Source organism: Enhydra lutris, unplaced genomic scaffold (assembly GCF_002288905.1).
Source record: "Enhydra lutris kenyoni isolate GAN:26980312 unplaced genomic scaffold, ASM228890v2 scaffoldscaffold8, whole genome shotgun sequence".
In the NCBI taxonomy this organism is placed as follows: domain Eukaryota; kingdom Metazoa; phylum Chordata; class Mammalia; order Carnivora; family Mustelidae; genus Enhydra; species Enhydra lutris.
In genome coordinates, this window is record NW_019154092.1 from 8150871 (window position 1) to 8222959 (window position 72089).

Consider the following 72089-nt stretch of genomic DNA (forward strand, 5'->3'; position numbering starts at 1 on the left):
ACAATGATCTATTTGTCCTGGGTATCTAATACATCTATATGCACATTTATTTCCAGAATTGTGAAGGTGTATTATATAAAATACTTATCTGCAACTGAGAGAGGTGGCATAAATGACTTCTAAAGTTTGAAGATTCTAAAAACAAGTTGCTGAGTTACTGACCTCTTTCTAGCACGACAGGGTTCTAAATTGTGCGACTTCTACAGACCAGCAGAGGGCTGCAACAGCTCAGAGAAAATGGTTAGGCGTAGTTTTCCTTGCACCGCTGGCACTGGGAGCTGAAAAAATTACCAATGGCTAAAGCAGAAATCTAATAGAATCTATGTATTCGCTTCACTGTCAACAGATTCTAAAAGGGGTCAGGAGTAATTTCCCAAATCCTGAAAACTAGAAATACTCATTATTAAGCTTTTTGCCACCAGCTCCTTTCTCTTCTGTCAAAATGATAAAGTGTCTGGAGGCCAAGTAAAATCTTACCACCATACAGTAACTAGGAGGAAAAAAGTCAATCAAAATGATTAGCAAATCATCACTTCCTTTTAGACCCACAACTCCACACAGCTCCTATCAGAGTAACCTTCCTAAAAACAGTTACATTGTTAGGTTATTCTTACACCTACTCTACCAATTCTGTTCTGCATATAGTACAGTGTTGAAACCTAACTTTCCCTTGCCTAGATTTTAAGGTAGATTTCTACCTCACATATACAATATTATTTTTCAACTCCCTTTCAGACCACTCCTACTAATATACAATATGCAATAAAGTTAGGATGAAAAGAGGTCACTGAAGTGAACTTTGAAAAAAGAAACAAAATTACATAGGTCTAGAGAAAGGGAAATGCCCCAGTTGGGAAGTTTGTACAAAGGGAAATAGGAATTCCCCCCAGGGAGTAAGGAAATAGATCTAGGAAAAGTACACCGGGGGCTTCCACTGAATTTGTAATGTTTATTCTTAAGCTGGTGATAGGTACCCAGGAAGTTCATTATGCTGCTTCCTGTACCTTTTATATTATTTGAAATACTTCAAAATAAAAAGGTTTTCATATTTTTTAAAAAGATTTTATTTATTTACTTGACAGACAGAGATCACAGGTAGGCAGAGAAGCAGGCAGAGAGAGGGGGGAGGAAGCAGGATCCCTGTCGAGAAAAGATCCCGATGCGGGGCTCGATCCCAAGACTCTGGGAGCATGACCTGAGCTGAAGGCAGAGTCTTTAACCCACTGAGCCACCCAGACGCCCAAGGTTTTGGTATTTTAACTTTGCCCCCTTCTCCTGCTCCTCAAAAGACAAGCAGCTGAATCTGGTGCCATTCTAAATACTCCTTATAGTTTAATCCCAAGTAATGCCCTAACTCACTTTAACAGCTTTCTTTTAAAATAACAGGGCATATACTTTACCTTCAAATGGAAGGATTTTTAATTGTTTAGATAATCTGGTATACTTTTAACACTGGTACATAAAAATGTCATCGATTTAGGATAAAGTTCATGGCATTTAAAAAAAAAAAAAAAAAAAGATTCCCAGAATCACTGCCTCTATAATTATAAACTTGTGATCCCGAAACTCATCTTGATCTATACCCAAACTCTTCATGCAGTTGAGAAACTGCTGAAATTAGGACCTTATGAGAGAGCAATACCAGTGAAAGTATTAAATTATTTCTAATCTACATACCACACTATTCTTACCCAGACCCAACTATAGCATTGGTTGTAACACTGCTTCACACTAGAGCCAAAATTTATAGCTTTCATATGACTCCACACCAGGGTTGAATTGTTTGGGCTTTATTTCAGTACTTATATGCTAACCCACTTTTTCTGTAACCTGCATACTGACCAATAACCTACTTACTCTAGTACACACAAGAATTCACGATAAGTGCATATTTCAGGGCATTTAAAACAAAACATGCTCTAAACAGGCTTAGGGAGGTATATGTACATATTACTGGTAGCTTTTTTCTGGCCACAGCAATTTAGAATTATAAACTGGTTCCTTACCAAAGTATACTGAAGAGAGTGTTAAGGAGAAATATGGTAATGGGGGAACCTGAACAAGTAAATTCAATATATTAAAATAACTGTAAGAAAGTAACAAGAAAAGGGTAGTATTGTGAAAACTCCAATCCCCATGGGATGTGATGAAATTCAGATATACAATACTGAACAAGATAGACATGATCTATGTCCTTGCAGGGTTTACCACGTTCCTTTCTGCAACAACCAGAAAGCAATTTGGATGTTTGAGAATAATACTGCCCTGGAGTGCCTAGGTGGCTCAGTCGATTAGGTGTCCGACTCTTGATTTCTGCTCAGGTTATGATCTCAGGGTTGTAGGATCAAGTCCCACATCCGACTCTATGCTTAGGGCGGTGTCTGCTTGTCCTTCTTTCTCTGCTCTTCCCCCTCTCGTGCTGCCCAACCCCCTCAAATAAATAAAATGTTAAAAAAAAAAAAAAAAAGAATACTGTCCTCCTATTTCACATGTCTATTTTTTGTTCATTGAGTATAAACACCTAAAAAAGACAGAGACCATAATACTGTCTTTGCATGTATTTTCCCAAACACCTGCCTCAACAATAAGGTCAATGCTTTCATAGAAACATTTATTTAAAATTTGTTAATGATGAAATATTTAAAACCTTCTTTATTATATTCATAATATTTGTTCAACTTGATGATTCAGAAGTAAAAAGATAAAAATTCTAGTTACTTTCAAATTCAATAAACTATCACACTATCACACTGGATCATTCAAGCCCTTTCACTCTTTGTAACAATCCATAATCCATAACACAAAATAACTACTTTTCCCTAAAAGCGTAAACATGTATCTATCATTTTATCCTTTTTTCCAACTTCTTTGAAGGTGTAGTTTTGTGAGGGAAAAATACAGCCATAGATTTCAATGAAATCTCATGTCTAAAATGGGAATAAGATAAAGGTGCCTGGCTGTCTCAGTAGGTAGAGCATGTGACTCTTGAACTCCGGGTCTTGAGTTCAAGCCCCCTGTTGAACATAGAGATTAAAAATAAGAAAAAAAAAAAAAAAATATATATATATATATATATATATGGGAATAAAGTAAACTTCACAAGATCACTGTTTAAAAAGTGAATGAAAAGTTATGTGGAGAGCCTATAACCAATCATAGAACACTTGTCATTTACACCTGTACCAGTCAATAGGCACTTCATAATGAACATAACTTAAATATGAGATTCCAGTTTTCCCCTATGCTCAAAGGATTCTCACTGTTTTCTGCTACTACTTCTCTAACATCTGAGTTCACAAAAATTATAGGCAGGAGAAATTCTTGGACTGGGATGTGGAGACATAATAAAAGGGCCTAAAGAGTTATCATCTCAATAAGATAACTTTAGAGAGGGCCAGTTTCTTCTGGGTTTGCCAAAAGGCTGTAAAATGCAAGTTCTGATTCAAACGATAAATTAGAAAAAATTATTATAATATATAGGAGATTAACAATCTCTAATGTACAAAGACTATTGGGGGGGTTGGAGAATTGTTAACCCTTTTATTACATAGTTTTTTATTTTAACAATAAGCATGTATTACTTTTGTAATTTAAAAACACAATAAAAGTGTTTTTGAAATTGTTTAAATTCTTGATTGCCACTCCCAGAAGTTTCCAATAAGGAACTAAGGAGAGGAAAAATCACCAAAGGATATGAAGCGTCAATTCATAGAAAATGCAAGTGACAATTTCCTGATATATTAGCTAATAATCCAAATTCCTGTACCTAAAATCAATACTCAAACCATAATTAATGACAAAAGCCTTGACATAGAAAATAAAAGTGGTATTACTTAAATCTAGTAAAACGATTTTAAGCTGTCAACCAACAACAGATAGGTATAGATTTTTTCCACTGGGTGTTTGCAAAAGCAAAGGAACACTAGTGTCTGAAGGGGAAGGAGGAGCCAGCAAGGAGGAAAAAGGACAAAAGAAAGGAAGAATGAGTAAGCCAATTTGCTGTCAAACATTCCTGTTTACTTTCAATGATATGAGGACAAAGAGAAACTTAGTCAAGAGGTACTTTTTTGTCCTGTTCAATGCAACCTAAAGAGAACATTCACCTTTATTCTTGGGATGAACATTGGAAGACAGGGATAATTTCTGAAGGTCGAATAACTACCACTGGATGATCCACCTCAACATAAATCTATGAAGAAAAATCTCTCTTAAAGTAACAAACTTACATTTATACAGCACTTGTAAATTTCAAGTTAGTTCATGAGTACTAGTATCTGAAGCTGGAGATATTCCACTGATGCCTTTCTGAAGTATTTTCATAACTAGATATATAAGGTATCTACTCTCATCATGGATTAAAATAACATATATCAAAGTATCTAACAGTACCTTAAGTATAGAAGCTCAATAAAATTAAACTTGATCACCAAGTAGCTTTCAAATACTTAAAATTAAACTCTGGGGGCACCTGGGTGGCTCAGTGGGTTAAAGCCTCTGCCTTCGGCTCAGGTCATGATCTCAGGGTCCTGGGATCGAGCCCCGCATTGGGCTCTCTGCTCAGTGGGGAGCCTGCTTACTCCTCTCTCTCTCTGCCTGCCTCTCTGCCTACTTGTGATCTCTCTCTCTGTCAAATAAATAAAATCTTTAAAAAAAATAAAATTAAATTAAATTAAACTCTGGTAAAAAGGACTTACTTTAACTTGGAGGTTGCAAGACTTTAGACTCCAGAACAACAGAATGTAACAAGGTTTTCTTCCACCTTATAATATTTTTGTGCAAATTAACGTAAGAAACATTCTGTAAAATTTTAATTTTCTCCTCTGTCTTTAACATCATTATCAATCACCACTAATTAGTACAGTGGTATAAAGAGTGTTTTTAGTATTTACGTCTACCCTGTTTAAGTTTCAGAAGAGGTGTAACAAAATAGAAAGAAAGCTGTGTACAACGTGCCTTTGATAGAAAAGGATAAAAATATGTGTTTTTTTTCTCTTCCTTTAGATTTGCAAACATTTCTCTTTCTCGAGTGAATTTCAAGAGTCCACCATTTTGCCAAGGAATTTTAACCTGGATCCTACCCATGGTTCAACACCATCAGGTTAGCTGATGTTTTGCTGATCTCAGAGTAGCTGTGAGGGATCTGATGTAAGAAGTACTTCATGAACTCGGGCACCTCGGTAGCTCAGTCAGTTAAGCATCTTGATTTCAGCTCAGATCATGATCTCAGGGTCCTGGGATCCAGCCCCACACTGGGCTCCCCACTCAGCAGGGAGTCTGCTTGAGGATTTCCTTTCCGCCCTCCATCTCCCCTCTTTCATGCTTGTGCATACTCTCTCAAATAAATAAATTTTTTAAAAAATTCTTCATGAACTACACAGCACCATAATTCTTATATACTATTTATTATCTTATATCCTGAGTCAATACAGCTATTTCTAGGAAGTGAGAACCACACATGCATGGTTTTCATTCTCTATTAGAAACAGGAGTCAGACAAAACTCCTATGTAGGAGGAATAATAATCCGAGAAGCTATAAGATTCTCTCACATCTCTTTCAAGTAACAAAGTAGTTTTAAAAATATGATATGTGGAAGTGCCTGGCTGGTTCCATAAGTAAAGCATGTGACTCAATCTTGGGGTTGTAAGTTCAAGCCCCATATTGGCTACAGACAGCATTTAATTCAAAAATTTTTTTAAAAAATCTTTCAAAAAGTAGAGAAATTATATTATTTATAACTAATATTAGAGATACTTCCTCCAGTTATGGCCTAAATACAAACCAAAAGCCAGAAAAGTAAACTACTACATATTTTGAAACAATTTTAGTGCAATAAGCAAATATTAAGGGATCGGCCAAAGAGGAGACAATACTTAAGATGCCAAAGAAGTTACTCCACCTTATTACTTGCAGCTTCATGTTTACCTCTTCTACTTATCTCAATCTGGAAGCATTTCTGTATTTAAACTTAATTTTCTAAGAATTTCAGAGTTTGAATTTCTTAGAATTTTGGAGGGTCTCATTAATTAGAAAATCTAGTCTTGGATGCTATTTATCTAAACTGGACAAATTTACTATAAAAGTAAATTACTTATAAAAGTCCTGAATGAGTTTGGTTAAGTGATCTTTATTTCTCCAGTCACCAACATCAAGATGGAGTTTGTTAAAATCACTTCTTGTAATGTTAACAACTGTAGTCCTTCTGTAGCTGATGAAATTAATTTGCTTCTGACAACTAACATAAAAAAAAAACAAAACCCAATAGTAATCTCAACATCTCAGAAAGGGCTTACTTATTGCCTACCTTCCAAGATTTTTATAAGGTGTTTACTTTTCTTTTTGGTTTTTTGACCAACACAGTAGAAGGCAGAGCTGGCCCCTAGACATTTTCACAAAGTCTGAAATTAAAGAAACACTGCCTTAAAACTTTTCAAAATCAGCTAAACACTTAATTAGAGGCAGAGCACAGACAAATGGTTAAGAACAATAGTGGGAATAATACAGTCTTGTCACTTTTTTTTAGGTCTGTGAATATCTACACATGGTATAACAGTTCAAAGCCTCATTTTCCTCAGCCATATGTTAGAATAATAATAGTATCTATTTAACAGGGTTATTCTGAAAATTATCTTAAATATTTTACTTTAAACTTTGAACACAGATACATTCATATTCCAAGTGCTCAATGAATGCTAATCATAATTTTTAGCTTCAAGATTACAAATACTCTACACAAAACTACAATAAACAATATTTACATATTTGTTTCCAGTATCAATTTAAAGCACCGAAAAGGTCTTTAAACATAACAGTGAAAGCCAACAAACAAAAACTGAACATTTCTATATATTTAGATGTACAAGATAACCTTAACACAAACCATTCAAAGCTGAGTTTATAAAGGAAATTATCTCCTGTTATTGCCATATGTGGAAACTAGCAACAGACAAATTAACATTGCAACTAAGATACTTTCACTATTACTTTTTAAAAGCCACTGTTAAAGAAACAGATTATGCATGCATGAGTGTAAATGAGAATGTTTCTAAATGCTATATGGAGAAACTTCATATTCTCCAGAGGAAGTCAGGCTCTAACAACTGCAATATTTAAAATGTTCATAAGAGGCTTTACTAAGATTAGAACTAAGTGGGGATCAGAAATGTATCTACAGGGAGTTATAATCTGTAAAACAGCAGGTGTTGGAAACAATAAAGCTAAGGCTAAGCAAAAACCTAGGGATCTAGACACCTTGTAACACAGTAAAACTGTATTTATTTTTTAAACATTGCCACTTTTTATATGTATAAAAGCTTACGGTATACCTGGTGCTTTCCATATGTAATCACACTTGTTCCATCCAAGAACTCTGTAAATTATTTAGGAAAATTATTTTTTGTAGATTAAAAGAGTTCTGAAAGTTAATGTGATTTGTCAAGAACCACAGGAAATAATAAATCAAGATTTTTTTTTAAACCAAGAATTTAAACTGAGTCTTCTCACTTATATTTCAGTATTTTTTTCACTACTCCATAAAGCTACTTCTCAAAGAAAGAGGTATTAGCATTTTCACAGAAAGGAAATCTCTAGGCCCAAACCACAGACTTCTTAAATAGGCTGTACTGACTTGGGTAAGTCATTTCACCTTACTAGGACTTAATTTTCTTGTGGGGGAAACGGATTAGAAAATTTGAGCACCCTTCCAGTTCTCAGGAAAAATCACCATGACTGTACCCTTTATATAGCACAGGCATTTTAGAAATACATGTTAATGTCAATTCTAGCAACAAGTTCCAAGTCACAAAGTAATGTGAACTCTTATTCTCAATTAATCAATTTTTTCATGCCTTTCTGATAGATACCTATTCAGTATCATCAAGGTTTTATAAAGAAAGCAGCCTAAACCTCTTATGGACTATGATGGAAATAATCTCATAGATCATTCTCTTTTCAGGCTGTAATAATGCTTTTAAAACATGAGAAGGAAGAAAATTTAACTACCGGTCAACTAATGCCAACAAATTGAATATTTTATTCTTCTTCTTACTCCTTAGAATTAAGACCTCTTTCCAACAAAGTTTTTCAAATATCCACTGACGACCATTTTCTACAATCTACCTCAGAAGACTATCACATTTTCCAACAACTTCCATAGGAAGAAAAAGGAATATATAAGCACCTTGACAGAAACATCTTCATTTTAAATTCATTCCACTGAGCAGGCACTTGTCTCCAAACAAAATTCAGTCTTTTTTTTTCTTTTCTTCCTGATATTATATATCCAAGAACTAAAACCAGAGACTGAACAACATATTTTTCACCTATTAAGTTCTTTCATCATCAGAATAACTTTAGTTCTCTCTATTCTTCCTCAAATATTCCTCATGGAATACTCAACCCTAGATTTTCACTTTCGCAGCTCTGCTTGTCATAAAACCATACTAACAAGTATAAGATGAAGAAAATTAAAGGAATCCTGTTTTTTTTTATTACTTCCTTCCATGAATACCACTTAACATTCAGATTTTAGTTCATTTTAACACCTTGCCTGCCTCTAAAATAGAACACATGCCGTGAATAGTTAAGCTTAACTTTAGTCAAACCGACTGCAGACCTTCCTTTAAAAGAAATTTAGTTAGTACTTGGTGTCAACTATAAAAAATCTTTAAGTAGTAAAACCTTTCTCTGCTTGCCTATAATCTCCTGAGGAAACATTTTGAGTCCTTAAATATTTTTTGCGTTTAGCCCAAATTAAAGACTTTTCCCAACAAGATTAGTTAATATAATGACTTGATCTTATACAGTCAACACTATCTCATTTTGTTTTTAAGCCTCTTGGCACAAATAGAGCATATGTTCTGCCAGTTCTGAGCTAATCTCCAGGAAAGCCTTTGTATAATGACTGAAGAAACTAAAACACATCAGTGCCCGAGATTTTTAACAGCCTACTTGAGCATATGTTTTTAATAAACAGTCAATTTATTTTAAAAAAGCTATTTTACCAGTTCGCCCTCCTTCATAATTTACGCAAGCCGTTTTAAAATGAAAAAAGGAGTGCATGACTAAGAACATAGGTTCATTTCAACTTCAGGATTACAGACAATTCCAAGGCTTTACACATCACTGAATCTGCTACCCCTTTCAACCGTGTTCGCAGTTTAGCCGCGGGTGTCCGGTGGAAATTACATCAACGACTACACTGCTTCAAATGTTGCCTACGGTTTCAACTGGTGCAACAGTGTTAACTTCCCATCCCAAACTGTTTCTTACTGTTATTATAAAAACAGCTGTCAGCTGGGCTTCGGTAACCTCTTTGTACAACCGTTTATTCAACGCTTTGGGATCCTCGAGGATGCGTCACACCATATTACCCCTCAAAATGAGATCTAAGAACCTGACGTGCTTCAAGGGTTTACGAACACCATTCGAATAAGCACTTGCAGAACCCTGAAGAGAACCGATTGCTCAATGCGGCAAAGACAGATTACACTGACATTTAAGACAGAGCTGCAGCGTGCCGCTCTCCTTTCCCCCGAGACTATTAAAGCGGCGATTTTCCTTCTCCCTTTCAACCTCCTCTCCCCCTGACCCCAGTACCTCCAATGCTCCCTCCGGCCGGCCACAGCCGTCTCCCGCGGGCGCGCCCGCACTCCAGCTCCCGGCGGGCGAGCGGGCGCGCGCTGCAAGCTGGGCGCGCCTCCACCCCCCCCCCCCTGCCCTGCCCCGCCCCGCCCCGCCGGGTCCAGCCGCGGCACGCCGGCGGCGCCCTCTCGGGCCTCGCACACTCGCACGCACACGCTCCTCCCGGCCCCGCCATGTTCCGGGAGGCGGCGGCAGCCCAGCCACGGGAGCGGCGGCGGGGGGGTGCCCCGCCGAGTACCCCGCACCGCCCCCGCCCTGCTGGCAGCTCCCCGCCGCGCCGCGGCTCCTCGGGACTCCTGGAGGGGCGGCGGCGGGCGGGGCGGACCCGCGCCGGGGCCACTAACGGCCTGTCACTGTCAGGCCAGCGGCACCGCGGGCCGCGCCTGGCCAGGCCGGTCGGCACGAGACAGGGTGGGCAGGGCGCGTCCCCTACCTTGCTCTGGGGAGGGGGGACGGGAGCAGCGCAGAACTGAGGGGTCTCCTCCCAAGCGCCGGGGACGGGGCTCGAAACCGCGCCCCTCCTTCCTCCTCGCCTGTCGCCACGCCCCCCTCACCCTCACGGACCCGAGGCACGATCGGCGCAGGAGGGTTTACCCCCTGAATGAGTGCCTCGGTGTTGCCGTCGCTGTCGTTGTCTTCGTCGCCGCTGCAACCGCCACGAACGCCGCGGAGGCCGGGCTTGAAAACATCTCCGGTCTCCGTCCGTCTCTCACCACAGCCTCCTCGCTCCCAGGACAGCGCTGCCCAGCGATTGGCTGCGACGCAGGCACGTGACTCCGCGGGCACGGGACGGGCGGCGTGACCGACCCGCCCCCAGCGCCCGCCCGCCCCTTCCGCCGGCCCCTCCCCGCTACCGCGCCGCTCTTTCAGTTCTGTGGAGAAGCTTCCCGAGCCGCGGGGCGGAGGAGTCGGAAGGTACCAAGTGAGAGGCGGCGGGGGTGCAGGCCGGAACTCCTCTTTCGTTGCTCGCTCTCTCCCTTCTCCACCCAGGTGTCGCCGTCTCCCTCAGCGGTCACCGGCCGGAAAACAGAGGGGAATTGGGATGCGCAAGAAAGCAGCGCTGGCTCAGCTCACGCTGCGGGGCCGGAGGGCTCTGCAGTCTCTTTTTGTGGCGACCATGGCCGTGGATGTGACTAGAAACTTCTGGAAATGGCGGCGACTGCGGCGAAGAGGCTGAACACAGGGTATTCTACATACTATTTTCGTAGGGCGGGTGGGCGAATTTGTGGGGTCGAGCCCGGGAAAATAGGTCTAAAGACAGAGGCAGGGTATCTGTCCCCTGAATTAGCAGCTGCGAACAGCTGGCCCGGCCTGTACCGAGACGCGGGGCACGTCGCGGCCTCCATGTCCGCGCGGTAGTGCGCTTGCGCCCTGGCGGTACAGCGCCTGCACGGGATCCCCGGGGACCCGGACCTGCGGGGAGCTCGGCGGCGCCCCGACGCGCCTGCCCTCATCTGTGCCAGGTGAGGCCCCAGTGTGAGTTCGAAAGTACATTAACGTGCACCTGGCGCGGGGACATCGTCGCGAGCCCCACAATACTCTCTCCCATTCACACCTTCGAGTGACCTTTTGAGAGAAATAAGTTTCTCTACACCCTAGATAGTATTTCAGAGGAACTGCTCAAGTACTGGAGAAGAGCACGTGAGGAAAATTTACGGTCTCGGCGTACCAGCAGCGGGTACTCTTATTTCTGGACGCTTTTTATTTACATCGGGGTTAGCCGGCGACAGTTTGTACGTTCCTTTACTTAACCACCAAAGGGATTACATAATCTGAGGGAAACCATCTTATTCTGACTTAACTTCTGAACGCTTTTTGTTTACATCGAGGTTAATGTGCCAGTTTGTTCATGCCTTTATCTAACCGCTAAAGGGGATACATAATTGGACGGAAACCACCTCCCTCATCATTAATGATGGTCTCCAAACTACAGCACCTACTTATGACTTAATGGAGTAACAGATTTGTCTACGGTGATGTGACACTTTAGACTTGACACGAAGTTAAATCCCAACAAATTATATGAAACATAAACTTGCATTAAAGATCACTAATTTTTCCCTTCCTAGTTTCCTGGTTTCTTCCACCGGTAAATCATTAGGTTCATTATGAAGAGTAAGAGAACCCATTACGCTAGAGGTGAAATAATGTTACATTTATTTTTACGATTTTATCTGCGCGTGAGCAAGAGCCAGAGTGCGCGCGAGTAGGGGGAGAGGTAATGGGAAAGGAAGAAGCAGGCTTCCCGCTGAGCAGGAAGTCCCAACCAGGACCTGAGCCAGGTCTGAGCCACCCAGGTGCCCCTACAGTTACATTTAATATGGATATTTATGGCATGAAATACAAAGAAACCCACTAAAATTTAACCAACTCCCTTCAAATCACTGAGTTCTCATTTAACTCATGGTCATTAGTATCAATGGCAATGGCAATTGTTATTTCTATAGCACTGCCTCACTTCAAAGTTGAAATGTAGGTAATCTTGAATTTGCTTAAGTAAATTAGCCATAATTAATGGCAACGACTATATGTACAATCTTATTACTTAAAATCACTGAATATGTAAGAGATTCCTAAGGCAGCTGTGCTACAGGGCACTGTATTGACTACACTCAATGGGACAACTAGTTGCAAAAAAAATTTAATGAAGTTCGTATTAAGATTATATGGGCAAATTATAAGTCAGCCACCATTTATTATTCAAAAGGTCCGCATGATACTTAGGAAGGCAAGAGGAGCTAATTTTCCTTTTCAATGTGAAACTAGAAATATAAATCAATAAATATTATAGCTATTACAGATAGATGTCTCAAAGAAGTCTGAAGAAAAGTTTATATCCACAAGCTAGCTGGTTAGTAAGCTGCCAAGACTTTTAATTGTATAGCCCTGTCTCTCGTTGGCTCAAGTCTTAACCAAGTGGGTAAAGTAGTTTTCATAATAGTACTAAAAGGTCAAGGTCCCCAAGCATTAAAGCTCAGTCTTAGCCAAAGTTAAGCAGACACTTAAGACATGTATACAGTTGACTCTTGAACATGGGTTTTGAACTGCGTGAGTCTACTCATACATGAACTTTTTTTGTTAAGTGCGGGAATGTAGATGTACATTTTCTTTTCTGTAACTTTATTGTAAGAATACAGTATATAAATAATACATGTAACAAAATATGCTAATCAACTGTTTGTTACCAGTTAACAGTAGGCTATTAAGTTTTGAGGGGAGTTAAGTTACAGGAGGATTTTCAATTCAGAGGTGCGTTGATGCCCCACCACCCCCCAACGCTGGGCATTCTTTGAGTCAACTATATTTGATACCTGAATTAGAAGCCATTCTGCAAAAGTTACTTTCTTACCAGCTTACCTTGTTCTTCACACCTTTATAATCAACTGGTACATTAAGTCCAGTTAAGTCAGGTCATTTAAAAAACCCTGCTATATTTCAGGAAGGTGAATGTAATAAATGAAAAATACAATCTCGGGCACCTGGGTGGCTCAGTGGGTTAAAGCCTCTGCCTTCAGCTCAGGTCATGATCCCAGGGTTCTGGGATCGAGCCCCACATTGGGCTCTCTGCTCAGCGGGGAGCCTGCTTCCTCCTCTCTCTCTCTGCCTCCCCCTCTGCCTACTTGTGATCTCTGTCAAATAAATAAATAAAATCTTTAAAAAAAAAAAAGAAAAAGAAAAATACAATCTCAGATCATAGCTTGTTATATGACTTAGTCTATACATATGTAATGCCTCTGCAGCAAATATGGTTATAACTATTACTATGTGTTGTAGGATTTTCTGGAGCAGTGGCCCCACCCAATTACAGCAAGTAATTGAGCAATCAGTAGTTTTTAGTAGTTGCTACAAAAAAAAAAAACAAAAACTGGAATTAGATTTCTTTGTCAGTAGAGAGAATAAATTATTTTTGTCATCAAACAGCAATTAAGATTTCCTCCTTGAATACCCCCTTTTTAAAAAACAGCACAGAGTTAGGAACTGAGAAGAGGAAATGAGGTACACACACAAATGATGTCTACCTCTCCCTACATGCTTGAGAAATAGGCAAGGATATAGCTGTCGTCTCCGAAAATGGGCAAAGAAATATTAATCAGTGTGTTCATATACATTTTAAAACCATTTTGGATTACCTGCCAGGTGTTTTTACCTGCCCGGTGTTTCTATAGCTAATCAGCTATCATTATTGACAGCATTTTTAAGAAAATTAGGCAAAAAAATTAAGACTCAGAATTCTAATGCACACTGCTGCAATACAATATAAGTGATAATCTAAGAACTAAAGAATATATTTTGATAATGGTGTAACAGTATGCCTACAGTTATAATAATCTAAAATTAACTTTGTTTCTAAAATATTACATAAAAATTGATAATCAGTGCACATCCTTAATACATGTCTTTGGTTTTTTCACCCAGTATTTGAAGCTTCCCACCTCTAATTTTTCTTCTTGTTTAAAAAAAAAAAAAATTACATCAAAGCTTACTTTTTTAATGAAAGTATAAAAACCTTTTTTTTAATAAAAGTCAACAGGTTAGGAGGGCCCTAGGATAGAAGAGAGGCATTTTCATTGTGTTACCTTTCTATGCCACTTAAGAAATTAACTGTTGTTATTTACCCTCCCAGGTAAAAAACAAAAACTAATTTTTAAAGCGACTCTTAAAAATAATCATGTTTTTAAGCATCACAGTTACTACGTGACTGGTCAGTCTGCCAGAAGAACAAGGCCAAACAGTGATTTTGAGAAATCCTGAAATAACTGGATTTAGATTTATCCCTGAATTAAAGCTATTAATTTTTTTCTAACTTGCAATACTAAAGCACCATAGCTAGTTTCTTGAGCGTATATAATACACAGGTTTTATCCATTGTTCTGAGTTGAAATATGCATTCAGCTGAAGAGTATTTTGTTCACTGACTGCTCTTTCTGACTCAGATTGTACTTCCAGTCTCTCCACCCAGTTTCTATATACTTGCTATAGACAAAAACAAAGTGCCTCTCTTTCATAAAAATGATAGAACACTACTTCTAGAGGTAACTGCTTTATCCTTAGACCTCTACCTGAGATATGACTTACTAGTTGGAAACAGTAACAATTATGTGCTGTAAATCTGAAAATGTTTAAAGGGAGGGGAGTACTAATGTAAACAAGGTGTATAGAAGGATCATGTTAAGACGTGGGTTTAGTTAAAGCAAAATATATGTGAAATTTGACATAGTTTTTACTTCACAATAATCTAATGTTACTGATAAAAGTGACCTGGCAGTTGAAAATGATGATACTGAGTGATTGTTAACTACATTATGAAATAGTGTCTTCACAGTTAGCCAGAGATAGCAAAAAACTAAAATGGTACTCTGAAGTTTCAACATGACACTTATAGCGTAAGTATACACAATGAAATGAACAATATAAAAAGTTTATGTAGATAGGAGATTCCTTTTTATTTCTCCACTGACAATATTTACAGCTGAATATAAATTAAAGTCCTGCTTGCACACCAAAGCCAGGTCCTTTGGGTGGTTCAGTCAAAGAGGTAAGACCTCCAGCTGGCTCACAAGAGAAGCGTCCACTCCTGAAAAGAGCAAGTAACATTAAACTATGAACGATTACCATTTATAAATCTTTATTTAAAATGTTACTTCACAACAGCCCAGTAACTATTTTTCATCCAAAAGTTGCATGGATTATTTAATCCGAGCATTTCAACTGCTGCAATATTTTCAGATGTTAAATATGAAAATGGACATACCAAAACTCACCATAAATACGAAAAATATAAAAGTAACACTACTACTTCCCATTTACTGAGCAGTGTACATGTATTATTAGCTCATTTAAATAATGCCATGAGACAAGTAATACTGGCCTTATTTTACAGATCAGAAATGAAGGCTTAGGGGTTTCACCACCTGTCCAAGGATCAGAGCTAAGAACTATAAGAAACTAACGCAGACTCAGAGAACATTTTTAAAAATCCTGTGCCTGGGTGGCTCAGTTAAGCATGTGACTCTTCTTTTCGGCTCAGGTCACGATCTCAGGGTTGTGGGATGGAGCCCTACATTGCGCTCAGCGCAAAGTCTGCTTGAGATTCTCTCCTCCCTCTCTCTAAGATCTTTTTAAAAAATAATGTTTTAATAAAAGCATTACATTTATTCTTTTTATATTTGAATTTTACTCAGATTGAGATCCATTATCATAGTGAACAGAAGAGAATACAAACATTAGATTTGGAAATAAAACAGAGGTATTAAAGGAAATGGGAATTTGGAGATTTAGAAGGGGGTTTCCTTAGGGGCAATGCAAACAAAGTATATACTGGTATTCGTATTTTTTTTTTAAAGATTTTTATTTATTCATTTGACAGAGATCACAAGTAGGCGGAGAGGCAGGCAGAGAGAGAGGAGGAAGCAGGTTCCCTGCTGAGCAGAGAACCCGATGCGGGGCTTGATCCCAGGACCCTGGGATCATGACCTGAGCCGAAGGCAGAGGCTTTAACCCACTGAGCCACCCAGGTGCCCCTGGTATTCATATTTTTAAAAGCAATATTAGTAGTATTAACTTTTAAAAAACAGGTTCCAGATCAGAATGGCTACCCACAGCCACAAAGAGAACAGGAACAGGTCCTTAGGTAGGAATCTATGAAGAGAGGCAAGCATAGAGGTAGAACAACCTATCTTTTGTTCACCCCCACACATACTTTTCCAGGTCACTCACCTCTTCCTCTGTCTGACCTCTGTTGCTAGAGCCCAGCTGAGCACCTACTACTATTTCACCCCTCCTATTTCCTGGCTTTGTTAATTTACCTGCTCCTGTCACAGATGTCAGCTGAAGAATTGTTCAATTTACATCTTTTTACTCCTTGCTTTGCCCTTCACATTCTGTCATCAATCTTGGAAGTTTTTTTAGAGCTCCAGGAAATCATTTTTTATTCAGGGAACAGGATAATTCTTTAAGATCTTTCAAGCTATTACATTACACAATGCAAGTAACTAAGTGTGTATTGTAATGAAGAGTGCCTACAAAGTCAGAAATTAATATATTTGCATTGAAAACCAGATCAAAAAACAACTACGAGCTATGTGTCTTAATCTAAAATTAATGTAGGTAGTAGCAAAATGGTATCTAACTTTAGTAAAAAACAAAACAAAACAAAACCACAGTATTTGGCTTTGTAATTGTTTTATGTTAACTAATAATACATGTAATACCTACTGCTCTTTGCTAATGAAATTATTTTGGAGGACCTTTCTTCCCCTTTACTAGGTTTCCTCTATGGTTTAAGCTCACCTACCTTCTTTACCAACACAAAGAACTTACTTAAAACAGGTTCTGGGAACAATAAGTGGGAGAATTAATCATGCACACTGCCTGAACTCTTCAAGGAATTGTGAATTTTTTGTATAAGAAAGTAATTTCAAGAGTGATCTGGTCCATTTTTGTAAAGTTTGTTCTGTGTAATTATAGTCCCATGACCTACTTTTGGGGGGGGGGATGGTTAATGGCCTCTTGTGTCTGCCTCCAAACTTTCTCCTTCCCTCACCCTACACAAAATGCACATTAAAATGCTACAAAGGCTGTGAAGTCCACAGACTGTGTTTCATCTATTAATCATACAGCCTTCCCCTCATTTTATCTGTAAATATGCATCAGACACCAGAGGCAGGGATCTAGCCCTTCCATTCACAATTTACATTAGGGTTTTCACTTCATAAAAAAACAAAAAATGATTCGCCTCAAGTATTATGTTTAAAATGCCATCTATGGGGCACCTGGGTGGCTCAGTGGGTTAAGCCGCTGCCTTCAGCTCAGGTCATGATCTCAGGGTCCTGGGATCGAGTCCCGCATCCGGCTCTCTGCTCAGCAAGGAGCCTGCTTCCCTCTCTCTCTCTCTGCCTGCCTCTCTGTCTACTTGTGATCTCTCTCTGTCAAATAAATAAAATATTTTTAATAAATAAATAAATGCCATCTATTAATTACCTTGTTTTTATTACAACTCAAAAGGTAAATCTGGTTTTTTTTAGCCATTCCAACACTATTTGTACATTCATTTTAACTCATTTGCATTCTAGAAAACATGGCCTTTCTGTACACTGTTTATGGCTTAGAAATACTTTTTTTTTTTTTAAGATTTTATTTATTTGTCAGAGAGAGAGAGAGAGCACAGGCAGACAGAGTGGCAGGCAGAGGCAGAGGGAGAAGCAGGCTCCCCACAGAACAAGAAGCCCGATGTGGGACTCGATCCCAGGACGCTGGGATCATGACCTGAGCCAAAGGCAGCTGCTTAACCAACTGAGCCACCCAGGCGTCCCTTAGAAATACTTTTTAAAGAAAAGCTAGTCATGAAAGTTTAGTTCTTATTCTTTTAATATTGCTGAGATATACACACCACTGCCCTCTACTTTTAGTATAAAAAAACAAAAGTGACTTTATAGTCTAGACTTATCCATCAGCAACGACCTCTATTTTCTTTACATCTCGTATTATCTGTACATCATAGAATTCTGCAAAAAGGTATCTTTATAAAACTAAATACGAAGAATTCAAATTGGATTTCAAACTAGTTTTAGTTAACCATACTAAAAAACAACTTCTATCTCTTAATTAGCAATTTCAAAGCAGGCTAAAAGAAGTTATTTTTGGTACTTAAAGAAAAATGAAAATAACAATCTCAGCACAAATATTTAATATCAAAATAAAGCAATGCCTTACCATCAGTTTAGTATTTCCTTTCTACCTGTCATTTACCAAAAACATAAAAAAGCAGTTCAGAACCTCGGAACCACACAGAAACATGAATCTCTTCCGATTTTGGTCAGGACAGACCTGGTAATGGTACTCAGAAACCAGGTACTGCTGAACCAGTTTAATATCTCTGGTTACTCAAAGACAATGAGTGTCTTTTACATATGTGGGCAGAGTGCTTTATTATAAAAACACTAATAAAAAATTGCCCAACTTTGGTTTATTTAAAGTCTAACTATAATTATATTTTGGTTACTATCATTGCAATCTCTTTCATTATACTATATAACCAAAAGCTTGAGGAAGGAGAGCAAAAGTTTTTGTCTTCCAAGGTGGGAAGACATTCTAGAACTACCATGTCCACATACAGTCTCTACAGACACCACTGGCAGATGCTCTGCAATTACTGAAAGGAAGTAGATTTACCTCTGCTTTTTATTTATTTTTTTAAAGATTTATTTATTTTAGAGGGAGAGCATGTGGGTGGGGAAGGGGGAGAGAGAATCCTTAAGCAGACTGCACTGAGCATAAAGCCTGACTTGGGGCTCCATCCCATGACCCTGAGATGATGACTTGAGCTGAAACCAAGTATAGGCCCCTCAACTGACTGAGCCACCCAGATGCCCCATCTCTTTTTTAAATAAGAGGTGATACATAGGAAATAAAAAATAGGTTCAGAAATCAGTAATTCTGAAGTTTTTTGGCTCAAATCTAGAACACTCAAAAATATCCCAGTGAAGAACTATGTATAATTACTGATAAGCAACATCTCTATTATTAGATATTAAAAATGCTTAACTGTAGCACTTAGTTAATTGTTTTATTAATGTTAAAATACAATAATGTTATAGTATCCTATGTTAAGAACAACAACAAACTAATTTCATCCCCAGTAATCTCATCCAGCCTTATGGCTTTAAATACCATCTATAACAATCAATGAATCCCCAATTCATATTTCCAGTCCTAATCTAGTTCCTAAATTCCATGTTCAAATATACCTTTCGGTATTCCACCATGGATGTCTAGGAGGCATCTCAACTTTAACCTGTCCCAAACAAAGTGCCTTTTCTTTCCCAAACCAAATCTCCTTTTTAGTTAAAGGAACCACTGAGGTGCTCAGACCAAAAAGCTAAAAATCACTCATAATTCCTCTACCCCACAACATCACTAAATTTTGAACTGTTCTCTACACAGTAACTAGCACAATAATTTTAACAAGATTACACATCATTTCCTCCTGAAAACACTCCTACAACAAACAGCTTTTATTATATTTAAGCATTCAACTCAACTTACATATCTGGGCCCCTAACTACCTCTTGAAAGAGTACACAGAACCGCTATTCATTACAAAGAGCAGGAAAACATATTTAAAACAGCAATAAAGGGCACACCATAGTTCTTTTAATACATTAAAACCTATAAATATATTGAGAGAAGGAAAACTATATGGCATAAGAAAAAAACACAGGGCTTACAACTACATAAACACTTGCTAGTATTAGGAAAAAATTCTGAGCAATATAAGCACTTAGATATGGAACAGGGGTTAGCAGCAAAAGTTCAGGTTCATAACTGAAAGAAAAGTAATTATTATAACACAACTGCAGAATGGGAACAACCGGGATGAACGTGCAGGAAGCTAAAAAAGATCTAGACATTCTAACTGACTATAAGTGCAATTACTGGTGAAATGTACCTAAGTGAAAGTTGATGTAATTTGGCTGCATTATTATAAGCATAATGTCTAGAACAAAGAGGAGAGTCCCACAGTGCTCTGCACTACTCAGTACATATCTCAAATAACCTGATTAATATTAGTACCATGTTAAAGTCATTAGCCAACCAGAAAAGCTATCAAAGAGGAAAACCAAAACTAGGTCAGAAAAAATGAAACAACAGTAAACATTAATTCTGAGAAAAAGATTTGGGAAAAAGAAAACACCTATTTTAAGTAACTGAAGAGCTATCATTTAGAAGAGGTATAGAGGTTATCTTGTGTCAGTTCAAAGGGCAGAACTGGACATGTAAGTGGAAATTAGAGGGAAACAAACTTTGAGTCCATCAAAGTATGAACCTTTAAACAATGGAACAGATTTTATTTGTAGTAAATTCCCTTTTCTATAAATATTCAAGTAGATACCAGATGATTATATGATAGGATTTTAGAGGGAAAAAAAATTAGTTGTTTTAGATGACAGGTTGGTTTCAATACTATCCAAAGCTCCTGACAACTCCTAAGAACTTAAGACATAATTTTTTTTTTTCTAGGGGGGAGAGAGGGTAATGGGTAGGGATTGAGCTAGGGAGAGAGAGAATCCTAACTCCGCACTGGGGTGGAGGCTTGATCACACAACCCTGAGATCATGACCTGAGCTGAAATCAATGCTTAATTTACTGAGTCATCCAGGATAAAATTTTTTATTTTAAAAAAATTAAGATTTTATTTATCTGACAGCACAAGCAGGTGGAGCTGCAGGCAGAGGGAGAGGGAAAAGCAGGTTCCCCACTGAGCAAGGAGTCTCACTGGGGGCAAGGAGGATTCAATCCCAGAACCCTGGGATCATGACCTGAGCTGAAGGCAGATGCTTAACTGACTGAGCCACCCAAGGAGCCCCTAGGGATAAAATTTTTTAAATTAAGTATACATTAGGTTAAGCCATTAAAATTTATTGTATAGAAATAAACGCATACCTTGGCCCAGGTTTTGGAACTTTGCCAGCTTTAAGCTCATCAATAATTTCTTCGATATCCTTAGGTGTCAGATCCTCCTAGGATAAAAAATTAAAACAGTCATATTAAAATTACTTCCTACTACTGAAATCTGTGTAAATCCCTAATATCAGTTAGTTCATTATTTGTCTGTCTTTCTCGGCTCCCAAGTTAGTCACCAAGGTAGCAGAAACTGATTAACTCCTACATATAGTATATACTGTTAAATGCAGTATGCAAGAAGAGCTGCAGCTAATGAGGCAAGACAGAGGAGTACTTTAAAGTGAAAGAGTTCTGCATTTGAATCCTGGCTCCACCACTGAATAGCTAATAATCTTCAGTAAGTTATTCAGCCTCCTTAAGTTTGTTTCTTTACTAGTAAACCTACTTCAAGAATGTTTTTGAGGATTCAATGAGAAAATACATAAAACAGAACAGTGCCATGGCACATGCTCAACAAATGCTATGTCCTTAAAGAAATAGTGAGGTGCAAATAGTAATTAGCACCGGCAGTCATAGTAACATAAAAGTAGATGCCTAACATCCATCTCTAACCTAAAGATGTAATACTCTCATGATACCGTCTTTCTTTCCCAGTTAAAATTCACTGTTTCCAAATTCACTTAATTTTTGAACAGAAGGTAAAAGAAATTATTTTTGGAACGTATTTCAATGACCCTGGCCCTCCCTCCACTCCCCATTTCAATGACAACAGCTCTACATTTTATATACTATGTACCTATGTAAAATTTTTACCTCAGGAAAGGATTCTGGTATTTAAAATAACAAATACAGGCGCCTGGGTGGCTCAGTGGGTTGAAGCCTCTGCCTTCGGCTCGGGTCATGATCCCAGGGTCCTGGGATCGAGTCCCACATCGGGCTCTCGCCGCGGGGAGCCTGCTTCCCCCTCCCTCTCTCTCTGCCTGCCTCTCTGCCTGCCTCTCTGCCTACTTGTGATCTCTGTCTGTCAAATAAATAAATAAAATCTTAAAATAAAATAAAATAAAATAAATACAATTGAAACACACAGATACACATGCCCATGTGCCTAGCTGCACCCTAGGTTTAATCAAGAGTCAGAACAGAATGGGTAAGATTAAACTAAAAGAAAAATGCCCAAACCATACTCCTACTCCCTCTCTAAAACTGTTAAGTACTTAAAAAAATGTTTTATAGGACTCTGATACTATGCCAGAGAAATCATGATTCAGCACTGCATCTCCAGTGCCTCACCACATAGAAGTTATTTAATATTTGTTCAATGATTAAACATTTGTAAAAATAAACCACTGCTTTCAAACTGCTTAGGGTTCAACAAATGTTCAGAACCTCATAGCTAAAAGGAATCTTTAAGTCATCTAATGAGTTTACCTCCCCCCAACTATTATAAAAATTTAAAAACTATACATGTATAGTTTTACTCATATTCCTACCACCTGTATTCAACAATTTTTGATTTTCCATATTTGCATTATATATAGCACATAAGCACCCCAACTTTTGCTTGTACCATTTTGAAAGTAAGTTGCAGACAATCGTAACACTTCACTCCTGATACTTCAGCGGACATCGAAGAATAAGAATGTTTTCTTAGATAACATAATGCCACCACACCCAATTAACTAAAAATAATTCCTTTATCAAATGTCAAGTCCATATTCACAATCTACCAACTACCCTCAAAATGTATTTTTCATAGCTGGTTTTTTTCCTATGCAGGTTTTTTTCCTATGCAGTCAAAGTTTATATGACTTTCATTTTATCCACCAGACAACTGAGATCCATAAAAGTTAACTGCCTTGGGAATGCCTGGCTGGCTGAGTCAGTATAGCAGCGGCTCTTGATCTCAGGGTCCTACGTTCAAGCCCCATGTTGGATATGGATTAAAAGACAAAAACAAAAACTGCCTTGCTAAAGACCGTAACACTACTAATCTTTATCTCCTGTATAAATCCATAGGCTATTATATTTAAACTTACAATGCCTTTTTTTTTTTAAGATTTTATTTATTTGAGAGAGAGAGAGATCAGGTAGGCAGAGAGGCAGGCAGAGAGAGAGGGGGTAGCAAGCTCCCTGTTGAGCAGAGAGCCTGACGTGGGGCTTGATCCTAGAACCCTGAGATCATGACCTGAGCTGAAGGCAGAGGCTTAACCCACTGAGCCACCCAGGCACCCCTAAACTTACAATGCTTCACACAAAGTCTTGACTGTCAAATTCCTGATTCAATCAAGACCCTCTATATTATAAGTAAACTGCAGAAATGTGGGAGAAGGCAAAACTTGCCATATTTTTAAAGGACTTTTTTTTTAAAGTATGGGTAATACAGAAGATAAGAAATTTCAATCTGTGATCATTAAAATGAAGAAAGTCACTATAGGGAATGAGACCACCCTAGAAATCTAAACAGCCAGAGAAATCAAATTTCATCTTCATTTAAAAAAAAAAAAAAAAAGATTTCCATTTCAGGTATTATGACAGATTAGCTATCCTGACTGAACACCCCACCACTATAAAAAACTAAAAATGTTGGATAAAATTTTAAAGAAACAAAAAGCTTTAAATTTTATGAACATGCTGACAAGAAAGAAATACTCAGAGGCCAAAAACTCAATGAAAACCCAAGAACAGAGCGCCTGGGTGGCTCAGTGGGTTAAGATCCAACCTTCTGCTCAGGTCATGATCTCAGGGTCCTGGGATAGAGGCCGGCATCCGGCTCTCTGCTCAGCAGGGAGACTGCTTCCCCCTCTCTCTGTTTGTCTGTCTCTCTGCCTACTTGTGATCTCTCTCTGTCAAATAAATAAAGCTTAAAAAAAGAAAAAAAAAAAAAGGAAAACAAGTGGAACACCAAGCAGACCTGGTTTTAGAGTTTCATAGCTTAAAGGGTTAAGGGACAAAGCTGCATGCTACAAGAGACATCCCAAACACCCAAAAAGGCTATTCCCTCAGGGATAAACTAGAAATTAAACTGTCCCTCGAAAAGAACTGCTAGTCTAGAACCTTATACATTGGAACAACAGGGGAGGGTATAAGGAAAGGAGATTTCTTTTGGAACATTAGTATTTACAGGAGCAAGAGAGAAGCAAAGCAAATACCTTCCTGAAGAATCCACACTCAGTGCAGGGCTTAATTTCCACTAGTAAGTTTCTAAAAAGTATCAACTAACAGTATTATGGATGACGACCATTATATATAATTAGGGTAGCAAGAAATCTTTTAAAAAGAGAACTAGAAAATTCCACACACTTGGGAGACTAATACTTCTAAAAAACACTGGCCAAAGGGAAAATCAAAAAGCTTATTTTAGGAGTGCCTGGGTGACTCAGGCGGCTAAGTGTCTGCCTTCGCCTCAGGTCACGATCCCAGGGTGCTGGGATTGGGCCCTGCATCCAGGCTCCCTGCTAAGCAGGGAGCCTGCTTCTCCCTTTCCCTTTGCACCTCCCCCTCACCCCATGCATGTTCACTCTATTTTGCTCTCTTCCTCTCAAATATTTTTAAAAATGCGATTTAAAATTTTTAGAAATGATAAAATATTACTTATCAAAACTTGTGCAGTCCAGCTAAAGTGGTACTTAGAGGAATGATACCATCTCTAAAATTTTTAGAACAAGCAATATAATATATTAGTATGGCTTGATACATATACTCAGTTTAAAAACACCTACAGGAAGAATACACACTAAATTTATGATAGTGGTTATCTCTGGAAATGAAAGGAATAGGATTTCGGGGGCGTAGAGGTGGTTTACCTTTATCGCTGGCTTATTTCTATAAATAATAACAATGATGATAAAAATAATACTTAGTAACAGTATGTATGGTGAAGTATCTTTTAAATCTTGGTGGGTATTTTCTCTATTTCTATGTTTTACAATTTAAAAGCTTTTAAAATATGTCATTATCTCCTAGAGTTAAATGCAAAAATGTTTAAAGATAATTTTTAAAAACCTTCTGGTGGCCAACAGTGTGGAAGTTAAACTTGACATTTTTATGCAAAACTTTTCAATTCTTTGTTTTTTAATAAACTTTGGAAAACAGGAAAAAAAAACTTCTGGATATTTATGCCAACAGTTTCTTTTAAACAAGTATTCAGAAACCAGTATCTACAGGACAGAAAACCATATATTTAAATATTTTAAATACGAGATCATGCAACTTTAATTTATATTAAATGGAATACTCACATAGTAGTTGTCATTTATTTGAACCATTGGTGCATTTACACAGGCCCCTAAACATTCCACCTCTATAAGAGTAAAAAGTTTATCAGGTGTAGTCTCCCCAACTTTTATTCCTGAAAATATAAATAATCACTGTAAGGACCAGATTATATTTTAATAGCAATGTAGCTTAAGAAAACAACAACAAATTACAGAGGTATACAAAAACTATTTAAGAACATTAACTTTCTTAAAACAATTCTGTATAATTATACCAGAACATTCAAGGATTTCTTAAGCGGACTTTAAAAACAAGATTTCAGGGGACTCATATCTTCAGCATTTGCTGTTAAACAGCAGTGTATCAGAATACAGTATTTTCATTTCAACTGTGATAGATAACCTACTAAAATCAGTCACACCGTCAGATTGGCAAAAAAACAGAAAAGTGCTAATGTCAAAGATCATTAAGACTACAAGGAAAACAGATACTCTCATATCTTCAGCAAAGACATTTTGGCAAAATATAGTAAAATCTGATTCAGCAATTCTGTTCTTGTAAATAGCCTCAGTAATACAATAGGACAATCATGCAAAGATATGTATGCATGAAAGTAACTGCAGAATAACTTATAACAGAAAAACAAGGCAGACATACATATGCTAGAGCAAAAATAAAGTGCAAAAAGCCCTATTTGTTTTTATGCTGAAAATAAGCAAAACAACATAAAATCTAAAACTAATTATAGTCAACCATTAATCAGAATTTGTGAGGGTGAAATTTTTGAGCAGACTTAAGTAAGCTTTCTGTTTTATATACTTCAATACAGCCCAACTATTTTTACAACATGCAACTACTTTATATTCGGTAGCAACATGATTAGAGTGTACCTCCCTTTTACTTCATTTGGTTTATAGAGTTATAAATGAAGCAATGGCTATTTTGTATGGAAAAATGCCCTTATAATTTTATAAATTTTATAAATTTTTAAGATGTAATAACATCTTATTTCAAATTTCCCTTTCTAGAGCATTGCTACTGTTCTCATATCTTATTTGTTTCAAGACTCATTTGGAAGAATACAAGGACAGTAAACTCACTTTTTAATGTACCACATGCTACCATTACACAATGAGTGAAACTTAATTTCTAAATAACGAAAACTTTAAAACCCCTCCCTAGAAACTTTTCAAACATACCTAATGATTATGGGGAAAAAAGGTGAAAATTCAGCTTTGAGGCTGAGAATTAAGGAAAAATACAAAATAAGAACAAATAAAGGCAGGCAACTATAGTAAGACAAAAATTTACTGGTGAAGTACAGATCAGATCCAGTAAGATGGCAAACATTGGAAAACTCAGGTAGAAATGGGTCAAATCTAGAAAGACAATCCTATTTTTCATAAACGATATAAATACAATGTGTCCCATACCAAGTTTTTTCTGAATGGCCTCCAGTATGCTGTCAGAGTTTCGAAGCATGCAAGGTGTAGTAGTGCAGACCTGAATGTGATACTTTCCAACTGGCTTTCGATTATACATTGTATAAAAAGTTGCTACTTCATATACTCTCATTGGAGGTACTTGTAAAACTTCTGCAACCTAAAATAATAGGAAAGTTTAAATAATTACAATGTTTACTAATTGAGATTTAGGTATGTTTTAAAGAGCATAATTTCAACTTGGTAAAAATGTAAAACTTCATAAGGAGAAAATATACCTGTATTTGGTATTTGGAGGTTTAAGTCCAGTCTACACTTCAATTGCACAGAGCCCACAAGCCAATGGTTACAGCACCTCCTTTACTTTACCCCATGCCTGGTCTCTGCAAAATGATCTTCTTTTTCTCTAAATCCTTAAGTCTTCCACTGTTAAGAATTTCTACTTTGATCATTTCAACTCTCGTATTTTACAATCTGAAATTTCTAAATGGCAAAATTTGATGACCAAGCCCCAATAAATTAAATACTTGTATTTTTTCAACCCTTCACCAATTTTTCAAAAAGCCTTGATGTTACTGGGATGTACGCTGCATGCAAGGGGTATGGCAACACAAAAAAAGGGGCAAGAATCAAAGCTCACCTATTAGTCTATACTGATTTACATATCTATACACTTTATATGCACACAAACCACATACACAACATGTACATAACAATCCAAAACACTTCTTCTACTTCAAATCGCAACACTCTACAAAAATCTTACGATTAGTACTTCCCTACCCATCACATCAAGGTATTTATAGTAAATACTTCCTTTGACAGAGTGGAGTTCAGGACCAAGGGAATCATTATCTGAGCACAACTCTTTTGATCAGGCCAAGTCTATTAAGGAAAACAAGTTTTTTTTAGCTGTATCCTAGGTACAGTCCACATAGAGTCTATCATGACTATCAACCTGGTTACAACTTTCCAGGTGACCTAACATCATTAATCTATCAGATTTTAAGATCTGATGTCTGGCATTCTTAAAAAATTATCCACATTTCCATATTTTGACATGAAAGATGAGTTTGTTAAATGGCATTTCAGATGACAAATATGTTGAACTTTCTCACATTAGAATAGATTCTAAAAGGTATATATTCTCAAAAGACCTCTAACCATGGCTCACTTGTGAAAGATTAAGTGGCTGTGTTAAATTTAATTTGGTGATACTAAACCAGGCATGTACCTCTGAATCTGGGAGCCCTCTCAAAACACACATGCTGGAGCCAGAAAATACACATGCTAGAGCTCTACCACTGATGCCTAACTTGAAAAAGCTCCCCTGGGGATGCTACTCTATCCTCTCTACACCTTAGTAATGGTTAAGGAACTAATATGTGAGTTTCTGGATACTGTTCTGGTTGTAAGGTTGGGTTCTCCTTTGGGGAGGGGGGAGTCACAGAAACAGTAACATTAAAAGTCTCAAACATAAAAATGGAATCTTGATTCTATTCTCTATACACTATTCCCTGTCTCTGACACATACACATTCAATTCTAAAGAGAACAGGACAATATTTGTGAAACATTTTCACATTGGTTGTCATTTATTTTATTTCATTCTGTTAAGCTTACCATTCAGCAAGACTTCTAACACATTTGCCATTATGGACATGAATTTGGGGGACACATCTTGTTCATTCAATAGAGTGTGCAACTCTTGATTTCAGAGTTGTAAGTTCAAGCCCCATGCTGGGTATAGAGATTATTAAAAAATAATAAAATCTTTAAAAACATAAATTTTTGCAAGGAAAAAAGTATTTATAAATAGAAACATACCTAAACTGTTATTTAAAAAGTTTGCTATTATAATACAAAAAACAATGTTAAGTAATTTAGAAAATACCCAAAGGGTTGTGTGATTTATTGGGAAAAAACCCACCTGACTATATTTTACTAAGTATAGTACCAATCAAACTTGCTTTGTATCATTTTTAGTAAAAAAAAAAAAAAAATAATAATAATGGTCCATAACCATGTTAAAAGCAAATTAAGAGATATGAACAAAATTTCAAATCTTCCTATGGCATTCCATTAAATCAACTGAAAACATTCCTATTCGACTTTTTTTTTTTTTTTTTTTTTTTTTTTAGGATTTTATTTATTTGACAGAGATCACAAGTAGGCATAGAGGCAGGCAGAGAGCAAGAGGGTGACGCAGGCTCGATCCCAGGACCCTGAGAACATGACCGGAGCTGAAGGCAGAGGCCCAACCCGCTGAGCCACCCAGGCGCCCAGACATTCCTATTCTTTAAGAAAGACGATAATGGTCTAGCCTAATAGACCAAATAAAATTTTAAAAGTGAAAAAGAGAAATGAAGTATAGAAGAATCTCTGCAATAGTCAGCCAAGTAGGAAATGCACTGAAGTGAAAATGGTCCAGTCCCAACTCTATCACTTAGGAATCATAACATAGTAATTTCAAGAGATCTATCCTAGTTCAAAATCTTCACTGCAGATGAGGAAGGAAGTCCACAGAAAAACCACATCTCTTTGCTCAAAGACAAATGTATTTTCCATTATATCATATAGCTTATTATCTGTGTGATTCTCGTAAGAATCACATGATTTTGGGGGGCACCTGGGTGGCCCAGTGGGTTAAGCCTCTGCCCTCAGCCCAGGACATGATCTCAGGGTCTTTGGATCGGGCCCTGCATCGGGCTCTCTGCTCAGCAGGGAACCTGCTTCCCCCACCCCCACCTGCCTCTCTGCCTACTTATGATCTCTCTCTCTGTGTCAAATAAATAAAATCTTAAAAAAAAAAAAAAAAAAAAAAAGACATGATTTTGTATGGCACTTCATAAACTATACCCTGCAACATAACACCACAAAAATATAGTTATAGTAATATAACATGAATGTGAAATGTGAATTACTGCTGAAACCACAATTAGAAAAAAATGAGTCTTAACATATGGGGTGCCTGGGTGGCTCAGTGGGTTAAAGCCTCTGCCTTTGGCTCAGGTCATGATCCCAGGGTCCTGGGATCGAGCCCCGCATCAGGCTCTCTGCTCAGCGGGGAGCCTGCTCCCCACACCCCACCCAGGCTCTGCCTTGCCTGCCTCTCTGCCTACTTGTGATCTCTGTCAAATAAATGTATGAAAATCTTAAAAAAAGAAAAAAAAGGGGAAAAAAGAGAAAACTACTTTCACGATAATGCCTTTACTATTTCCTGCAAGGATAAAAAGCTCTACCTTTTTAGTTCTCCACGTTATTAAGAGAACCAACAAAAACACAAATTTGAGGAAACATAAATGATTAAAAGCCTCAAATTCCTTGATTCTGACATTAAAAACCATCAGAGGAATTTCTACATAAGGAAGAAATTCATACACAGTCTCTCCTCTTTTCAGACTAAGGTAAAAATGAATTTGGTACCTTGTTCATAGCTGAGATGGGCAGCCATCCATTCTGTCTTTGGGCTAAATCCAGGACTGGAAGCACAGCTGCTGCTTTATGTCCTTCTGGATAGTTTTTTACAATTGCCTCTATCCTCTATATCAAAGAAAAAGCACATGTTTTAGTACATCTGGAAGATATTAAATAGTTTATAAATTAATTATACTGTTAACTTAGTCATACCTTATAGTTTTCTGGCGTGAAATCAAATGGAGTATCTGGGTTATTCTCAGGAGTATCTCTGTGCTATATAAAGGGAAAAAATGTTTTCCAGAATTATCAAAACTCCCTCAGAACAGCTTTGTATATTACTATACTACTACTGATCACTTAATCTCTTCACTTTAATTCCCACATTATATAATCTATCCATGCATCAAAAAGGACTAATTATTAAATACACATTTAATGAATATGATTAACAAATTATTGTTAATAGAATTCAAAATTTCAGAAAAGTTTTAGAAATCACTCTTTAATAATTAAGAGAAGTACTTTAGGACCAAATCCAAAAACTTGATTAGAGAACAGGATTTTCTAGTGTAATTACTAAAAAAAAAAACCCAATCGCTGGAAGACTTAGAAACAAAATTTTGAGTATACACATAACAGGCATTGTTCCAAAAGAGTGTGTATCAAATTATCAAAAGGACCCACTACCTTAGGAAGGTACAAAAACACCATTCTTTCACCACGTAACAAAAACTAGCCAATGGCAAGAAGCTTTATTTCTTCTCCAAAAAGAACAGGCCCTCTTCAAAAACTCACAAGAAATGGCATGTAAACAGGAAATCAAATGAGTCACACTGAGATTAACACATCAATTAATGTTTAGTATGTTTGGTGAATACAGAACTGAATACCTCAATATGTCAAGTCTTAAAGTTCTGCTTTTTCAACGATATAAAATAAGAAAAGAAAATGGAAACTTTGGACATTGATCTCAAGTATGTGGCAAATTCAACACTTTTAGATAAACATGAAAATATATAAAGCAGGAATCTACACAGTAGTATGGCTAACTCATTTATCAAGATTCAGCCTGGAAATAACTCAGTTAACAAAACTGAACTACTAACTCTAAATCATCCTAGAAGTCCACTAAATTGCCTTTAAGCAACACCAGATGAATCCCTGACAACTGCATCTTATCACAGAAAGGAGATACAGTATCTTATCTTTGAATTGTACAATTAAGTTAGGGAGTTCATGGACCTCCACCTGTAGTTAAACCCTAAGAACCGAAAATACAAAGGAACTACTAATGTATTCACTGTATTACTAAGATCTAGGAGTTTTAAACTAGTACCATTTTGGGAATCCCCAAATTACAGCATTTTTAAGAACCCAAAGTGAGACTAGAAGTCAGTTTAGGGCTCAAAGTAATTTCACCAAAAAATATTCTAAATTCAGGGCTACCCTGGTGTCAATTTAAACTCAAGAGATTCAACTGGAATCACACATCTTTTGAAATTTAATGAATTCAATTAGCTATATTTAAATCACCACAATGAGACATTGATGTTTAAGATATCTTGGATTGTTAAAACAGTTTTACCCAAATTTCCAAGTCTTTCCATTCTGAAGAAATAGGAATAATTACTTACCACAAATAAGGCTCCTCCAGCTCCATTTTGTACAGCTGTCTTATGTAAATTCCTTATATGTCTCCCCTAAAATTTTAAGAAAATTTAGCAAATTGTAAGCCTTAAGAAATTTTTCATGAGTAAATACCTTAAGATCTGTGTCAACTTATATAAGTAAAAGATCTTAGGAGATATGGCTCACTGTGCTATACCCTGCCCATCTCTATTTCGGGAGAAGTATAAGGAAATGGAAGTCCAAGGTAAGGTTATTATAATACTTGGTTTTAAGGTAACACACGAGTCCATGGAAGAACCAGGTCCACAACCCGTATCTCCCAATTCATGTACCCTTTTCTACTACACTCTTGTCAGCATGCCATTAAGAGAGCTGATATTCCATTAATTTGTGGCCTTTCACTTTTTTTCTGAATCAAGCTGGATGCCAGCATTCATTTAATGTGGGCTTTCATAAACATGTTTTCATTCTGTACAAATGAGCTGCACACATGATTCAAGGATAGCCCCCTTTTCAATTCTTTACTGAATTAGTTTAAAAACTCCAACCATAAAGTTTCAGAAAGCTGCTTATGATGCTATGCATTAACAACAGTCAGTTGTTTTAGAAGGAATCCATTTGATTTTATTTCTCTTTGCCCTATTGCTCTCCACCCCCAACACTCTTACCATCCTCCCTGCCACCACTAAAAGCAATTCAGCCACTATTCAGAAATCCTCTGATTTCTGAGTTCTACTAATCACACAATGGTAGAACACTGGATTAAACCAAGCATGGAACTAGCGAAAGCTGGATATTTCAGAGAAAGCAAATATAACAGAGAAGTAAAAGCAGTGATACAATCATGTATTTAACTTTTCCCTAGATCCAAATATTTCAGTTGAAGAAGTAAGTTTATGTAAACACTTGCTTAATTAACATGAAAGGATCGAAATACAGAATGTGGCACATACAAAATGGCTAAAATTAACAAATCAGGAAACGACAGATGTTGGCGAGGATGCGGAGAAAGAGGAGCCCACTTACACTGTTGGTGGGAATGCAAGCTTGTGCTGCCATTCTGGAAAACCGTATGGAGGTTCCTCAAAAAGTTGAAAATAGACCTACCCTACAACCCAGCAATCACACTACTGGGTATTTACCCCAAAAATACAAATGCAGGGGCGCCTGGGTGGCTCAGTGGGTTAAAGCCTCTGCCTTTGGCTCAGGTCATGATCCCAGGGTCCTGGGATCGAGCCCCACATCGGGCTCTCTGCTCAGCGGGGAGCCTGCTTCCTCCCCTCTCTCTCTCTGCCTACCTCTCTGCCTACTTGTGATCTCTGTCTATCAAATAAATAAATAAAATCTTAAAAAAAAAAAATACAAATGTAGTGATCCAAAGGGGTACCTGCACCACAATGTTTATAGCAGCAATGTCCACAGTAGCCAAACTATGGAAAGAACTTAGATGCCCATCAACAGATGAATGTATAAAGATGTAGTGTGTGTGTGTATATATACACACACATACACACACACACACACACACACACACAAAATGGAATACTACTCAGCCATTAAACAAAAATGAAATCTTGACACTGGCAAGGACGAGGATGGAACTCTACAGAAGATACTACACTAAGTGAAAGTCAATCAGAGAAAGACAATTACCATATGATCTCATTCATATGTGGAATTTAAGAAACAAAACACAGATCATAAGGGAAGGGAGGGAAAAATAAAACAAGACGAAGTCACAGGGACACCTGGGTGGCTCAGTGGGTTAAGTCTCTGCCTTTGCCTCAGGTTATGATCTCAGGGTCCTGGGATTGAGCCCCACATCGGGCGCTCTGCTCAGTGAGGAGCCTGCTTCCCCCTCTCTCTCTCCCTGCCTCTTTGCCTACTTGTGATCTCTCTCTGTCAAATAAATAAGTGAAATCTTTAAAAAAAAAAAAAAAAGACAAAATCACAGAGAGAGAGAAAGACAAACCATAAGAGACTCTTAATCATAGGAAATAAACTGAGGGCTGCTGGAGGGGAGAGGGTTGGAGAAATACAGTAACCGGATGATAGACATTAAGGAGGGCACTTGATACAATGAGCACTGGGTATTATTTAAGACTGATGAATAACTGAACTCTACCTCTGGAACGAAAAATACACTATTTGTTAATTAACTGACTTTAAATTTAAAACACTTTAAAAAAAAGAATGTGGGACATAGGTTAAAAAAAAATACAGGGTAAATATCAGTTTTAGGATAACGAGGGCAGGGAAGGGAGAATCTGATCAGTACACAGGGGGCTACAACTCTGGTTGTTTTGGTTTTCTTTCTTGGGCAGCAAAAGGAACACAGTGATTACATTTTTTTGCTTTTTTGCATCTTAAAACACATAAAAACTTAAAAGAAAAAAAACACATCAAGGAGATTGTTGATGTTCTTATACTTTTATTCAAATTCTCCCAAACTGCTTCAGGGTCAATCTACGAATTAAATACAAGATTAAACTTATACCCCTGATATGCCTGTCCAGAACATAGACTGAGATAAACATAAAACTAAGGCCATAGTTCCCAAATAATGTTAAAAAAAAAAAACCACCACCACCAGCGTAAAGCTTTGAAAAATTAACTGAAACTAAAATTTAGAATAGTCCCTGCCATCACTTTAGCTGAGATTTTTTTAAATCAAAGAACAATTTTTACTGAGTAACACTAGTTAATTACTTAACTAATTCTGAGAAGAAACAAAAGATTTCATAATAAAAAAATTAACTTAAGAAAACAGAAAGCATTCAGTGTCCTCTTTTCCTAACTTCTGAACCCAAATATTTTGTTTACTTTACTGGCTCTTTACCCAAACCCTTCAGGGTAGGTTGTCCTTAGGGCTCAGCCGTGTCCTAGGCTGTCTTTTCTCCACAGAATTTTTTGGCCCCTTAGAGCTTATTCATTCTCATATGTTTAACTCCATGCTGATGACTCCTGGATCTTTTACATATTTTTTTTAAAGATTTTATTTATTTATTTGACAGACAGAGATCACAGGTAGGCAGAGAGGCAGGCAGAGAGAGGAAGTGAAGCAGGCTCCCTGCTGAGCAGGGAGCCCGATGCGGGGCTCGATACCAGGACCCGGGGATCATGACCTGAGCCGAAGGCAGAGGCTTTAACCCACTGAGCCACCCAGGCGCCCCTCTTTTACATATTTGATGACAAAAAATTAACAGCTTGAAGAGATCATAAACATATAGAAATCAATGAGAAAAATGAATTAATATGAACAAAAAAGTTACAATATAACTGCTGATGAACTAACTAGTAATTTAAAACATGCATGTGATCATCAAGACAGCATGGTAATGGCACAAAAACAGACACACAGATCAATGGAACAGAAGAGAGAACCTAGAAACGGACCCTCAATTCTAGGTCAACTAAGCTTCAAGAAATAAGGGAAGAATATCCAATGGAAAAAAGAACAGTTTCTTCAATAAATGGGCTGGGAAAATTGGACAACCACATGCAGAAGAATGAAACTGGATCATTCTCTTACACCATACACAAGGATAAACTCAAAATGGATGAAAGACCTAAATGTGAGACAGGAATCAAAATCCTAGAGGCGAACACAGGCAGTAACCTCTTCTACCTTGGCCACAACTTCCTGCAAGACACGTCTCTGAACGCAAGGGAAACAAAAGCAAAAATGAACTACTGGGACTTCATCAAGATAAAAAGCTTCTGCATGGCAAAAGATAGTCAACAAAACTAAAAGGCAACCTACGGAATGGGAGAAAATATTTGCAAATGACATAACAGATAAAGGGCTGGTATCCAAGATCTATAAAGAACTTACCAAACTCAACACCCAAAAAACAAATAACCCAGTCAAGAAATGGGCAGAAGACATGAACAGACACTTCTCCAAAGACATATAAATGGCCAAAAAACACATGGAAAAATGCTCCACATCACTCAGCATCAGGGAAATACAAATTAAAACCACAATGAGGTACCACCTCACACCAGTCAGAATGGCTAAAATTAACAAGACAAGGAACAACAAATGTTGGCGAGGATGTGGAGAAAGGGGAACCCTCTTACACTGTTGGCAGTACAGCCACCGTGGAAAACAGTATGAAGGTTCCTCAAGAAGTTAAAAATAGAGCTATCCTACAATCCAGTAATTGCACTACTGGGTATCTACCCCAAAGATACAGATGTAGTGCAGAGAAGGGGCACATGCACCCCAATGTTCAAAGCAGCAATGTCCACAACAGCCAAACTGTGGAAGGATGCGAGATGCCCTTCAGCAGATGAATGGATAAACATGATGTGGTTTATATATACAATGAAATATCACTCAGCCATCAGAAAGGATGAATACCTACCATTTACACTGACATGGATGGAACTGGACAGTATTATACAAGTGAAACAGTGAAACAGGTCAATCAGAGAAAGAATTATCATTATGTGGAATATAAGGAATAGTACAGAGGACATTGGGAGAAGGGAAGGAAAACTGAATGGGAAGAAATCAGAGAGGCAGACAAACCATGAGAGACTCTTGACTCTGGGAAACAAATGGGGGGTTGTGGAAAGTGAGGTGGGTGGGGGGATAGAGTAACTGGGTGATGGGCATTAAGAAGGGCATGTGATGTGATGAGTACTGGGTGGTAATACGCAAATAATGAATCACTGAACATGACATCAAAAACTAATGATGTACCATATGTTGGCTAATTGAATTTAAATTAAAAAAATAAAAATAAAACATGCATGTTTAAATGAAATAACATTTCCAGTTATCAAACTAGCGCTGATTTTTTTTTTTTTTTTTTTTTACGATAACAGTTCTGGTGTATGTACGGAAGTAGGGATGCTTATACATTAGGTAAAAACTGTTATACATTAGGTAAAAACTGCCTTTTAGGAGAGTAAACTGACATGGTGTATAGACAGACTAAAGAAAGTTTCCATCTTTTAACTTATTAATTCTACTTCTAGATTTTTATCCTAAGTAACAGTATAAAATGATAAAGGTTTATACAGAAATATATTCTCTGTATTGTTACAGCAAAACACAAGCAACAAAAAGCCCAACACAGAAAGGTTTTTGTTATTTATGTATCTGAGAGTGTGAGATCACAAGCAGGCAGGAGGAGCAGAGGGAGGAACAGGCTCCCTGTGAGCAGGAGCGTGGTGCAGGGCTGGATCCCAGGATGCTGGGATAACAACCTGAGCTGAAAGCAGAACTTTAACTGACTGAGCCACCCAGAAGCCCCCCAACATTGAAAAGTTGTAAATATTAATAGTTCCAACAAAAATCATATTATGTAGTTGCCAAAACTGTATTTTCTAAAAATAATGACACTGAAAGATGTATTTATGCCACAATCCTAACTGGAAAATATCAGGGTTAAATAAAACAAACAAAAAAGCATAAACTACCATCCTGATTATATTCAATAGAGACACTAATGAAAAGATTGGAAGGCCATAACAATTTAAAGCGCTTATCTCTGTTATTACAATGTTAACAAGATTATAAGGGATTCTTATTTCCATACTGTTTCTTATATTTTTCTCTATTTTCCATGCTTCCTATGCAGCATGGATTAACGGACAAAAACCTTATTTAAAACAAAACATTCATCAGGGTGCCTGGGTGGCTCAGTCAGTTAAGCACACAACTCAACTTGAGCTCAAGTCATGCCTCAGGGTCCTGCAATAGAGCTCCAGGTGTTACTCCACACTCAGCGGGGAGCCTGCTTGAGGATTCTTTTCCTCTGCCCTTCCACGCAGGCACACATACAATCTCTTTCAAATAAATAAAATCTTTAAAAACAATAAAACAAAACTTCATCAAATACAAAATGAAACTTGCCACCTCTACTATTAATCCTTCCAACTTCCCTATGTATTATTCAAATTAAACACCACTAATCTCTTAAGTTAAAATAGCTTCAGTTTTGGGTCAACATTTGACCCCCTCCTCATTAGCTCAGTATCTGTCACATAACTACTTAAAATGAAAAATACAGGAAAAAAAAAAAAAGAAAAATACAGAGATAATCTTGAAAACTGGTCGCTGGGGCTAGATGGCTATGTATTGGAAAATCTATTTCGAGGCACTCTCTGGCTGACCTGTAATTCTGGATATGCACATGAGTTTAACACACACAAGACACTTCTACCCAAATTATGTGTTTTAAAGTCCAAATCATTGAAAACAGGCTACTGATTCAAAACAGAAAAAAAACAGCTAAGTCACAGAAAAAAATGCTGGAGTTTCAGATTTAAAAAAAATTTGTTTAACATGTGACTTTACAAAAGTCACCTAATTTTTTTAAGCCTCAGTTTCTGTACCTATAAAACGGATGTTTACTTACTGGAGTGCTTTGAGGTTCAAATAATAAAGTTTCTCTGAAAGTACTATAAAACCTATTAAAGCATTATCACATTTGCTTAGCTGATATGAGGATAAAACATTTAATAACTGAAAAATGGAAGATTTAAACAACTGCATTTTAAGAACTAAACAGATTTTTAAATTGCACTTTGTTAGCTGACTCTAACAGTCACTGTCACACTGTCACAAAGAACAGATTAGTGACAGCTTCCTGAATTTCCACATAATTATTTTTATTATCTATAAACACGTAAGACCACCAATTTTTGTGGTGAAAGTATATTATAGATGGTTGAAAAATACTATCTCCTTTCTCATCACTGAAATTAATCTACAAATCTTTTTTCACTTAAAGTGGGGGAGGAAAAAATAGTAGTGCTGGCAGACAATTTTCCATAGGTGTGGGTTTCTGCACCTGAGAGGAGGCACTGACAGCTTTCGTTCCGGACTGTCTTTTCAAGGATTTTTGTAGAGGGTATCTCTCTCTCGGGCAAATGTTGGGCAAGTTGTATCGCAGCTGGGGTTGGGTTCTTCAGTTGTGATGCCAAGCATTCACCCAGGTTGCTCCATGTCACTCCCATGGGATGTGAGGGTAAAGGAGAACTAACTCAAACAAGAAACATGTGCTACCCTGCATGGCCTGAGTAATAAAGCCCTCTGTCTCTGATGCAAGAGTCTCAGTCAGCATCCATGATACCAAAGCAGGTTAAATTGTTGGCTGGCAAGTAGGGGTAAAATCCCAGAGCCTTCACAGTTCTTGACAAGAAGATAAAAATCCACAAATATACCAGTCTGCATGTCCCACTAATTTTTCAAAATACAGAAAATGTTCTAAAATGGAGAATGAATATAGACATTTAGGAAAATGTTATAAAATGGAGAATGAGTATAGAGGTTATTACAAAAGAAACCAGTAACAGTGACTGTCTCTGAAGGGGATCAAGGATGTGCAGAGGGAAGGAAATTTACTCTTTAATATATGCAATATATTTAATATAGTCACCATAATATATATCTCTGTACCCCTATTCTTTAATGTATATTTTACACTTACTATGATATATATATCCTTTCATACTGTTGGAATTTTTTGTCATGTGTATTACATTTCAATTTTTTTTTAAGATTTAATTTATTTATTTGACAGAAAAGAGAGCGTAAGCAGGGGAAGTGGGAGAGGGAGAAACAGGCTCCCCGCTGAGCAGGGAGCAAGACGTGGGGCTTGATGCCAGGACTCTGGGATCATGACCTGAGCTAAGGCAGATGGTTAACTGACTGAGCCACCCAGGTGCCCCAACATTTCAATTTTTAAAAATTTAGTCCTTTCCTTCTCTATCACTACTCCATTTCAGACATTATTCCAGGTTTGTGCATTACTCTACAGCTTTTTAGCTGACTCTTCCCTAGTCCAAATCATCTTGCCTAATGTCACCAAACTAAATGTTGAAATACTGTTTTTCTGACAGTGGAAAAGGACCAATACCAAATAGGTCAATTTCATCATTTCTAAAAGCCACATTTTCCAGTTTAACATCTGGGGAATTGAGATCTATCACTGGTACTTAATATTCCATAAACATACTATTTGCAGAAAGACAATACAGTCAGGTTGTTAAAAGCCCAGCTCCAGAGCCACTTTCCTCATCTATAAAACTGTACTAACAGTACATAGTTCATAGGATTGTTGTAAAGATTAAAAGAGATAATCTATGTAAAGTGCTTAATATGCTGCCTGGCATGTAGTAAGTACTATATTAGTATTACCTATCATTATCTATTATTATAGAAGTACTATCTATCAGTCACTAAGCTTTTTACACATTATTTGGTTCTCACAACTTTCATGAAAGATAGGTATTATTTCCAGATTTAAATGAGTTATGAAAACTTCTCAAGATCACGTAACTAATTATTGGTAGAGGTCACATTAGATCTTAGGGCTTACAAGGTTATGGCCTTATTATATGCTTACAAGGTTATGGCCTTATTATTAGCTATTTGAAAGGAACTATTTGATGATATCAGAGTTCAGAAGTATAGAGTAGATCTAGGAAATCAAGCAGTTTAATGAAGAAAACCCTGGAATGCATCTATATATAGCGAGACAGATTAGAAATGAAAAGATCTGCCTCCTTCACTGGCTCACCATGTTCCCATTTACAGAGTATGTACATATGCCCTATATTTAAAACAAGCTATTTACTGGGGCGCCTAGGTGGCTCAGTCGTTAAACGTCTACTTTCAGCTGAGGTCATGATGCCAGGGTTCGGCGATGGAGTCCTCCACTGGGCTCCCTTCTCCACAGGAAGCCTGCTTCTCCCTCTCCCACTCCCCCTGCTTGTGTTCCCTCTCTCGCTGTGTCTCTCTCTATAAAATAAATAAAATCTTAAAAAAAAAGAAGAAGAAAAAAGAAAAAAGCTATTTACTGTGTTTTTTAAAAACTTTTTCAAAAAAACAGTAATTGCCATGCTTCTGTTCCTACAGAAAACCTAATATATACATTAGCATAGCATTTGAGCAACTTAATTTCAATGTCTGAAGCCAGAACTACTTCAAAATAGTAGGAAAAAGGCTCAGATAATTTGTTTATAAAACAATGAACAAGGTAAATAGGGTAAACTGATAAATACTGGCCCTCATTGTTTCTCAACTGGCATGTTATTCATATCAAGTTAGCACATGGCCATTTTCAAAGCTGCCCTGTTTTTTCACATCTTTAAGAGCTTCACCTATTTTACACTCCTCATAACATCCACATCAGACACTTGCAATAAAGGAATAAGTAAGATATGAAAAATCTGAATTAACATCTTTACACTACTTAATAAGCCATTTGAATTTAGTTTCACCTTGGAATTGAAGAGGCATTCCAGGACCAATTTAGTGGTGCTGAACTGGAAATAAACAATTTGGCTGAGCTGGACTGATCTGAAGAGTAAGCGGAGTTTTCCCCCCTTAAAGTCTACTCTTTTCACCAAACTAGAGTCTAGTTTCTCACTAGACTCTAAAGTATCCATACATCAATGAATTCCATTTGAATTCAGTGAACTTCAATGAAAATTCAAGTAACTTTTTTTAAGCAGACAAGAATAATTTGACATACAGCACAGAATTAATAGTGGACTTCAATTCCATCTTACTCTTTTTTGAGAGTGTTTCAGAAAGAAAGGAAATTTACAACAGGCAAATAATGGCAGTTTTCTTTGAATTCAACTTGAATGGCTGTGTTATGTACTTCAAGATACCTTTTTTTTTCCCAGACTCCTCAAAAATCTTCAGTTAGTTGTTGTTATTTCCATTTTACTTTTAAATAAACTTGGGCTTAGAAACAATAACCTGACCTATACCACACATTTAGTGACAGAGAGGACGTCTGAGCCCAGGCCTTTCGTATGTAAGTCATCTGCTCTATCAACCCTTCTCTTTTCAATCATCATCTGCGTAACCAATACTACTAGATCAAAATGACAAAAATTTAATTTTGCATTCTTCCACCCACCCTCAAGAACAGAATCTTTCAAAGGCCCTACATTTGTTTTTTTAGTTTCTTCTGTTGCTCAAACATTGACAGTATCCACTCTGCTCACCTTTCAGTTCTATCAATTATTTGCACTATAAATGGCCACATTCAGCGAGACAAACTTCATAAAGGATAAGGAAGCTGCAAAAACAAAACTGACAGAGTCAGTAACCTAATTAGTCAGAAAGACAGGACTAAGGTCCAGCAATTGAAAATCGGTTTTCCTTTATTAGCAACCGTTTCAGGCAAGGAATATACCTTCCACACTGCCCCCAAACACTTACAGATTAAATCCGTAATATATGTGTGCACCTGCAGAGGGGTCACAACTCACTTGTGAAACATGAGGTAAAGGGAAAGTGATACTGGCTCCCTCTCTACGTTCTTGCCATTGTTCACCAATTACCTACTTGCCTATTACCTACAGCCTTGCCCACTGCCAACTCAAGCAAAACCCATTTCCTTCAGCTGTCTAAAGACAAGCAGAGAAAACAAAAAGCTCCCCCAAGAGTTTTTCTGTATACACTCAGAGTAAGTACTTGTACATTTTAAGTAAGTTTTCAGTGCATTTTAGTTTAATGAAGTAGATGATGGCTGGGCTAATAGGAACGGTGATACCTATTTCAAGGATAGTGATAAATACAAGTGCTTACTCTACATCAGATACTATGCTATGAACTTCATAAATACTTTAACTCATTTACTCCTCCCAGCAATTGTACCATATAGGTATTATCATCAACTCATTTTAGAGATGTAGCAACTAAGGCTCAAAGAACAAAGGAAAGAAATTTTCCTAGATTGCAGTGCTAAATAAATGAAAAGCCAAACATAGATTTGTCTTACTTGAACCTTAACTTTGCCTTAACCACTAAAATTTTGTTATATTTTCAAATATACGTTGGGAGGGCTCTTAAAATGTCTTCCAAATAAAGTTCCATCAATAATTTAACTAAAAATGTTAATTCAGATTAAAGAAATCTAAGTGATTTTTCTAGCACTGTAAGACAATTAACAAGCAAAATTTGGCCAAATCATGTAACAGAAAAGTTACGTAAAAAGCCCAGGTTTTACAGGAGCATTATAGATTAAGATGACTGTATCAACTGCAACAATATTGTCTATCCTGACCACAAATTAAACAAAGCACTCTTTATATATGTAAACTCCAATGTGGATACAAACAATACTCAGATGTTCTAAGGATAGGAATACTTCATAGAAATGAAACATCCAAACATCATTTCAGTCAGCAGACCTAGGTTCATTCTCATCTTCACCAATTACAGTACTGTAACCTTGGGCAAGTTACTCTACCTCTCTGTACCTAGGTTTGCTCACCTATTTTAAACTGTTAGAGATTAAATGAGATAAAGTATTTAGCATAGTATCAGCAAAAGTACTTCTGTACTGGTCACTATCATTATTATTATTATTATTATTGGAACTTTAACTGAACGCTAACTCCAGACGCCCATTATCTTTTCTTCTTGTGCTCCTAAAGTGAAGGCAGTAGGCTTCAACACTCACAAAAACAGATGTGACCCTAAATAATTACAAGTTGATTTTAAGAGTGAACATTCATTTTCAAGTTCAAGTGATTTTAAAGCTTTTAACTTAGGAGCGCCTGGGTGGCTCAGTAGTTAAGTGTTTGCTTTTGGCTCAGGTCACCTGGGATCAAGCCCTGCATCAAGCTCCCAGCTCAGCGAGAAGCCTGCTTCTCCCACTCCCACTGCCGGTGCTTGTGTTCCCTCCCTCCCTCTCACTCTGTCAAATGAGTGAATTAAATCTTAAAAACAAAACAAACAAACAAAAAACCTTTTAACTTAAAGAATTAACTGGTAAAGCTTAAGCACAGTTTTTTTTAACTTGAAAATCAAATAAATACAAACAAATGTTGTATAACGTAAACTGTTTTGTTTTCTAGTCCTAAGGACTAATACTCAAACATGTATTATTTAAAATTTAATAACCCTATGACCAGGAGGAGCTCAGTATGTGTATTTTTAAAGTATCATTGGAGATTCTTTTGATCAAGTTTGGGAATTACTGCTTTAGGATATATGGTATCTATATCATAGCATGCAGGTGACAGATTTTGGTCTCCAAAACCTAAAGATGCCAAGAACAAGAAATGCTAGGAGATCTTTTCCAATCCAGAATCTTGGGAAGTACTGAAGAATCTTAAGGAGTATTTAGTGAGTGATAATGAAGAACTTCCTTCTCCGTATTTCAAAATAGCAAGGATATGTACTACATATTGCTATAAATGTAGCTATCTGAACATTATTTTTTCCAAACTGTGTAGTTTTTTTCATGGTACTATCATGATATTCCCTTAGGAACAAAACTGTACCCATCATGAGTAAACCTACTCCTCTTATCCCCTGTGCTCTCTTCCTTAAGTACAGTGAAATCACTTCCCTAGTCTCTGCTCACAGTGACAAACCCTTGTACTATTATAGCACCTATTAAATTTAAATCTTCACCATACATAATCAATTTCCTTCAGTAAACTTGAGCAACTTAGAAAGTGGTTAAAAGGAAAACAAACAAACAAACAAACGGGACTTGTAAACAAACCCAGTTCAAGTTCCTACTACTGTGTAATTTGGGGCATATTTGTCTGGGAATCTTAAACTGTCTCATCTACAAAATGGGTAACATCCAGGAAAGTATCCTACATATAAGGCACTTTCCCTCTCTAACAACAAGGCAAAGTAAAAGTGTTTAAACATGTTAAGTCTTTAGTGCTTGTTGAATAAAAAAAAAAAAAAAAAAAAAAAAAAAAAAAATCCCTACAGCTAGCTATGCTTCCTGACCTGACTCAAAGGTGAGTAGGTCAAGGTTTCTCAATGGAAAACCATATTGACACGGTCAATGAACCTATAATTTATCACCCAAAGTACTGGGCTGATATTAAACAATATCCAAAGAGAAGGGAAATTCAGCTTTTTATGTGTTTGAAATGGAGACTAAGTTCCTATGTCCAATATAAAGATCTGATTTGTTATGTGTAGCAGTGGCCTGCTGAACCTCACTAAATAAATTTAATATTTGCTCATTTTCTCTTTCCCCTTAAGTATTTAAGGCCGTGGCAGGTGGAGTAATGCTGCTCAAAAATACCACTTCCTAATCCTGGGGAACTGTAAACATATTAATATGCATAGCAAAAGAGAACTAAGGTTGCAGATGGAATTAAGATTGCTAATCAGCTGACCTTAAAATAGGGAGATTTCCATTCTGTATTATCAGGGTGGGTTCAAGGCAATCAGAGTGCCTTTTAAATCCAGAAGAGGGAGCAAAAGAAAGGATAGGTCACAAATGAAGAAAGCAAAGTCAGTGCAGTGAGAGCTTAACCTGCCCTTGCTGGCTTTGAAGATGGAAGAAAGGAGCCCTCAGCCAACAAATAAGGGCAGCTTTTTCGAGAAGCTGGAAAAGCCGAGAAAACAGATTGTCCCCTACAGTATTCCAGTAGCTCTGCCAACACCTTGATTTTAGCCCAGTGGGACCCATGTCAAACTTTTAACCTACAGAATCATAAGACAAATACCTGTTATGTCACCAAGTTTGTGGTAATTTGTAAGAGTAACAACAGAAAACTAAAATAAATGCTTTTAAAAAAAAGCAAAAAACAAAACTCCTTTAGAGTCCTTGAGCCAAAATGGAGATACACTGGGACACTGCAAAATCAGGTTTAAGAACCTCTAACGGAATGAGAAAACACTTCATTCTACAAAACTTAACATTTAGAAAGAAAAATGCCACCACAGGAAGTTCCACTTGTAGAGTAGGGGAGTAGATATTACCAGGCCAAACTGCTAACAACTATAAACTCTGGACAAACTATTTTTTTAGAAAATCAAAAACCCAAAACACTTTCTGAAGGCACTGGAGGACAACCAAATGCTGACAGACACAGAAGGGGAGTCTATACTTAGATAAAGCCAATGAAGGGTTTTTTTTGTTTTATACTTTACATTCTTAGCCTGAAGGCAGACCCCTGTGAGTCCTGCACTTTGCAGCTAAAACCTCAAGAGAAAATCTGTAGCCTTAATGGCTTGAAAAACCACAGGACAGTTTGGGACAACCACAAGCATGGGAAAGTGGGAAATCCAAAAATAGGAAGAGCCAGAGAGTAGCCCAAATTCTGTGGCTGACCCCAAACCATGCATACACATGTGGCCAATTCCAAGCAGCACAGCTAAAAGAAGTGAACCAATATTTGAGATTCTGCTCAGAAGGGAGCTGGGTTATAGTTTGAGTTCAATTGAGTCAAGAGCCCACCACAACAACAAAAAAACACTAACAGAGGAATTAACAAAATCTAGAGTTTCTATGACATACCGTTCACAATGTCCAGGATACGATCCAAAATTACTCAACATAAAACAACAACAAAACAGCCCATTTTCAAGGAAAAAAGACAATCAATGGAGATTACTAAAGAACAATTTCAAAACTGCTAAACCCATACTTAAGGACATTAAAAAAAAAGTATCTCCAAAGAACAAAAAAATGAAACAGCAACTACAAAGAAGAACCCAAATTCTGAAGCTGAAAATACAATGTTTGAAAATGCCACAACTCCTTCACTCCTATTGAACTAAGCAGTGGCTTGGGAATGAGGCAGTGATGAGCTGCAAAGTGAGGTCAACATTACAGAAAGCCATGGAAAATTACTGAGCAAGCGAAAAAGCCTATTCTGAGTATCTAAATGCTCCATAATTCACTTTTTAGGCAATTCTTGATAATCACTAAATAAGGTATTACTGTACTTTACAGAAAAGAAAAATGAGACTCCAAGAGATTAAGAAATATGGTTCCAGGTCATGCAACTGTTGTCTTGTAGGCACTTTTAAACAGTACTACGTTATGGTTATTTTTAAAGCAATGATAAACTGAAGTCTGTAGCTAAAGAACTTGGCAGTTAGTTAATACAACAGAAATTATAACAAAATAAGCGATTTCTCTGAAAATGCAAATTGTTTCCTTAATGGTTTTCTCTATGAGGAAAGGAACTTTATTAGTGGGACCTCTTACACTTTTCCTGATTTTTGCTAGGTCATTCTGATATTCTATTTGAAAAAGGGCAGAAGGGCCTGGTTATATGAGTTATAGAACATCCTCACAATGGCATGCCACATAGCATTAAAAATGACATTACAGAAATGCTGACTGTTGACGAAAGCAGACCAAAAATGTTTTGTGAGGGGCGCCTGGGTGGCTCAGTCAGTTAAACGTGGACCTTCCGCTCAGGTCATGATTCCAGGATCCTGGGATGGATCCTGGGATCCAGCCTGGTATCGGGCTCCCTGTTCAGCAGGGAGCATGTTTCTCTCTCTCCCTCTGCGTGCCACTCTGCTTACTTATGATCTCTCTCTGTGTCAAATAAATAAATAAAATTCTTTAAAAAAAAGTTTTGTGAGAAAGAGGCTACAAAACAATGTGAACAATACCGTCCAATTTTACAAAAAAAAAAAAAAAAAAAAAAAAAAGATCTGTAAAGCCTGTTAATTGGAAACACAAAAATGTTAACATTTTGGTAATTTTTTCTTTTCAGCTTATTCTGTTTGCTGTTCCTAATATTGTGTTTTTCCCATAATGCATTACTTGTGTAATAAAATTAAACTTCTAAATCAAACCATCATGCTGTACACCTTAAACTTCAGAGATCTGCCTTGTTCAGTAAGAAAAAAAATGAACAACAAAAACAACTTAGACTTATTCATCAATTCTGCATATTTACTGGGTACATACTACATATCAGGTAATATTTGTACAAAGAAAAAAACAGCTGCAGAAACTAACATAAAGACTTGATTGAAATTTTCTTCCACTACCTGAAAATATTCTTTTCTATTGTTTAAACTGCTTTTCGATATATACCTCTAATAACCCTCTGCCTCAAAAACTGAAGAAATTAAAATCTATCTGTACTCTGATTTTTATCCTTTCTACTAGTAGATAAGATCTTATTCTCATCACCTCTCACCTGAGTTTCCAAGAGTCTCATCCATTTAGTCTCCCAGCCTCTGGCTCTGATGAAATGTTATTCCCTCACTCCCACACTCCCACCCAGCCATCTATTCAATATGGAGAAACCTGACCCTGTCCCTCTGCTCCTTTAAAAATCCTTCACTGGCTCAGCACTGCCTCTAAGATAATGCCAAATTCTTCCGCAAGGCAGGCAAGGAGCTCCAACATCTGGGCCCTGCCCACCTCTCTTAATTCATCTCTGGATTTATCTTACTACCAACAGTGGAGTCCACCAACACTGCTTGAGGCTTCTTTTATGCACCAAGCTTTTCCCTGCCAACTATCAATAGCCTTTTCTTCTGTTGTCCTTTCCACCTATTATATTCTCTCCCATATATGTAACCTTATCACCAATTAGTATAGCCTCCAGGAAAAATCTTCCACACTTTCAAACCAAACTGACCTTACACGTAACTCTTTAACACTGTACTCTTCCACTGTATATTTACCTCAAAGTTTCTTTTACATGAGACTATCAACTCCACAAGAACAGGGATTGTCTAAATCTGTTTATCTGTAATATGGAGAAATAACAGTACCAACCTCATAAATGAGATTTATAATGTAAACATTTAACACTGTGCTTGGCAAATGCAAAGTATTCACCAAATGTTACCTATCATTACTAGGTAGCCCAGCCGCGCATAAGGACCTCAAATGTTTATCGAAAGACTAAACTCTGCAAATTGGAATATTCCTCTCATTTTACGACCAAGAAAACTAAGTAAGAGATATCACAGCTCAACATCACAAATCAAGAAAAGGCAAAGAAACCACCAGCCAAATTCAGGTCTAACTCTATAAAGCCCTGAACTATATATACTAGTATGCATTCTCTCCTTGTCTTCTAAGAACTGACTCAACCTTTCTATTTTACTGCTAGGGGGAAAAGGGGGGCTTCTATCCAGTAAATGCTGTTATAATCGTCATTAATGGAGTCACCATTACTAAGTTAACTTGAATGAGTGTTTCGACCTGAGATTCAATCTCCTTACCTAAAATAAGGACATGTACTTGGACCTCAGAAGCCCATTCAAACTCTTAAAATCCTTCTGGATGCAGTATTTGTGGGGGTGTTCTTTCAGAGTTAATATACGATTATTTATCGAACTTTTCCGATACGCAGAATACGATCTTCACTAAATCAAACCCCTTTCGCCTAAAGAAATGCTCTCCAAGCTTTCAACACGCAAGCTGGAGCCAACAATTTTAGGGTCCTCTCCAGTGCGCTGCAACCTGACTGCAACAAGGTCATCAGGCTTGATCCGCAAGGTGCCTCCTCGGTGGGCGGTGGAGGGGTGGGGGGTGGTTTTAGAAACCTATCTGGCCAACGCAGGCCAGGCCTATGTTCTGCGCTAGGGCGAAACGGCAACAAACAGACCACCGGGCGGCCCCTCCTTCTTCCTCTCCTTGACCACATTAGGCGTTAACTTCCCAAACCTGTGGGGGAGGCCACGCACCCGCCGTAGCTACGTCTGCGACCCTCCCTCGGAGCTCCTCGCTCGCAGTGAAGCTGTGGCGGCCTCCCTGGGAAAGGGCGAAGGCCGCAGTGTCCTTGCCACCGCCTGCAGGCCGTCCAGGGCCCAGCGCTCTCGTTGCCCACCACAAAAAGAGACATCGAGAAAGATGAAAGGGCGGCGGCAGTGCCGGGGCTCATTCCGAACCTCCTTACCCACTGGGCCGTGAGACCGACCGCCTTGGCCCGGAGCGCCGCGGAGAAGAACATGGCGGACCAAACCGTTGGCCTTTCCCTGTGGCACCAGGCGAGAATCCCGAGCGAGCTTTGGGACGCACGGCGTGCGCGCTCCCGACCCCAGGCCTAGGGAGTCCGGGGCGGCGCGCTGCTCCCTAGGATGGGGCGGCGGGGGCGCGCGGAGGCTCGCGGGGGCTGCTGGGGCCCAATGGGCGGAGACTTCCTCAGCCGGGGCGGGGCGAAGGCCAGCGAGGTCCATAAAAGGCTGGGTCGCACAGGCTGTGGCTGGGGTCTCAACCTTGAAAGGAAGAGACAGTGAGCTGTTCCTTGGGCTTTTAGGGAATGTAACACCGATCTGGATTTATGAGGTGAGCTTCCCCCCCTGGAGAGCCTTTTGGGGATTTTAACCACCTTTTTTTTTTTTTTAATCGTGGTTACTTAAAAAAAAAATTCCGTTGTAACCTCTTGTAAATCATGTATTACAAGTTATATGAAGATGTAGAAGAGTGTCACCGAGTGAGGTAGACACTAAATGACTTGTTTCCCATTCTTTTGCTTTAGAGATGTGTGCTGACTATTTAGGGGCTAAATAATATATCTGGGATTTGCTTCAGAATAATGGAAATGAAACAAGATTGGCCATGATTAATGACTGTCGAAGATGCGGTAGTTCTAATGACTATTTTCAGTACTTTTGTACATGTTAGAAATTTTCCATAATAAAGCAAGGAAAAAAAAACACTTCCTTCTTCGTGTTTGTTTGGTCACCTCTGGAAATTCCAACAAGTATGTACTCAGTAACAGCTGTAATATGCACAGTGCTGTTTCCTGCTGTGTAGAGTTTACCAAGCACTTTACTGCCTCTTGATTTTTCCCTTCTCTACCTTCTTTTCTTGTGTGTCATGTCCTGTACCACCCCTTCCTTTTGCCCATTTTCTTTGCTAAACTTATGAAAGATTTCTGGAACTTTCACAGCAGTATAGGGATTTTAAAATTTTATTCTTCATTAATTTAAAAACTCTAAAGTATTCCATTGCAACCACATATGAATCATATTTTACGAAGTATGAGATTCAAGTTACAAGAAGGCTCCCAGCCAGTGAGCTACAAATAGACACCAAATGCCTCCATTCCCATTTCTTTGCTTATCCCTTATGTTAGTCTGCTTCTCCTAAATTGGTTTCACTATTTACATTTAAAAGGGAAAAATATTCTGGGTCTCCATGCTGATTTAAATTATTGTATTATAAGGGCAGCTGACTGACTCAGTCATAGGAGCATGTGACTCTTGATCTCAGAAACATGAGTTCAAGCCCCATGTTGGGTGTAGAGATTACTAGAAAATAAATTTTAAAAAATCAAAAATTTGTTTTTAAAAATAAATAATTATTGTATTACAAATTCACCTAAATATATATACACCCAACACTATTATACACATAACACTGTGTCTTATACAACTAAAACTAAAATATGTAGCAAATTAAATATATAACAAACTTACAAATGGATGATACCGATATGGCATGGATTCTTTGAATCTGGTACACATGCCTTCACCTGGTTCTACCTTGGTCTTCTGACCTCTTGGTCTAGATTAGTTCTCTTGATACCTTCCTTATACATGTCTGCCTCCACATTCAGTACCATATTTACCAACAGATTATTATTCTCTATAGGTGTAGGAACCTGCCCTTCCCAACTTGTTTGATTCAACATTTTGTACTGTACCTGGTGTATGGAAGACATTCAGTACTTGCTAACTGAATGAAAATCTTGCACATGGTGGACTCTCTTGAAGAGTTGTATATCTCTGGTTGGGTTATGCTTATGTACCTGGGTATCAATGAGAGTGCTTTTCCATACAAGTAACAGAAAACCAAATGAAAGGAAATTCAACAGTTTTGAGTTCATTATATCACATGAAAAGAGTTCTAAAGGTAAAGCAGTTCCAAGATTAGATAATTCAGTTACTCAAGGATGTCCTTAAAAACTTGAGAATCTTCCATCTTTCTAGTCCACTGAACTAGAGCTGTAACTCCTGTTATGGTCACAGGATGGCTGCAGCAATTCCAAGTATCATATGTGGATTACGACATTCCCTAGGAAGACGAAGAACTCTTACCTTTCAGGGGTCTCAGCTGTTCCTCCAGCAGACTTCTTTATCTCAGTGGCATACCTGTCATGGTGGCTAACAGAACAGACTCTAGAGGGAGATTGCTGGTTTGGATCCTGTATCTACTGCTTTGTAGCTGTGTGACTTTAGGCAACTTGGTCTCTCAAGACTTCTATCTAGTAATAGTACCCTCCTCATTGTTTTCTTTTTTTTTTTTTTAAGATTTTATTTATTTATTTGACAGAGAGAGAGATCACAAGTAGGCAGAGAGGCAGGCAGAGAGAGAGGGAGAAGCAGGCTCCCCCTGAGCAGAGAGCCCAATGTGGGCCTGGATCCCAGGACTCTGGGATCATGACCTGAGCCAAAGGCAGAGGCTTTAACCCACTGAGCCACCCAAGTGCCCTCCTCATTGCTTTATTATGGGAATAAAATGAGTTAATGCCTGTAAAGTTCTTTAAAAAGTACTGAGCATAGGCATGCCTGGGTGGCTCAGTCAGGTAAGCATCTACCTTCCTCTCAGGTCATGATCTCAGAGTCTTGGGATTGAGCCCCACATCAGGCTCCCTGCTCAGTGGGAAGCCTGCTTCCCCCTCTTCCACTCCCCCTGCTTGTGCTTGTTCTCTCTCTTGCTATCACTCTCTCTCTCTCTCAAATGAATAAATAAAATCTTCAAAAAAAAAAAAAAAAAGTACTGAGCATAGAGTAAGTGCTTGGTAAATGTTAGCTTGGGAGTCTTCTGTAGTAGGATAGCGTCTTGTGGATTCACAGTCCATGGAGAAGGTATTTATCTCATTGGTTTCTAACATCCACGCCAGGACTTAGCAGGTGTCCCTAATTTCTGTTACCTAGGAACAAAACCAAAGAGTGCAAAGAGTAATGTTCAAAAAGTAAGAATCAGATCTAAAGGAGTGTCTAGCCTATTAACCCTCCCTTGAAGATGTACAGAAAGTACATACTTTCAATAGTCATTCAATGCCAGTAAGTGTAACATACCACTTCATTCACCAGTTCAAAACATCTGTTCATGTCCAGCATGATTTTGGCTTATCCTTAACCGACTAATTCTCAAGTGAAAACATTAGGATTAATCTTCCTCACACCTGATAACATGAGTTCATTTCTAGAGCCACTCCACATATAAAGTAACCTAATACATGATCAATTATTCTTCGCAGAATCTAGAGGAAGGAATTGTGGGGGATGTGTGAAAAATCCCTGTTCTTCCCTCCACTCTCAAAGCCATTGTTTCTAGTCACAAACCAACACATGCCAGTGAGTTCAATGTCAGTGATCTAACCGTATAGTCTTGATTGAAAGTGGCTTGATTACACACTGTAATGAATATCATGGCTGCCTGGTTAGACATATCCCATGATTCGATGTTAGTGCTACTACCATAAGCCCAGGGAAGTTGACCCTAACTATAGTGGTCAACCCTTTAATTAAAGAATGTGTGTTGGGGGGGCACCTGGGTGGCTCAGTGGGTTAAAGCTTCTGCCTTCGGCTCAGGTCATGATCTCAGGGTCCTGGGATCGAAGCCCGCATCGGGCTCTCTGCTCAGTAGGGAGCCTGCTTCCCCCCCCCTCTCTCTCTGCCTCTCTGCCTACTTGTGATTTCTGTCTGTCAAATAAATAAATAAATAAATATTAAAAAAAAAAAAAAAGAATGTGTGTGGGGTTTGCGGGGGCAGGGAGGAATGGGGGAGTAGGAGTTAGGAGAACTATAATAAAGTCAAGGGGAGTGAACAAATGGAGGAACTTGGGTTCTGCCATTTCTATGATGTCTTCTCCGTTCAAACCATCACAAACAGGCACTAGTGAGGACATGGTATAATGAAAACCATGAGCTTTCTAATCAGAGGGACTTGGATGCAATTCTGACCTCATCTCTTACTAGATTCTGTGAAGCTTTGATCCTCAATTTCTGCAAGTATAATTAGAACATTAAATCATCCTCCTAGATCACATCATACTTACTAAAGCAGTCTCAGGCATGGCATAGTGTGCTCTGCCTCTCACGTGCCAGCTCTAACAATACTGACCAACCTCATCAGGTTTCCTAATGAATAACATGAAATGCAGATTCAGTCTGGCTTTGAGGGAAGAAGAGGAACTGAGTCAATTTCAAAGGAAGGGGGAAAAAGGAGATAAAGTTATTGCTGGATGAGTAAGAATGTTAGAGAGAGAAGGGAATAAAGGTCTTTCAAGTAGGAAATTTGAGGATACAAAGAAGGGTGATGTGGTCACAGTGGTACACCGAGGGGTTAGACCTGTTTCATGCTGTTTCACTCTGAAGTGAGGGAAGATAGAAGGGTAATAAATAACTTTGTGATCTTTCCAAACTCTTCTCAAGGTAATCTTGGATATGTGGGACCAAAAGGGAAACTGAAAGTCAAAACAGCCAGTAATTTAACTATACAGACCTCAAGAACAGACTGTTTAAAAAAATAATAGGCAGAATGTCACCTGAACCATTAGCAGATTCAGGTTGCCTGTTACTTCCCTAATGTAGGACTGAATATTAGTAGCCTCTAAGACTTAAGTGAAATTTCCTCTAAGAATTTGATCAATGAGGGATGCCTGGGTGGCTTAGTTGGTTAAGGATCGGATTCTTGGTTTTGGCTGGCATCATGATCTTGGGGTCCTGGGATCGAGATCAGTGTTGGGCTCTCCACCCAGTAGGAAACTGCTTGAGATTCTCTCCCTCTGCCCCTCCCCCACTCGCATGCATGTGTGTGTGCTCACTCTCTCAGTCTCTCTCTCTAAAATATATACATCTTTAAAAAAAAGAATCTGATCAATGTTTCCCTATCAAGTAATCAATGTAATGAAGCAATGAATATAATTTTTGCTCCATAGATAGGTAAAAGTTTAAGATTGCTAACTGCTGGTGTTGGTAATGTGTGAAGCTGCAGGATCTCATCCAGTGATAGCAATGCAGATAAACTCGGCCTCTCCAGAGGATGATTTGGCAATATATATTGAGTTTCTTTATATGCAAACCCTTTTACCCAGCAGTTTTACGTCTGCAAATTTATCCTAAGGAAATAACTGGAAAAGTCTACAAAGTTGTACTAACAGGTATGTTCATCACATGCTATTCATAATACTGAAATCCTGGAAGCCATGTAAATGATTATCATCAACAGAGAGTTGATTAAACAAATCACAGTACAACCATACAATGGGATGTTGCTCTGCAGGTTTAAAAACAGTAACAAAGATCAGTATTTATTTTTAAAGGAAAGATGCCCATGAGGTATTAAGTTGAACTTTTATTTTAAAATTTTATAAAACAGGGGCGCCTGGGTGGCTCAGTGGGTTAAAGTCCCTGCCTTTGGCTCAGGTCGTGATCCCAAGGTCCTGGGATCGAGTCCCGCATCAGGCTCTCTGCTCAGTGGGGAGCCTGCTTACTCCTCCTCTCTCTCTGCCTGCCTCTCTGCCTACTTGTGATCTCTGTCTGTCAAATAAATAAATAAAATCTTTAAAAAAATAAATAAATAAATAAAATTTTATAAAACATCGTGTGTAACATGACCACACTTTGTATGTGCAGAGAATAACATAAGGAAAGGTACACATCAGAATGTTAGTAAGAGTTCTCTCTGGGTGATTGGATATAAGATAATTTTTTTTGTACTTTTTTTATTTAAGAGAGAGAGAGAATGAGAGAGAGAGAGAGCATGAGAGGGGAAAGGTCAGGGGGAGAAGCAGGCTCCCTGCTGAGCAGGGATCCCAATGTGGGACTCGATCCTGTGACTCCAGGATCATGACCTGAGCTGAAGGCAGTTGTTTAACCAACTGAGCCACTCAGGCACCCCGATAATTTTTATTTTTTTTTACGCTTTTTGTACTGTCTGAATTTATTTCAATAAACATGTATTATTTTTAATCACAAGAAAATAAAACCGTGTTCATGTTGAGAAACAGTGTAATAATGGAAATATAAAAGTGAAAAAGTTGATAACTCTCTTTCATACTCACTTCCTTTCAGGGGATGAAAACCTCTTCAGAGTATATTTCCTTTTTCTGCTATTAATTCAAGTTTTAATTTAGGGCATCCGTGAGTGTGGGCTGGGAAAAGGAAAATGAGCCAGTTCTTAGGCTCCTTGGTCAGTTTTAATTTTAGGCAGAAGAAACAGCTCTGGACTGTCTCCCACAAGGCTGCTCCTTAAAAATTCCTGTGCAAATCTGAAATCATGTCTTCCTTGACCAGTTACAAAAAGATTTATATAAAATTTGTTTAAATAGTCCTAGTTCATATAAAATATTCCTTGACTAAGAAATATTATATTTTCACTAAGTAGCTGGGTGGCTTCATGGACTGTGTGGCATGGTGTAAGCAGCCTAAGATCTGTAATGAAAGAATAATCAGAGCAGGGTGAAATTGGTCAGAAAAGTCTTTTCATTGATTCATGGGCTATACAAATATATTTTCAGCCCTGATTATACACTAGGCACTAGGGCACTGAAGATACAAAGATGGAAGACCATAGCCCTTCTTGGGAAGACCTCGCACACTGCAAGGAAATGATTGTAATACAGAGTATATGTGCAAGACGAAGTGGGAACTTAGAAGTAGGAATGCCAAAGCCTTCTTGGGGGAGTTCATTTTGGGTTAAGACTGGAAGGCTCCATAGGAATTGCATAAATATGGTTTCCTGGGAATGAGTTTTCTACTTGAAGGAAGAGAAAAAGATGTTTTGTTAGAAAGCAGCTGAAAGTTCAAGGTGGCAAATAACTAACCGTCTGAACTGATCCTTCCTGCTGGTAAAAAAAAAAAAAAAAAGAAAAAGAAAAGCTTAGAGGAGACATTTCCCCGCTTCTTCTGCAGCCCACTTAACCACCAGTTAATTTCAGTGAATGGTAACAAGGGCATTTGATGTTGATGCTGGGGTCTTCGTTGTCCTTTCTGGAAGCCAGATGCTTCTGGCAGGGGCTGGTGTGCTACTGTGTGTTAAAGGTTGTGTGTTAATGTCAAGATGGGCATGTGATAGAATTACAATTAGAAGGGGCTGCAGTATTAGGGTGGTGGAAAGACAAGAATTATTGTATGAGGGGATGCCTGGGTGGCTCAGTCAGTTAAGTGTCTGCCTTTGGCTCAGGTCATAATCCCAGGGTCCTGGGATTGAGTCCCACATGGGGCGTCCTGCTCACCAGGGAGCCTGCTTTTCCCTCTGTCTGCTGTTCCCCCCTGCTTGTGCTCTGTCTCTCTCTCTGACAAACAAATAAAATCTTAAAAAAAAAAGAGGGGGGCACCTGGGTGGCTCAGTGGGTTAAAGCTTCTGCCTTCGGCTCAGGTCATGATCCCAGGGTCCTGGGATTGAGCCCCACGTCAGGCTCTCTGCTCAGCGGGGAGCCTGCTTTCTCCTCTCTCTCTGCCTGTCTCTCTGCCTACTTGTGATCTCTGTCTGTCAAATAAATAAATAAAATCTTTAAAAAAAAAAAGAAAAGAAAGAAAGAAACTAATGTATGGATTCTAAGATAGCCTGATTCAGTGAGTCCTGGTATTAACAGTTTAGAGCAGAAAAGACTGGAAAAGATCTGGCGCCATCTCCTCACCATACAGATTTAAAAAAAAGTTACTGAGATTGCTAAAAATATCAACAAATGCCTTCTTTAAAAATAAATGATTAAATGTAATGTTCTGTATAATAGTGCTGTAGTATATCTCTGTAAAAGTCAATGGGAGGTTTCATTTTGTCCATCCGCATAGTAGGGAAATAATGTTCTGTTTCCTAGCTCTAGCTCTTGTGTGTCTTGTGTTTACATAGTCAAAGGTCAAAAGCTGACTAAGAACAGATGAATCCTTTCCTTTTGCATCATTTTTCAACTTTTCAAAGGGCTTAAAATAAACTCCTATTTTCCATTATTTACTTAAGGGATTTGTTTTGCAGAATTTGTAGCTCTTGGGAACCCCCTTGTCATTCTTACGAAGTACACAATCTGATTCTTACTCATCTATCAACATCCAAGGAATGTTGGTATTAATATGCATGGTTTGAGTCATCCAAAACAGAATAAGAAGGCTGAATTGGCCAGTGATGTTCATGACTTTCTATAAATATCTTATGTGTATAGAATCAGGAAATCACTCTTCCTTGAATAGAGGAAATGATAGAGATATAGAGATGGGGGGGCAGTGAAGGAAAGAAAAAGAGAGAAAGGGATGAGAGAATGTCTATCAGTTCTGAAACTAAGGATTAATTGCTCTGAATAAAAGCACTTCCTTTTCTAACCAGCATTTCATGTGATACATTCTTAAAAACCACTGAATCTTAATCTTCTAAGGCCTTGCAAAAATTTACAGCTGACCTTGTATAGAAAAGGGTTTGCACTAATTTTCACGTGGATTCACACTTCTGCTGAACTCTAACTTAAAATCTGTGAGATGCTATTCCCCAGAGTACATCTAGCATCCAAATCCTTGCCAGTCAACCTCTAGATAAAACTAGATTGTCAGTTCTATCTTTCCAATGCCTGTGCTACAAAGACTCAATCTGACTGTATTAGCAAGTGCAGATTTTACTGCACATGGTTTCTATTTTTCCACATTATAGGTTTTCTCTGATTAGTATTTTGAAAGGTATTGTAAAGATTTTATTTATTTATTTGACAGACAGAGATCACAAGCAGGCAGAGAGGCAGGCAGAGAGAGAGGAAGGGAAGCAGGCTCCCTGCTGAGCAGAGATCCCGACGACGCGGGACTCCATCCCAGGACCCTGAGATCATGACCCGAGCCGAAGGCAGCGGCCTAACCCACTGAGCCACCCAGGCGCCCGAAAGGTATTGTAATATAAAGGTACTAGAACCATCAGAGGGGATACCTTGTTGACATTCATCTAATCAAATATTTGTTTAGGGTTTTTGCAATAATAAACATCCCCATGGCCCCATGACTCCTTTCTAAATTGGCATAACATTTTATTAAATGTGTAGCCTGGGGGGGGGGGAATCCTAAGAGAGACAGACATTGTCATTCACTAAATCATTCTTCAATCCATTCAATGTTTGCCAAGCTCCTTTCATGTGTTAGGGAAAGGGCAGGAATTGTTGAAGATGTTGAGATAAAGGACACAGTCTCATGCACCCCAAGGAGCTCAAAGTGCTGCTATTAGTACACGATTGAGGTCTTAAGTGGATTTGTCCACTAAAGAGAATGTACGACAGCAAACCCTCCTATTAGGTGATCTGCTCCCTCTGAAATCGGATGTTCTTTTGCTGTGATGCGGTTTTGCAACTTGTTCTGTTGTTTTAGGAACAGTAAATGTTCAAAATAATAAACACTATTGAGCACCTACTGTATACTGGGTAGTGAGGCAGGCTGACCCATAAGATGACCCCCAGTGATCCCTGCTTCCTTGTATTCTTGTTCTTAATGTAATCTCCTTCTCTTAAGTATGGCTGGACTGAGTGACTTGCTTCTCACCAATAGAATATGGCAAAGGTGATGGGCTGTCACTTCTATAATTAGGTTAGAAAAGACTATGACTTCTGTTTCTATTGTTTTCATGGTCAGCATGCTCTGGTGAAGCCAATATTGGAGAGGCCCCCCCTGACAAGGAGGCTGGGGGTAGCCTCCAGGCAATCACAATCTAGGAACCAGGCCCCACAGGGTTTTTGGTGTTTTTTTAAAAAATATTTTATTTCATTTTATTTATTTGACAGACAGAGATCACAAGTAGGCAGAGAGGCAGGAAGAGAGAGAGAGGAGGAAGCAGGCTCCCAGCTGAGCAGAGAGCCCGATGTAGGCCCGCATAGTTTATCAGTCCGTGAAGAGCTTAATTCTGCCAACAATCATGTCAGCTTGGAAGCCCGTGAGAATGAGGATCCAGGTAAACTCTGCCCGTATTCCTGACTCGAAGAACCTGTGAGATAATAAATCTGTCTTGTTTTAAGCTGTTAAGTTTGGGGATTATTTGTTTTGCAGCAAGAGAGAACTAATATGGAAATTATCCTTGTTCTTAAGGAGTTGACAGTATAGCTACAGTGAGACAAAACACTAACTATAGGGGCGCCTGGGTGGCTCAGTGGGTTAAGTCTCTACCTTCAGCTCAGGTCATGATCTCAGGGTCCTGGGATCGAGCCCCACATCAGGCTCTCTGCACAGCAGGGAGCCTGCTTCCCCCTCTCTCTCTGCCTGCTTCTCTGCCTACTTGTGATCTCTCTCTCTCTCTCTGTTGAATAAATCAATAAAATCTTTAAAAAAAAAAAACAAAAAAAACCACTAACTATAACACAATGTTAAAAGTGGAATCATCTTCAGTAACTCCGCCGAGGTGGTTTCAATCAGGGACAGAATTCTGCAATTCTGGTATTTCAATGCTAATCCCAAGCTAACTTGATTTCTGTTTTTATAGGTTTTCCAGCTGGAAAGGCTTTTGAGCCTTTAGTCCTTACTCCGTATTCCACCTGAAAAGAGGAATGATACACATTGTAATTGACCAACTAGACTACATGGTCCTTGAGGGTAGGAAGAGTATTACAATTTATACTGCGTGCTTTTTCACACTGAAGGGAGGACTCACTAAATATGAATAATGAGCTATATTCTTACAGTTAGTAAAAGAGCAAAAAACACATGAAGGACCTCTGAATTTCCTGAAAGACCTGAGAATTCCAGTGCATGTACTGGAAATAGGGCGGGGTGGGGGACTGCCAACGCGGTCTTCTACAGGGCTCTGATGCACAGTTAGTTCGTAAGCCAAGCATAAGAAACCTTGGAAGACTTCCACGGGGAATATTCCCTGTGACACTGAATACTTCTCCCAGAAGCTTTCCAGCATCACTAAAACAAGAGCCCTGCGTGTTATTTGTACTGATGATAGCAGATGCTGCCTGTGGTCTGCCTGTAACCTGTAGGTACTGGCCATCACCAAGTACGCCAGGGCAACCTTCTGCAAGCACCCACAAGTTTCCATTTGGGGGTTTCAGCCAGGAGTGCCAGTGCAGCTCTTAGCTACTGACATGTGAATGGGAGGGAAAATCCCTGAACTTCCTTGCCCTCCTTTGGTGGGATGACTCTGAATTGTGTTCTCTGCTATTATCCATAGTTCCCCAGTGGTACTGACAACCCTCCCACCCCACCTATTGACAGGGGTAACCCACTCAATAACACGTTCTTGCTTCACCCCAAAATAAACTACTTGGACTCAAGTCTTTGTCTCAGAGTTGGTTTCTGGGGAAACCTGGTGAACAAAATAACTTAGATAGGAGATTTAAGTCTGAATCTTGTTGAGTTGGTCCTGTCGAAGCTGTTTTGTTCAAGCATCTCAGGAAAGAAAGAGACCTAACTTGGTGAAGTGTGATCCAGTGGGAAGCCTGGGTGGGGAGGGCATGACTTGGAAGCTGACTTGCTCACTGGGGTGAGGTGAACACCAGGGCCTGGGGTGAGAGAGAATTTTTTTCATGATACTGACTTCCTAAGAATTTTTAGAATATTGACAAATAAAATAGTTGCTAATAGCTAGTAGTCAACCCAGAGCTTGGTTTCCTTCAGCAAAGCTGGGAGAAGGTTTAAGTCAACTCATCAAGCCCAACCTCTGCCCCAAGCAAGGTCCAGAAGGTCCCAGATGTGGTTATGCTCCTACTTGGCTCTTTTGACATCCTAAGCCCTCCCAGCCGTTGAATGGCAAAGGCCTAAAATAGGGTCATTTCCATTTCTGTGCCTGGCTCTAGTTATAATCACCCAAAACAAGCCTGTAAGGTCCCTAGTAGCACCGGGGAAGTACGAATGTTTATTTTTAAATAAATGATTTTTCCTCTGGTTTAATCAAAAGCTTTCATAAAGTTTGGTTTTAAACCATATGCAAATATACTCATCTCTGAAGGATTTGGCAAAGATTTATTTGCCTTTCTATTTCCAGTTTTTAAATGTACACACAGATTAACACTGATTCTGAGAGCCGCCACACCCACCAATCCAGCACAAAGGATACAGTTAAATACACCAACTACATACACTGAGGAAGAGTCTGAAACCGGACTGGGCAGGTGCCTCCAACAAAAAACCGACCCTTAACAGTTACTTAACTGAGTCACAGTTGGAAGTTTCGGTCATTATATGTGAAAGCACAAGCATTTCAGTGTATGAACTCCACTGTGGAGCTTGCATTTGCCCCTTGGCTTTCTAGTTCCTACTTCTCCAAGAATAAAGAGCATGGTTCAGTGCAGTCTTTAGTAGACAACACAGTCACATCCTAAGTGTTTATCCAAAGGGGCTGATAGAGGTTGTCAGATATTCTGACAGAGATCCCCATCCCATGCCCAGCAGATGTGAGAGCAGCTGAGATAGAAGAAAAACTTTGGAAATTTCACTGAGAAAATGCCCTTTTTCTTCATAACATACGTGTTCCTTCCTCATGCCAAGAGAGGCCGTGTGCTTTCCATGTTTAAAGGAAGACTTTTGGGGGCACCTGAGTGGCTCAGTCAGTCAAGCAACCCACTCTTGATTTCAACTCACGTCATAATCCCAGGGTCATGGGATCAAGCCTTGTGTTGGGCTCTAGGCTCAGCAGGGAGTCTGCTTAGGACTCTCTCCCTCTCCCTCAGCACCATCCCCACTCATGCGAGCAATCTCTTTCAAATAAATAAATATAAATCTTAAAAAAAAGAAAAAGACCATCTTTTGGAGGACGGGGAGTTTTCAGACTGATTTGACCAACTCCATGTCCGATCTGAGCTTTCTTCAAAAATGCTTTCGATTTCTTCTTCCAGTGTAGTCTTTGGGCTGAGAGCTGTTTTCACCCCCCAGTGGTATGGGTGTGTATTTCAGAAACTATTAGTACCTTGTGGTGTCTGTGAGTGAGATGGCTCTTCACAGTGGGCACTCTTCGAAGGGCATCATCTAGATTCATGCTGCACATTCAGTAGTGTTCTATCCATGCCATGATTGTAAGTAGCAATTGTGGTTGACCACTGTTCAGTGCCCTTAATACTAAAGTGTGGCTCCACACAGGGACCCTGTAGGTTCTCTTCCTATAGCCTAGACACTGCGATTCTGCTCATCAGGTCAGGATCAAGTGGGAATGAGAGTCTAAGTCATTACTTTTACGTCTTGCAATATGCTTTATAAATATTTTAACAAAAGTAATATAATATTCAGATAAAATTCCTCAATTACCTTTCTTCACTTTCCTTCCCAAGTACTCCCAGGGAATATCCCTGGGAGTAACTCCAGTCCATGACTCTAGTTATTATGTATGTGTGCATCCATCATCAATCTATACAATGTTTTTTATTTTAAATTAGTTTATATCATATTGTCTATTTCTGCAACCTGGTTTATTCCCTTTTAATGGTATGTTTTTGTGATCTAGTTACAACATTAATATATAGAGACTCAGTTCATTTTTTTAAATTGCTATTTGAATGTTCTTGGGAATAGAAACTTGATTTTTCATTTCCCCTCTGATGGGTTTCAGATGTCCCCAGCTTCTTATAGCTGTCTCCTATGCACATATTTTCAAGTTTCTCTGCAGGAGGACCTTTTAGGTCATAAGAAATGTAAATTTTTAGCTTTCCTGGATATTGGGGGTTTTGTTTATTTTTTTTGGAGTTAACTTTTTATTTATTTTTTATTTTTTAAGTAAATATTATGCTCAACTTGGGGCTTGAACCCACAACCGTGAGAATTGCACCTCAAGAGTCACAAACTCCACTGACTGAGCCAGCCAGGTGCCCTTTTACTGGATATTGTTAATTTGATGTCAAAATATTTGTATTTTGGGGGCGCCTGAGTGGCTCAGTGGGTTAAAGCCTCTGCCTTCAGCTCAGGTCATGGTCCCAAGGTCCCGGAATCGAGCCCCGAATTGGCCTCTCTGCTTGGCAGGGAGTCTGCTTCCCCCTCTCTGTCTCTGCCTGCCTCTCTGCCTGCTTGTTATCTCTCTCTCTCTGTCAAATAAGTAGATAAATTCTTAAAAAAATATATAGTTGTATTTTGGTTTTGGCTCAGTTCGTGATCTCAGGCTCATGTAATCGAGCCCAAGTTGGGCTCCACGTTCAATGTGGAGTGTGCTTATCCCTCTCCTCCTGCTCCCCACCCCCCACTCATGCTCTCTCTCCCTTTTTCACTCTCAAATAAATAAAATCTTTTAAAAAATAGCTTTATATATTTTCACTCCCACTAGTAGATTTTGCAAGTTTCTGTTTTCATATTTCCAATGTTTCATATTGTACAATTAAACATTTTGTAGACAATCAGATAGATATAAAAAAGGATCTAATTTAATTTGTATTTCTCTCACTATAGCAAGGAGGAGCATATTTTTGTATATTTTGGTCACTTTGTTTTCCTTTTCTGTTTCTTGTGCATATTTTTTGCCCATTTTCAAAAATTGGGGGTTTTGTTTTACTGCGTATTGGTCTTATGCCCTTGTATATCTTAGATACTTTGTAATACCTGTTATAAATATATTCTCCTAGTCTATGGCCTTTTTTTTTTCTTTTTTTTTAAGAGGGTTTTTTTTGTTTGCTTTTTAAAGATTTTATTTATTTATCTGTCAGAAAGAGAGAGCAAGCACAAACGAGAGGAGAGGCAGGCAGAGGGAGAAGCAGGCTCCTTGCTGAGCAATGAGCCTGGTGTGGGACTCGATTCCAGGATCCTGGGATCATGGCCTGAGAGGAAGACAGACACTTAACTGCCTGAGCCACTCAGGTGTCCCTTTTTCTTTTTTTTAATTGGAGAATGTATACTCATGTGCATGGGTAGGGGGAGGGCAGAGGGAGAGAGAGAATTCCAAGCAGGCTCCACACCCAGTGTAGAGCCCAACACAGCTGATCTCATGATCCGGAGATCATGACCTGAGCAGAAATCAAGTCAGTTGCTTAGCTGAGCTACCCAGGCGCCTCATATGGCTTGTTTTTAAACCAGATTTTTAAGCTAAGCTGTAATTTTGGCGTCATTTAAAAATTACGAGCAAATTTATTAATTTTTTTCTTTATGATTCATGCTCTTTCTGTCCTGTTTTAAGAAATTCTACCTAACTCAAGTTCATGAAGACATGAACTATGTATTTCATTCTAATAGTATAAAAGTTGTGCTTCGCGTATTTTGATGTCAGGTCTTTATTTTTTCTGTAACTTATCTGTGCATAGGGTGTTAGGTACTAAAATTCTGATTTTACTTATACACACCTCGAAGTGAATTTTTCCAATTCTGTAATTTTTTACAATGGAAATAGCTTTCTTTTTTTTTTTTAAGATTTTATTTATTTATTTGACAGAGAGAGATCACAAGTAGGGAGAGAGGCAGGCAGAGAGAGAGGGGGAAGCAGGCTCCCCGCTGAGCAGAGAGCCCAATGTGGGGCTCGATTCCAGGACCCTGGGATCATGACCTGAGCCGAAAGCAGAGGCTTTAACCCACTGAGCCACCCAGGCGCCCCTGGAAATAGCTTTCTGACGATATAAACAACTCGTAATCACTGTTAAAATTCAAATAATTATTTAACATATGAAGAAATACATTAAAAGTTACCTAAGAGCTTGTTGCCCTAAGATAGTCACCATTGATATTTTCAACATCATTGGCTGACCGTCTGTCCTCTTCCCACTTGTTTATGGAACCAACTCTGTCATACAGGAAGAGGACTTTTCTAGCACTCAGGCAAAATTAGAGAATTAACTCTAGAACTGGATATAATTTACAGAATTTGAAGTATCAACATAAAGGGTTTTCAAGTTCAAGTACATCATGTGATTGCCTGATTTCATTAAGAGTATAAATAAGTAAAAAGAATAAGTAGGAGCATCATGTGAGAAGTAAGGATTTCCCAGGAACAGCCGGTTCTTCCGTGGTTTGAGGAAGTGAGAGAACAAAGACTACAGATTATGAAACAAGGATACAATTTCTCTTAGTATCATGCCCAGCATGGTAGGTTCATCTTGCTGAATGTCTTCAAGTTTGGACCATTTGTGTTTCCTCTAATAAATAATCTTAAATTTTGTCACAGAGGTATACAAGGAAAAACAGAGCCAGTTCCTAGAAAAGCACCACCTAACTTGGGTAGAAGGTGAAAACTTGCATCGATCAGTCCATTTTCGAGACTCTGTGGTATGGTATGTGAAGTGAAGTGGGGTCTCTTGTGTTCAGGGGTTTTCAGACGGAGCCAGTTGGCCATAAAGGTGGTGGGCCTTACCCATGTCCTCACTGGTGGAACTTTTGAACTTATGCACTGGATCAAACCAAAAAAATCCCAAGGACTCAGCACAAACACTCGCAACTGTGTACAATAACAGACTTTCCCTTAGTGGTAGCTTTAGGGACCAATGATACTCAGGGAAGATTAGTTTTCTATGACCAACATCAATCAAAATTCTTTGTAAACAAATTACGTAAACATTCTCTTTCCTCTTTCCAAACCCTTGACGTTTGTTCCCTGGGAGGACGCTATTTGGGTTGCTGCCCAAGTCTGTGATCCCCAAATTGCAATTCTGGGCCCCCAAAGATGTACTTTTGTTTTATTTTAGCTCTGCCTCTTTTGTTAGTTGACGAGGAAGAGTTATTTATCATGTTTCACTACTACCGAGAAATAGGCGATCATCTCTTTCCTCTGCATACACAAATATCACCCTTCACTATCTTAGTATTTCCTATTCTTCATGAAATTCGTATGCAAATTCCTCCATGCACACATTAGAAGTACACTTGGTTTTTGAATTTAAAAAATAATCAAAACCACATATAGTCCATGTTTATCCGCATGTAGGATGAGAGTCCTTCTGTTTTCTGACCTTGGGTCTGCTTTGATGTCTCATGAACGCTGATGACGTTATTTAGCTTGTATGTAGATATCCTCCAGTGTATGTGGCATGGGTTTTCAAAAATGTATTTAGACATTACTCATTCCTGTTCCAAAATGGTTTAAAATGTTTTCAATGATAATATTCAGCATAGAGTTCAGTTATAAAATGCCATACTATAAAAGATTTTGAAGAGCTACATGAAGTGCCTCTCCCCCAAATTCAGCCAGGTAGATATATCTGCTCTTACTTTACCCCAGGTCAGTTCTCCAGCCTCTCCTTTGGCCGCAGTCTAAAACCATATTGGCAATAAAGAAAACAACAGCCCAAAGCACAGCTGGTGTGTTAGCGGAACTGGATTGCCAGTACTGGTGATTTCTGAGTTTGCGCAGACCTGGGTGAATCAGACTGTCTTCTCCTCAAGCACATGTGATTTATGCCAACACTGACCAGCTCCAGGTTCTTCCAGACAACGTGCTTCCTTAAAACTCAGGGGGCCCTTGCCGCTTAATCAGAGTTAACCCAGGCCTCTCCACCATTCTACTGCTCTGATGCTTTGGGTTTCGAAAGCTGTTTTCCTTGAGGACCCTCCTAAGAAGAAAAGAGGAAATCGCCTATGTGCGTGCTTCTGAGACAACTTCAAGGGGTTTTTAGCGAGCAAAAAAAAAAAAAAAAAAAAAAAAAAAAAAATTTCCAGTGTGCGGTTTTTTTGTCTCATCTGAAAGACACTGTGGTTTTCAACTAGCTTGGTGCTGTTACTACAGTCATTTTACCTGACCTCTTTTTTTTTTTAACCAGCATAAGACAAGGCTGAGCTCATACTTTCATGAAAGCCACTCTGCCATCTAAGCAGAACTAACACTGTTAGGAGAGCATGCAAATTGTAATTAAAAAAAAATCCATAAGCCAGCAGTTTCTTTTGCCCACAGTGGTTTTTTCCTCCTGCTTGTTCTGCTGAAACAGCAGCGTTGGGCTACCCTGCCAGGCTTCAGCATTCTGCTCTAATTTGCTGTTCTTCTGATGAGAATTGTGCGTTTGAGGATGTTTTTGTTTCATTTGTGCTAAGTGTTGCACACCCAGCTGGATTCTCAGTTTCGCGGACATGGACCCCTCCTTTCTTTGCTCAGCTCTTCTCCTCTATAGGACCTAATAGGGGACTCCATTGTAGGTGCTTGGCTATCAGAGGTGGAGAGAATGTGGGATTGAACAAATGAGTAACCAAACAGATGTTTCCAGTCTCTCATTTTCTAAACTAAGCTGTGCAAACTGGATGGGATCCATTTCAGTCCCAGAGGAGGATTGCTGGCAAGGAAGAATTAAGATGAGCGTCCAAGGGGCCCCTGGGTGGCTCAGTGGGTTAAAGCCTCTGCCTTCGGCTCAGGTCATGGTCTTGGGGTCCTGGGATGAAGCCCTGCGTTGGGTTCTCTGCTCAGCAAGGAGCCTGCTTCCTCCTCCCTCTCTCTGCCTGCTTCTCTGCCTGCTTGTGATCTCTATCTCTGTCAAATAAATAGGTGGAATCTTAAAAAAAAAAAAAAAAAAAAAGATGAGAGTCCAAGAGCACGAGGCAGGAGCTGAAGAGTTCGCCAGCTCTGTGGTGAACGTGGTTTAGAACTCTGCAGATGGAAGTCATGGGCTATAATCAGGTGTTCGTGTGTGTGTACATGTGATATGTATACTATATTTAGTTATGCCCATTCAAGTAATGATCTATGTATTTCTCTGTGTTGTATGTTCTGTACATGTGTGTGACTTACATATAAACACATGTGTATTATGCATGTGTATGTGTGTATACAGTTGGCCCTTGAACAACACCAGTTTAAACTGCATGATTCCTTTTGTAACCACATTCACACTTTATCTTTTGATAAAGACAGTAAAGCACTGCCTTTATGATTTTTCTTTTTTCTTTTTTTTTAAACAATCAACTCTTTTTCTTTTTTTTCCTTTTTTTTTAAAGATTTTATTTATTTATTTTATAGAGATCACAAGTAGGCAGAGAGGCAGGCAGAGGGAGAGAGGGGGAAGCAGGCTCCCCGTTGAGCAGAAAGCCCAATGCGGGGCTTGATCCCAGGACCCTGAGATCACGACCCGAGCCGAAGACAGAGGCTCAATCCACTGAGCCACCCAGGCGCCCCCCTTTATGATTTTTCTTATAACACTTCCTTTTCTCTAGCTTTCTTTATTGTATGGATACGGTACATAGTACATACAACATACAAAATCTGTGTTTATCAACTGTTTATGTTGTTGGTAAGCCTTCCATTCAGCAGGAGGCTGCTAGTAGTTAAGCTCTGGAGGAGTCAAAAGTTATGCGGATTTTTTGACTGTGCCAGGGGTCAGCACCCCTAACTCCTGTGTTGTTCAGGGGTCAGCTGTATGTACATTAAAGAATTTGCACCAGAGATCTGCTTAGAGAACTCCCTTTGTTTGGAAAAATGTTGTGGTTGCCCACTTATGGGTAGAAAGTAATGCCCTAGGGCTATGAATGGAAGAATATGTGGAAGTCAAGTCACAGCTAAACCAATCCGGACCTAACCACCCAGAGGAATTTGGGAGTCGAGAGGGTAGAAGGGAGAGATTAAAGAAAGAGAAATGGGATTCCACAGGGCTTTGCTTTGGAAAGTCTTCATGGGGGAAATTAAAGAAAAGAGGCTGAATTCCACGTCTGGGTTGGCCCAGAACAGGAAAAAAGATGGCGGAAGTGGAAGTGGATCCCAAGAGAGGGATGAATTCAAGAGGAGCAGGACTTGGGAACTAGAAGTAAACACAAACCTGTATAATCTCACTAATGGGTAAATCTGGGGAGATCGTTTGACTTTGCACGGAGCTTGGGAACAAGGTTCAAGCAAATTTCAATTAAATCTTAAAAACTGTTGTCACTTCAACTTATGTCTCTGGAGTCCTTCAAACCAGCAACTGGGAAATCCTCTACGCATTCCAAGAGATCAGTCTCGTTTATGACCTCCCCAAAGCCTGGAGTTATCAATAAAATAAACAATTAAAGTCACCCCACGGTCTCTTTCAGGGGTTGTTAACGATGGATATTTGAACGGGTAAGACAGTTAGCCAGGCAGGTGCGACCTTGTACCCAGAATGACCCTGATTCAGCCTCTTCTCACTCTAGCAATGAGGTGAGCACAAGGCGCCGATGGAACCAACTGTGAAAATATGGCGGATTAGTCATAATGCTTACAACCTGGCATTGGAGTCTTAATGCCTGTTCTCCCAGGGCTATGTTAGTTCTTATACTAAAATACTGAGGTAATTTTCACACTTGTACGATATAGATGGCTATTGTGCCTGTTTTACAAATAGGGGGCCCATGACACGAGCTTGCTCAGCACCAACAGAGCAGGCTTCGGAGTGAGGAATTATGATTTCCTGGGTTGGGCTTCGTTCACTGGACACCATCGTCCTTCCCTACAAAGGGTTTATTGTGAAATGTTTACAAAAGCACTTTTAGGAAGAGGTCAGTGTGTATTCCTATCTTGGTGAAAATGTGGCTGAATGTATATGAGCGATGGCAGAGTCCCCTGGCAGAAGGGAGAAGGGAGTTTAACCTCTTGCTGTGTTCTTACTATGAGCCCAGCTTTGGGATCCCTTACCTACGTCATCTGCTTTTTCTGAAAGATGAAGTAGTAGGGACAAATGGTTCTGAGATGATGTGGTATTCTCTAACTTAATTGCCTGGACACATAAGATTATGTATTTGTCAAAAGGCCTCCACTGGGACACTTAAGATTTAAAGTTTCAAGGGTGCCGGGGTGGCTCAGTCAGTTAAGCATTCGCCTTCCGCTCAGGTCACGATCTCAGGGTCCTGGGATCAAGCCCAGCGTCCGGCTCCCTGCCCAGCAAGTTGTTTCCTTGTCCCAATGCCCCTCCCCCCAACTTGTGCACATGTGCATGCATGTGCGCCCTCTCTCTCTCTCTCAAATAAATATGATTTAAAGTTTCATTCTTTTAAAACTTGTAAGGAAATTGAACCATAAACAGATATTGAACTCTTATTCATGATATAGAGGCTAGAGTGTTTGGTTTTGAAATGTTCTGATGCCTAAAACTTGCCTTGAAGTGTATTAAAAAAATAAGACAGATTGGTAAGATGGATGGAGGGATGATTTGATGGGTAGATGTGTGATAAAGGGGGTAGAGCAAAACAGTCATTGTAGAATCTAGCTGATAGATACATGAGAGTTCATTGTATCATTCTTTCAATTTCTCTGTACGCCTGACATTTTTCATAATTAAATGTTGTGGGGGGGGGCAAAAAGATGGTACCCACAGCTCATCTCAGTCTGGCGCTACGGAAAGCCCAGAAATCTGAGTGCCTGGAAATAAAATATTCCCATCAGGCTAGTTTTAGGCTATGTGGGTAAAAGGCCCTCCTTGAGAGTAAAGAAGGATAGCAGTTCCTTCTAGTTGAAATTACATTCTAGAATATACTGCTCTCCTCTCTGAACTACTGTTGCTTGCATTTCTAAGACATAGGTCACAGTCCTCGCCTTGGTGGCTTTTCCACAGCATTTGGCAACATTGGCCACTTCCTCCTCACAACGCTCTCCTGGTTTGTCTCCCACTTCTCTACTGGCCCCTTCTCAAGCTCTTTTAACTACTTTTTAACGTACACGTCTCTTTGGGCTGAGTTCTGGGCCTTCCTTTCTTTTACTTGAGCTCTTTCCCCCACCGAGGGTTTCATTGGGTTTGGGTCCCATCTCAGGGATGACATCTCTCAAAGCCGTAACTCTGGTCTAATCTTCTCTTTTCAACAAGAGACTCTTAAAGCCACATGCCTCCTTGACATCTCCGCTTGAACGTCCCCCACGAGCTCTTCCCTAACAAGTGTACATCCCTTCCACACTATTTGATCCCCTGCTGGAGTGTTTCTCTTTTCTTTCCCCTCTCTCATTGAATCAGAGCCACCAATGACATCTTATGGAAACATAATTCTGGAATCGTCTGGATGGTGTAGTCAGTCAAGCATCCAACTCTTGATCTCGGCTCAGGTCATGATCTCAGGGTTGTGGAATCGAGCCCCATGTCAGGCTCTGATCTCAGCTTGGTGTCTGCTTAAGACTCTCTCTCCTTCTCCCTCTGCCCCTTCCCCCATGCTCTCTCTCTCAAATAAAGAAATCCTTAAAAAAATAAAATAAAAACATAAAAACAAATCTGATTATGTCTCCTCTCTACTTAAAACTCATTAATGGCTCGCCACTGTTGTTAGGATAAAATACACCATTCCTCATATGGACAGCAAGTTTCCAATGTTGGAGCCCCTACCTGCCTCTCCGTCCTATCTCCCATCACCTTCCCTTCGCTCACTGGACTGGGGTCCCATGAGCTTAGGATCCTCCAACAAGCAGAGCATTTTCCTGCCTCGGGGCCTTTGAATAGGGCAGCCTCTCTTCTTGGAATGCTTCCTACAATCTTTCCTGATAAATCCCTATTCATTGTCTAGGTCTCAGCTGAAATAATGCCCCTTGAGGGAAATTTCCGGACACACCCCTCATCCCAGCTAATTACGCCTGTATTCTGTTTTTGTCTCACAGTAGAATTAGTGATTTGGTTATCTGTCTGTGTGCTTATTTGTTAATGTCTCTCTCCCCTGCTAGACTTCAAACTCCATGTGGGCAGGGAGCCTGCCTGGCACGCCCAGTTCTGTGTTCCTGACCCGACCAGGAGTTGTAGGCACTCGGGAGGTGATCAGCACACACTTCTTAGTTCCATGAACACATCGCTGTGCCTTAGGGAGGAAGCAGTTTGAAAGGTGGTGTGTAATGTCACAAATCAGTGTGGCATCAGGATTCAGTGTTGTTAGAACCTGTGCAGTCTGCCTCAGG

General features: G+C 38.9%; 2 protein-coding genes and 2 long non-coding RNA genes across 8 annotated transcripts in view; 2 read left to right on the forward strand and 2 right to left on the reverse strand.

The window, feature by feature from the left end:
* Positions 1-10412, reverse strand: part of LOC111142405 (ankyrin repeat domain-containing protein 12) — a 128511-nt gene extending 118099 nt beyond the window's left edge. For 2 of the 4 annotated variants that reach the window (XM_022495472.1, XM_022495470.1), the window contains exon 1: positions 10206-10412. The gene's annotated coding sequence lies outside the window, so the exon portion shown is untranslated. Of the gene's footprint in view, positions 1-10074 lie in introns of all 4 variants that reach the window. The other 2 variants (XM_022495471.1, XM_022495469.1) reach the window with 1 other exon arrangement.
* Positions 10413-10500: 88 nt separating this feature from the next.
* LOC111142407 lies at positions 10501-11700 on the forward strand. The gene is made up of 2 exons (XR_002640261.1): positions 10501-10556; positions 10632-11700. It is a non-coding gene; the product is annotated as an uncharacterized LOC111142407 (long non-coding RNA).
* A 3360-nt stretch (positions 11701-15060) lies between these two features.
* On the reverse strand, positions 15061-49560 carry LOC111142406 (NADH:ubiquinone oxidoreductase core subunit V2). 2 transcript variants are annotated; one of them, XM_022495474.1, is made up of 8 exons: positions 49375-49560; positions 31755-31820; positions 30331-30393; positions 30127-30243; positions 26693-26861; positions 25283-25392; positions 21084-21160; positions 15061-15216 (listed from the first exon to the last, which is right to left on the reverse strand). In XM_022495474.1, exons 1-8 carry the CDS (start codon positions 49426-49428, stop codon positions 15123-15125), a joined length of 750 nt encoding a protein of 249 aa, XP_022351182.1. In that variant the 5' UTR covers positions 49429-49560; the 3' UTR covers positions 15061-15122. The 2 variants fall into 2 exon arrangements, with proteins under 2 accessions (XP_022351182.1, XP_022351184.1); XM_022495476.1 differs by lacking the exons at positions 30331-30393; positions 49375-49560 and adding an exon at positions 49087-49160 and having other exon boundaries at positions 15065-15216.
* A 9671-nt stretch (positions 49561-59231) lies between these two features.
* Positions 59232-60666, forward strand: LOC111142722. Its single transcript, XR_002640283.1, has 2 exons — positions 59232-59345; positions 59871-60666. It is a non-coding gene; the product is annotated as an uncharacterized LOC111142722 (long non-coding RNA).
* The last annotated feature ends 11423 nt before the right edge of the window (positions 60667-72089 follow it).

Coding starts and splice junctions, on each gene's coding strand:
- LOC111142406 (XM_022495474.1), bottom strand. CDS start 49,428: ATGTTCTTCTCCGCGGCGCTCCGGGCCAAGGCGGTCGGTCTCACGGCC. Junction 26,862..30,126: donor CCATCTCAGCTATGAACAAG/GTACCAAATTCA, acceptor CTATTATTTTAG/GTTGCAGAAGTTTTACAAGT. Junction 25,393..26,692: donor GGCCATTCAGAAAAAACTTG/GTATGGGACACA, acceptor TTATATTTTCAG/GAATAAAAGTTGGGGAGACT.